This window comes from Micrasema longulum, unplaced genomic scaffold (genome assembly GCF_059751315.1).
Source record: "Micrasema longulum isolate JH-2025_06_02 unplaced genomic scaffold, ASM5975131v1 h1tg000043l, whole genome shotgun sequence".
Lineage (NCBI taxonomy): Eukaryota > Metazoa > Arthropoda > Insecta > Trichoptera > Brachycentridae > Micrasema > Micrasema longulum.
The window spans coordinates 1-55,719 of record NW_028277250.1 but is presented as its reverse complement, the minus strand read 5'-3'; the positions used below and the strand labels follow the sequence as shown (position 1 = coordinate 55,719).

Here is a 55,719-nt window from a genome sequence, read left to right as displayed (position 1 = left end):
GTGAAGATGTATGAATGTAGAGGAAGCGAGATCTGTATGCAAAGATATAGTGTTGTGGCGTTTTATCCTCTCTGCCTACCCTTACGGGGAAACATCGTGATGGTTTGTTTTTTTAACAAAATACTGCAAAAATAAAAGTTTTTCTAGCTGCGTTACCGGTCCGAAATTTTTTTCTCCTATTTTCACCGGTCAGTGGGCTTAAAGAGGTTGGGGAACGCTAGTCTACCACACCCCCAGAAATGATGTGATAGTAAACCTTTGTTTCGCATTTTGATGATTGAAAGTCGGAATAATTAATAAATTAACGTAATCAAGGCTTTCCGAATCGTAAACGTAAAAAAATCACCCGTGCTTTTGTTATCAGAATGATTTCGATTTCAATGGCCTTTCACGTGAACTTTGAGTTATTTATATAAAACAAATACGTTTTACGTACTTATTGGTTTACAAAGATATTTATATTCCTGTTACAAAGTTTACAAAAATAAAAACAAAATAGATTGCTATGTACACAATAATTTTTTTATTGAAAAATGTAACATTTAAACCAAAAAATACGCAAAAACATGTTGTTTTAATGGAAAAGGAGTACACGCCAGAGGCTAGAGTCGCCCATATGGAAAGTAATCATTCTATGATTATTAACTACGAAGTTAGCTACAGATTACAGCAATACAACGGGTCGTTGGTACTCGTGTCGCGAATTCAAAGTGCAAACCGAAACCGTGCCTTGCACGTTTGTTATTAAACTAAAAACCAAACCAAGGAACGCTTTTGTTATATGGATGGTTCTGTATTGTATCAATGGAGCTAAAGATCACTCTGAGATATTGGGTCTGTTTAAAAATACTCCATGTTTTGTTTCAAGAATATTTTGGAAATGTTAAAACACCCCAGCAAGTAATTTTTGTTTAAATAGATTTAAGTATATCAGCTCTATCTCAATCGCATAAAATTAAAATGATATAATAATAAAATAGTCATGATAATATTAAACAAAGACGTGAATGATATGCGGATCTTTGCTTTTCACATGTGCACGTTTAAGGGGAGGATACGGTTTAAAGCACTGGACCAGAAATATGAATGAATTAAAATTTGTATTAAAATACAATATTTTTAAAATATTTTATTATTTATTGGTAATTTAATCATATCGTTTCATTTCACGACCCCTTTTATTGCATACGTGTTCCTAAAAAGGTTGAAGGAAATCCCAAATAGTCTTAAAGCCAAAGTCTACAACTCTTGTGTTCTGCCGGTGGCAACATACGGTCTTGTAACCATGTTACTCACTGCTGGAAGTTTTTGCAAAATAAAGTGCACTCAGCGGTCTATGGAAAGACAAATGTTGGGCGTCTCCTTTAGACACCAAATAAGGAATGGAGAGATTAGACTCCGTAAAAAGGTGGCCGATATCGCAGAAAGAGTGGGAAGACAAAAATGGCAGTGGGCGGGTCATGTGGCGAGACAAGAAGTCGATAGGATAAATCCCAGAATACTAAACCAGAGACCCTACGAAGGTAAAAGGAAAGATGGAAGACCACAGAGGAGAAAGACTGACGACGTCGTCGAACACGTGGGCCATGGATGGAGATAGAGTGCCCAGGACACAAGAACATGGAAACATTTGGAAAAGGCCCATATCCAGCAGTGGAGAGAAACGGACTGATAATAAGAAGAAGAAGATTAGTTTCATGCGTCGGCGTCGTTCAAAAATAATATGGCCACGTGATTGATATAGACCCTTTTTCTAGGTTAAGCAAATTGGAATATTGCATCTATAGGTATTTCTAGGATGAAATTATATTTGTCCCTTAATAATTAATATGAATTAATGAACCCTATTGAAAAAAAGTACTATTTTATCTGTGGGGTAGAGAAAAAATAAATTTGGTGATTTTATTTTTCCGCATACGACTACACTTTGCTTTATATACGGTCACACTGATGATTTAATGCCAAATAAATACGAACACGTGTAATCCTGTCTTTGGCTGGTTTAAGTAGACACTTTACCACTGTGTAACATTCTTCCATCCATTGACTTTTGTGAAGTAAAAGAGCTGATACTTTTATCATGTGGGTGAGATTCGTCCAGCTGAACTATTTCACCTACTAAGTGTGAGGAAATGTGGATGTTTAAACATTGGCAGAATGGTGAATGTTACACATTGTGTATAGTGGCCACTTAAACCAGCCAACGACAGGTCATAAGCCTTGTTAATACCTAGAAATCCATATTCCTTTTTCAAAAATGTTTTCTTTCTCTGTTGCAACAAATTTAGATCTAAATAACTCCCAAGGGAAAAAATCCAGCCTATCTACAAACATTTGGACATACTTTAAACACTGTTGTAAAGCGGGTTGTGGTCCTGTGGCTAGAGTCTCGGACTCACGGACCAATGGTCCGTGGTTCGAATCCCACTCTACCCCAACTTGATTCCATTTTCTAATAGTGAGTTATTTACAACTCGTTGAAAATGGCCCTAAAAATTAAATATTTGGGTAAATCACAAGAACGCAAATATTGCTTTTTAAAAAATAAATAAATTTTAATGACAATTTTCATTTAGAACATTATTAGAACCTTAAGCATTACCCAAAACACTTAATTATGTTGAATTTACCAAACCGTATAAGTTTTTTCCGTTTTTCAAAGATTTTAATATTATCGAACTATGAAATGTCAATTCCAAAACTCTTTAATCATCAGTGTGGCCATGCAAAAAGTAAAACTCTACAAATCAACCACTCTCTACCCCCGCGAGAAGATTCATAATAACATTTCTGATTTATAGTCCCCTATGCAAGGTATACTTTCAATTATTGTCATTATCAAAGAATTGCAAATATTTTTTCATTTAATAAAGTACTCGTAACACATTCGGAACACAGTTACTTCTTTATATATTAGTGATCATATTCGCATTTATAATTCTTAGGCATTATATCAGCACTCAAGAATGTATAATTTATTACTTTATTCTAAAAACGTTTGTAGTATCATAACATATTACCTACGCATGATTTTAGTACAAATTATCTATAAATGTATGTACATTGTACATCTTACACGATATTAAAGTTAGGAGAAAATTAATTGGGCTCTCTGGTTAAAAGCCTAAGAGGTATAGTAAAGATGCGTAACTTTAATTTCTGAAACTTTATATCAATTATTTTTAAGCTAGGTATAAACATGAACTTTCAATGTAATAGGAATTGTAAATTATCAGTTGGCATCGTGGTGTAATGGTCAGCTTATTTGCCTACCATCAAGATGTCTCGAGTTCGATTCCCGACATGGTTGATACGAAATAATTATTTAAAAGGGAGTTTTTACACTAGAGCATTCCATAGACCCTGGACTGGTACCTGAAGAGAAAAACTGATCATTTTACCTTCATGTAAGAAAAATTATCAAGATACGGTACAATTGGTGTACCGATGCAGTGCTCTATGCACAATTAGTTGCGAAAAGGGAATGATAATATTATCGGGCAACGCCATACGTGGCAATTTATTCATAGCAGTTATCCAAGTATTTAAACAACTTAATTCAAATTTGTTACAACAAAGAGGGAAACATGTTGAGACTCATTATCATATCATTGACTGGTTTAAGTGGTCAGTTTTCCCTCTCTGTGCTTAATCTAAATAACCCCCAAGGAGGAAATCCAGCCTGTATACAAGCATTTGCACGTACTCAAAACATTATTGGTTAAACGAAATTCAACTTAAAAAAAAAGTAAAAGGATTCGTCATCATAGGAATTCGTGCAAGTTTAAAAAAATTAGATATGGATTTAGATTAGATTAGATTAAGATATTGGATTACGATTAGTTTTAGATTAGATTAAGATTATAATAAGATTAGATTAAGATTAGATTAAGATTAGATTAAGATTGTATTAAGATTAGATTAAGATTAGATTAAGATTAGATTAAGATTAGATTAAGATTAGATTAAGATTAGATTAAGATTAGATTAAGATTAGATTAAGATTAGATTAAGATTAGATTAAGATTAGATTAAGATTAGATTAAGATTAGATTAAGATTAGATATAGATTAAATAAAGATTAAATTTAGATTAGGTTTATATTAGATTGAGATAATATTTATATTAGATTTAGATTAGATTTAGATGAGATTTAGATGAGATTTAGATGAGATAGATTTGGATAGCAGCAGAAAAAGAGCTTATTTTATTGAATGCGTTCCGAAGTAAACATCTAAATTTTTGATATTACTAATTGTTATACATAATGACAAGCATGTTATGTGGTCAAAAGTTTTATGAAAACTAGCTGGTAATATACAATTTAGTATTTTTATTTCATCTAAATTAAAATTTCTCTTCGGATATCGACATATTTCATATTAGTGATCAAAAGTTCAGAAAGGATAGCATATTTTTTTCTGTAATTGCTGGGTATTTTTATTTTACCATCTTTGTATATATGAATTTTAGTATTAATTTTTTCGTGTTATGTATGCCTTGCAATATTCTTGTAATGTACATATACGTATATAAAATAAATAAATTGAAATTAAATTGAAATATAAATTAAATGTGTAGGTACAGCATATTTATTACTTAAATATTGAATATATAGATTATATTCGGTCAGTTAATTGTAATGTATTGAAGGCTCCGAGCGGGAGACGCAAATTCTAATTGACTTCGAACATATATGTAAAGTAAAGAATTCTAAGAGTGCGCACATGATTAAATTATTTATTTATTCAACTTTTTGTACTTAATGTTATTTGTACATTGGCGGGCTTATTGCCAAATGGCAATTTCTTCCAACCAACCAATAAAATAAAAGTTTTATTTTTATAATTCAAGTTACAAAACATATTCAATAGAAAAAAGGATCAAAAAGCCAAAGATATATAAAAATAGAAATAAACGTATTTGTGTATAAATTACCTTAAATCAAAACTATTACTCAATGGGAAAAAGGAAAAAACAGGAAAGAGGAAAAAGGAAAGGAATTATCTTCCTATACGGAAGAGGAACCCTAACATTTGTTATGATTTTTTCACAATTGAGTTTACATGTGCTTCAAACGTTAACTTATTGTCAAACAGAATCCCAAAATCCCATATCTAATAAACTTGACGGTCAAGGCAATAACTATGGATACTTTTAAAGTTGTTCCTTGAAAATGTGAGCACACAGCATTTTTTAATATTCAATTTTAATAAGTTTTGTTTACCATTTACATTTAATCTATCAAGATTTTCCTGGAGTTTGATAGTCTAAATTTGATTTAATTTTTTTATTATATTTTCATGTCATCAGTAAAAAGTAAACAATATTGATTGTAATATGATGTTTTTTTGTAAATAAATCCACTTTATTTTCTCATAATAATAAAATCAGATTTATGATTCGAGGCATAAATTTCATATTACAAAGTGTTTTTTAAGTAGCGCAGCATGTAAGTAATGTGGTACAATACCGACTTGAGAAGATATTTCTTACACCTCACGCCAACATGGCCCGTAACTCATAAAACGATACGTTTCCCGATTTAAACTTTAGTAATCCTCCGCCTTCTAAGTTTGAATATAGGATGCGCGCGGTCCTCACTGGACTCTGTTATACCGACCGGATGACTGGACTGTGAAAAGCTGAGCGGGAATTTTTCCGGAAACATTGTTCCGAAACGCGCGCAAAACAAGCTTGTTCGCTATTCAAAACCTTACAAGTTCTTTAGTATCAAATCAAGCAAGGGAAAGGCAGTACCTGCTTGAAAATTTGCAATATCAATATCCAACGATCGCGGAAAATGTTTAAGTTGACAAAATGATATTTAAAATAGTTTTTTGTACTCAAAACTAGCGTAACAAAATTGGAAGTAATGAAATGCGGATGCAAGTCTATGTATCGTTTTTTTGCGCTTAGAAAAATATACATCCAAAGTTTCGTACGTAATTTTTAAAAGTGATTGGACGCGTTCCGAAAAGAACTTTCAAAAGTTTGTGATCTTTCGAGTTCGTTGAAGATGATGCGAAGTGTCGGTATTTTGTCCCCGCCGAAGTCTCCCGACTGTCGCCAGGGAAGTCCTCAAGAGGAGGAGCCCGAGGAAACGTTCGCCACGCGAGCCAAGGAGCAGCAAGCCGAAGCCAAGGCCGCCAGCAAGTTCGTGAGGGTCCTGATAGTCCTGGCTTACATCCTGTCCGTGTCCATGGCGGCCATCTTGTTATCCCTCTATTACGTCCTGGTCTGGGACCCCCCGAAGGATTCGAATGGTCCCAAAAGCCCCATGGCCTTCCGAGACGTGAGGAGTAACATGACGTTTGATGTTCATATTGACAGAAGCCAAGAGACTATGCGGAACGATTTTGACGGTGAGAAATAAATAAAAAAATATTTCATTTTTATGAAGGTTGAATTCTAAAATTTTATTTTAACCGACCCTTTTTTTTTAGTAATCTACGTCGTTTTATGTAAAGGCCTAAATAAGATATGATAGTAAATATGCGGTGTAGGTAATATTAATTTTAGAGTACGAGTATACCTACGCCGACGGCAGAAATTTTAAATGCCGCAAAGTGTAAATTGTAAAATGAAAATAAATAAAATGAGTATGATAAAAATCAATCATGTTTCTTATCTTAGTCAATATGTAATACATAAACGAAAACAAGTTTTATATTTTAGTTACAACAAAAATCGGTTATTATTTATTGACAAAAAACAATATTTTTAAAAATATTTTATTTTTCCTCTCTTTTTAATAACATTTAACTTTTTGTACAAATATATTTGTAAATTGGCGACTTTTTGCCAAATGGTAATTTCTTCCAACCAACCTATAAAATAAATCGAGTGGCTTCGTTTTCATCAGCGCATTAACTTTCAATCTCTCTCACTTCTTTACAATATTCTTCACAACTCTCACGCACCAAAATATCTTGTCGAGAATTTAAATTACCTTTTTAATCATGGTCTTTCGCTTCGCTCTTCTCGGGAGAGAACACTTTCTATTCCTCGATTTAGCACATCATTTTTCTGTTGCAGACTTGGAATGAGCTACCCCTTCACGTAAAAATGCACCTTCTCTGGCCACTTTCATGAAACGCCGGAAACATTACTACATATCTCTAGAACCATAACCTCCCTAAATTTTTCAATTAAAGAAAAAATATCTTGTATTCCATAAAAGAAGGTCCTGCCTAAACATAGGAATTTTCTAGCTAGTTGGGAACAAAGAACCTCTGTACATTTTGAAACCGTGAAATACATAAATTACTTGATCTCACATTCCTCATCCTTTAAAGTGTAAAACAATAAACTTTTATCAAGTTTAAATTTTAGGAAGTGCAAGCTTTATCTCCCTATAAAAAACCAGCTGTTATTTTTTAATTTATCAGGTTTATTCATTTATGTATCTTTCGTTAATTTTTTTTAACAAATTTTTTCCAACTCTTCTTATGACCAGTCCTTTTATTTGGTTGGCTGGAAGATATTGCTTTAAGCAACGGGTCCGCCATCGTAGTAATTATTTGTAGTTGAAGATTTAAAAAAAAAAACGAATAAAAGGTATTGTTTATGTAGATTATTTTAGTTTAAAAACGTACCACAAAACCCAAAAGACTCTTTTCAACTAAAAACTTATTTACACTTCGTCCTTCTCATCATTAAAATTTTTCCCTAATCATGTGCGTATATATTATGATTGTACACACAAGATATGATTTCTCCATTTATCATGTTAAGGACCCTTAAGTTTACTTACCTATATATTTTATAAAATAAATTTTAATGTATTTAGTCACTACACGAACTGTTGGGAATAATAATAAGAATACGCTTATAGAAAAGAGACAATACGTTTTGATACTAAAATATCAATTTAAAAAGAAAATATTTTATTAAATTTTTTAATGGTTTCGATGAAATACAATTAAGAGTCAATACAGTGGGTTTTACTTATAAACCTCGTATGGAGTTATACCCCGTATAGAGCTAGGATAGCGACCATTCCACATTTATACCAGCGTACAACGTGGTATAACACTGGAATAAGCCGATCTATCATATATTTTTCAGTAGTAAAACGAATTGCGTTTATCTCGAATTTAAACAATTTGGAAAAAATGTTTTCTATTATTGTTATCAAAAACATTTTTCACTTTGTGGTATGACATTTTACACTTATTTGTTTATAAATTTGTATAAACCACTTTATTTTTTTATTTTTTTTATTACACTTCGACCGGTTTCGAGGTTACTACCTCATCGTCAGGAATTTAACTAACTTAAAATTACACGTTGCTATTTATATAATAAAATATTGTATGAAAGAGACAGAAAATTGAAAGAAAGAGAGAGAAAGAAGATAAAATAAATCATAACGGGAATAGTTTTAAAAGAGGACTTGAAGTTAAATTTAATTGATTATTTATTATTTGAAGTTTTTGATTAATGGCTTTACTAATTTCTAATCGTTCTAAATTATCTAAACGAAAACCATTTTTATTGATATGCAAAATTTCTACACACGTTTCTTGATTAAATTCATGGTTTTCGGAAATAAGATGATTTGCGAATTCTGAAAAATTATTAATACTCAGACATCTTAAGAAAAAGAACATATAAAGAACATATAAGACGAAAAACTAGTTAAGTTTTTTAGGGGTTTATAGGACACATATTTTAATTGATTTACGTCTTGTAGACCTAATAAAATATGTTTTTTAGATAAATAACCTATTACATTTTAAAAAGCTGCGTGGAAGATTGATCTACTAGTTACGTTATTTCGATACTCTTGCGACATAAGACTTATTTATACGAAATGTTAGAAAATAAACACATCAGTTTTGGTGGCAAATTCATGTACCAATTCATGTATCAATTTGTTTGAGATGTCCTATAAAGGGTTAGTCCAAGTTGTCAGTCAGAATTTACTTAAAATTGCAACCAAAAGTTGTTTGCAATTTCCATCGCAACACCGAGAACTTGTGTTGAGGGCCTGTGGTTCAATGTGGTTAATTAGTTCATCGTTGTCTGCTTGAACATACGGAGAAAATAACACCTCAAAAATGTTGCAGTAGGAAGCCATAACAACGTCAATATTGCTACTATGTGTTACTATTGTAGTAATTCCTTGCCTTTAAATGTACACTGACACCTTTATAAAAATGCTGGTTCAAAAAATGTTTTTAAAGCAAATTCGATTTTAAAAGCATGTTATTCAAATCACTTATTAAATCGGAATTCAATTAATTAATTTATTTATATATTAGAAAAATCACATAAGTAAAATTACAAACAAATATTCTACTTAAACACTAAGGATGTATCAAGCAAGCGAAGGGGTGCGGTATAGCGGAATACTTCAGGGGATCTATCAGTTTCTGTATAGGCATTGCCTGTTCTAAGAAACCGATATATTTCGCCAAAAAAATAATAATATATGATCGTATTTGCAAAAGTGCACACAGATATATCTTTAAAAAAATCTTTATAAGTGTTGTGAAATAAATTAATTATGCATGTATATGATAAATATGAATGTAATATATAAGTACGTATATAATAAAATAAGTATGTGTATAACATAATAAATATGTACACAATATATAGGTAGGTTTATAATAGAAACAAATTATCTACAAATTAAGTTAACAAATTTTCTGACTCTTTGCTTCCCATGTCTATCAACCATTTACTTTTTTTTGTCCCAAAACATGTTCTACTTTATTACACTTATGAATGACACATCGGACGAGGGTTAAATCGTGGATATACTGACAAAAAACTTTAACTCTCAAATCCCTGTTTTGAGAAATCAAGAATTTAAGTTTTGTTCCAATTTTACTATTTTATTTCTTTTTTAAATATAGTAAGATGTTAAGAGCTCATTTAAGAACATGTTTTTAATTTTTCCGTTTCTTAATTATATTGAATAACATGATAAAATTAAACGTTTTGTTATGATACCTCTTGGATTTATTTTGGAGCACTACATTATGAAGTGTACAGGATATAAAGAATGAATGTCAAAAATAAAGTTTTGAAATATAACGTTTTTAAGTTTTCAGAGCTCTTGGAAATTTAAATAAATTTAAAAATATAAAGGAACCAGCTTAATGTAAATATCCTTTACTATTTAAGGTGGTCTAAAATAGCGATAATATATGCAAGGGAGGCGATTTGCTGATGAATATCGATAAATCGAATTTGATAGTTTTTTAAAGAAATTAAAGTATGACTAAATGTGAAATCCCTGTGAATGGGGGGTTATACTAAAACAGGTAGATGAATTTGTGTATGTATTGAAAGAAGGGTTAGTGCTGGGAACAAAGTGAACGGTGCACTTAAATTAACCTTGGCAAATAAATGTTTGTCGCAAGAGGCAAAATTAGCAGTCCAAAATGGAGTCCTGATCCCGACTTTGATATTTGGGAGCGAAGTATGAACATGGAAAAACAGGGATAAAATTAGATTGAATGCTGTCGAAATGCGATCCCTCAGGCGAATGTGTGGTAAAACTATGTACGATAGATCCACAAATATCGAGACCCGTACATTATGTAAGGCTGAGATAGGCATTATGGACAAAATCAAGAAAGGAGCTCTGCGCTAGTTTGGACATGTAGAGCAAATGGGCAGCAAAAGAACGGCTAAAACTATTTACAATGCGAGTGTTGATGGATGCAGAAATAGAGAAAGACTGAGAAAGACATGGTTTTACCAAATCCAAAAAATACTTGAAGACAGACATGTCGAAAGTCGGAATAATTGGCGCGCGTGCATGTGAAGATGTATGAATATAGAGGAATCCAGATCTGTATACAAAGATAGAGTGATGTGGCGTTCTTGCCTATCCTTACAGCAAAACGGCGTGATGATTTGTTGTTGTAAAATGGTGTCGCATTTAGAATTATCGCTTTATTTCCAGTATTAAACTGACATCAACTCTTTATCCCCAGAACATTTTTTTTTCTTTTTCAGGTATTTTGAAAAGTATAGCCTCAATATCAATTTTTATTAACTCTTGTGTGGCTGTGATGTCACACTAGTCGACACAGGACACAAGATTTGATATATCTCTCTTATTTTTTAGAATGATAAACTCGTATTTTTCGTAATCTTCAAATGGACATTTTCACACCGAATTTGGAAAGTAAAATTTGTATCACTATTCTGGATGTTAATACAAAAAATATTTATCCTTGCTACGGGAAGAATGAACGTCCGCTAATTCAGCAACACATCTGTATAAGAGAGAGCACAAAGATAACACTTATAACAACGAAGACAGAGAACCTGTTCTGTGGCGGGTGTTGGGTAAAACAGATTCAGTCTTCAGTAGGTTGAGGACGGTGATGGGGGACGCACGCGCGTAATATGAGTGGTGTATTGATGATTTTGAATTTATTTTGCTACAACAGAACTAAATTATTCGTTTATTCGCATACATTTTGGAAAAATAACTATTTAACAGTACGTCTCCATGTTTTTTTTTCTTCAGTTGTCGGAACTTTAAAATATTCAGTCTTTTACTAGTGGTAACACGATGTTAGATCACCGCGCGCAAAAGGATTATTTACCACAGTCTTTTAAGAGTTAAACAGAAATGTTGATCGTGTAAAGCGTCTTCTGATCAAAATAATATTAATGAAACATTAGTAAAAAACACATAAAAATTGACATCCATGTTCTATATCTTATGATTTCGGAATGCACAGATCTTTTAATCTACAGGTGGAGTTATAAGTTAAACATAACTACACATATATAAAATATCTAGGTAGGCGCTGCGGGAAATTAAAAAAAATGAGTTAAAGTACGTCATCAAACCCTTACATCGAATACATTCTTAAAATTCGACAAAACGCCATAGATTTGAATCATTCCTTTAATTTACATGATTTATTTTTTAAAAATTATATAACTAGAAGAGGCCAAAAATAATGAATGGCTTAAAAAATGAAAATTTACAAAAAAATCCGGAAAACCTCAGTCAATATTATTTTCTTTGAAAATCCCTCGCCAAGGAAATGAACTTTCTAAGTTGCTACCTTCTCTAATACTAAAAAAGCAATATTTGTTTTCTTTTAAATGAGACTATGCAATGCAACGGAAAACCACTCTGGTCTGGAATACATCAATAAGCAGTCGTCCTGGCTGCGAAATATAAAAGTAGCGCAGGACAGATACATATGCTTTCGCTGTAGTGATCGCCAACGTCGGGGGGGTCGGCAAGGCACTAGAAGAAGAAGATGCAATAGCAGACAGTTGAAGAAAGTAATATAAGATCTTGCGCAAGATCTAGAGCAGTTTCTTGTAATCATTTTAGTGCCAAATTTTGGCCCATTTCATTTCGTGTTTACACGGGGCAGTTTCTAGGATAAAATATTGCCCGTAAACATGCGCAGTACGTAGATGTTTTCAGCGCCATGATAGATAACGGGCAGTTCCACAGTTGACAAAACGAAGTATCTTATGACGACGCGACTACAGAAAACTAATAATCTATAACTCGACGATCGACAATCAATATCAGGTTTCTATGATATGAACCGTGAACTTATTTTAAAATCAGTATTTCCATAAAAAAAGGCAAGCGTTAAGTGAAAAATAGCAGTGAAACAAATAAGAAGCAACAATAATACGCGTTGACAGTTGAAGTTGAAAGTTCACAGTATCACAACATCACAGGCGTGGGATGTGAGCGTACATTTTTATGCACGCAGGTCTTTATACAAATATTGGTTGAAATATAAGCGACTGATATTATTGAAGACAAAGAATACATAATACAAAAATATCAGAACAATATCACATGCGACATTCCAAAACGAGACAAAGACAATCGAGACTAATAAATCAGGAACTGAAATTATACAATAAACTACCAGACAAAACTAAACAAAAGACTAAAACAAACTTTTCAAAAGATGTAAAAAATATTATTATCAACAACAAAGTATGAATAAAAAAATAAAAAAAATTTAGTTAAATGAATGTAATAATCCGTAAGAGTTAATAAATACATTGAAAAAAATTTACTTGTTCTAATTTTTCTGAATTCGATCACAGAATTTCACCCAATCTGAGTCAAATCTTGCACAAGGTATTGTTCTATTCATTTTCTGGCCCATGTCAAACGAGCTTTAGTAGTAAATCCATTTAAAAATGTTTTTCATGACTCATTATGAACCTGTTGATTATAAGTTCAAATTATTTTTTTTAGTCTAGGATAAGGTGTCTATTTTATTATAACTGTATCATTGTGTATACGACTGTAGATTTTAATAATAAAAAAAAAAACACTTCTAAATAAAAACATTTTTTAAATACTTGAAAAGCAAGAAGCAACAGGAAAAAAAGTTGACAGTAATTTTAATGTAACTCAAGACTTAGAACATAAAGAAATTATATGTTCAGACAACATGATTAAAGAGGAAACCCTGTTTAGTAGCTAAACTTTGAAAGTCTATGAAGCCCTAAAAAATCAAGCTTAGGATGGAGCAGTGGTCGGCAAACCGCGGCTCGCAAACCGCGGCTCGCAAGCCGCATGCGGCTCTTTAGCCATTTGAGTGCGGCTCACACAGCGGAAGATTAGTATTTCGTTCGTTTTATATCGTCGAATATATCGAGGCTCTACTGACAGAATGCATTAAGTCATTAAAACAAGTTACGAGATAATCGCATTTAAAGCTATTTTTATTCAAAATAAAACAAATTTGTTTTTAATCACTAATTTTTATTTTTCACCGACCGGTTTCAAAGCAAACAAGCTTCTTCGTCAAGGTTTACGTAACTAATGAATTGATTCCTTTTTTATTTTTATCATGTTCACTAAATACTGCACGTGGACCCAATAAATCAAGTCATTTTTTCCTTACACGGATGGTAATTTGATTTCATTATTTTCGAAGTAAGACAGGAGAGATATTTTTATTCTTTCAACGCACTATTTCTCCCTCGATTTTCTTTTATTTTCATTTTTATTAAACCTTTAAAAGAGTAATTTTTATTCTAGGCCATAGCATAACATTTAAAATCAACATCTTGTACCTATATTAAAAAATATTTTAAATATATCGAGGCAATCCTTACAGAATGTATTAAATCAACTGTATTTATAAACCGCGTTTATTTAATGCCAGTAGCTAGTTTAAACTGACTAATATAACAATGATTCATAAAAATACATTTGTCTCTGAAAGGCAATCTTAATTTTTGTACTGCTGATCTTGAGCTCTTTTGACTAATAAGTTTGCCGCCCTCCGGGCTAGAGGATTTGGAGTGGGAAAGCACTGACCGTGTTAAAATAATCATTCGTACTGTAGTAATAACACTAGTAAGCATCGTCGAGTAAACGAACTCTGCCCCGTGATGCTTGATGTATCACAAATGAATTGATACAAATAATACTACGCTTGCTTTGAAATTTCTTCTGGCGATCAGCCCAAACTCAGAACCGGATCGCGTGGCAGAATGTCAGTAAAATGATGGTTTTTCGAGTATCGAGCAGTAAACAATTCATCCTAAAATAATAGAAATATTGCACTAACTTTAAAGATTAGTTGTGTCTCACACCGACCCAACAGGCTTATTTTTTTGTTTCACCGTCATTATTATAAAACCAAATAGTCTCTAGAATGTATGATGTATGCCTAGAGAGCGAATTAGCGATGAACGAAAGTAAGTCAAAGGGGATGGTATTTGAAAGGGATAGTGAGGTTACTGACTGCATAATAAATGTTTATAACGAATGTCTCGAGCAAGTAGAAGAATTTGTGTATCTGGGAAGCATGTTTTCAAGAGATGGAAGAGTAGAAAAAGATGTTGAAAGAAGAGTGAATGCGGGCAGCAAAATGAACGGAGCACTAAGCGCAGTAATTTCTAATAAAATTATGTCAATCGAAGCTAAACTGACAGTGCACAACGGAGTTTTAGTCCCAACACATATGTATGGAAGTGAAACATGGAACTGGCAGAGGAAGGATGAAAGCCGAGTGAACGCGGTTGAAATGCGATCTCTTAGACGAATGTGTGGGAAATCAATGTATGACAGGGTTACGAATGATGAAATCAGGCGAGAGTGTAAATCTGAGTCGAGTATAATTGATAAGATTAAGAAAGGGTCTCTGAGGTGGTTTGGTCACGTAGAACGAATGGACGACGAAAGAATGGTAAAACAAGTATATATGGCAAAAATAAACGGCAACGTGAGACGCGGACGACCGAGGAAGACGTGACATGATCAGATAAACCAAAATCTTAAGTCTGGTCATGTTAAAAGCATACAGAACCGAAGGGCATGTATGACAAGATGTATGAATGTGGAAGAGGCTAGGATTGTATGCCTGGATAGACGTGTGTGGCGGTCCATTCTCTCTGCCTACCCCTACGGGGAAATGGCGTGATGGTAGTATTATTTTTTGGTAAAAGCTTACATTTGTTCGGTTATCGTTTTTACCTATAATATACATATTTAAGAACAGGATGCCTCGCTCTACAGAGAATTAAAACTACCACAGCCAAACATCATTATAGGACGGAAGCTTTTCAATAATTTACCACAAAATCTACGTCAAGAAATAAATTACGGAAAATTGAAGGATAAATTAAAGAAAAGCTTCTTGACATAATTAACATTAACTGTATTTTGAAAATGGAGATGTATGTTTAATATGTGCCTGTGTTAAAAAAATTATAAATTCAGTGTTTTTATTTAATATTTTTTATTGTTATATTTTCTCAATTATTAAAATTGTTTAATTTTTTATTTATTTTATTATTTTGTTTTGCATTTTTTGTTTCTTTTTTATGTTATTTTGTAAACTTGCCAAACACAAGAGCCAGACTCTTTTTTGGCAAGTTCAACCTTAAGTGTTCCATTTTTTCGGTACAGACGTAAATTAAATTCGCGTTTATTAACACGGATAGATTCAATCAATACTATCTACATTTCTTATGACAATATTCGAAAGACTGTTTTAGTTAATGAAGTTATAAAATCAATAATATAACTCAACTCAATAATATAAATCTGTAATATGTAAGTGAATCTTTTATTTTAATACACGCCACCTATGTTACAAAGCTTCTGGTATGTTCGATTTCAATATAATCACTCTAACATGAAAACAATTCATTACACTACCATCGCGCATCGCTTCGTACTAAAAGTAGGTATCATCGAGTGCTTACATCAATTTGATTAATTTCGCGTAATGGCTTTGATATGAAATAGCTCCTGGGTATTGGGATTTCAAACATCATTACTCAATAAAACTAAGTGAATCCATCTTGTTATTTTAACGTGTTGCTGTCAAGTACTAAAAATACCTTTGTTATTTTAATATCATAAAAGATTAACGAAATATAAGTTTCTATCAGAAGGTCACCTCAAAGAGTTAATTTATTAAAATTTGATGTGTTAAATAATAAATTTGTTGCATTTTTGTCGAAATTGACAAAAATGATGTTTTATCTGACGTTTTTCTTGCAACTCACAATACGACACATATTTAAAAATACATAATTAAGTATAATTTTTATTTTTATTTTTTTACATAAACGGCATAAATTGCCTTTAACATATATTGAACATAAGTATGAAAAAGAAATACATATATAAATAAATAACCAAAAATGATGAAATTGCATAACTATAACAATAGTAACAAGTAGGTATGGACACATAAGCGTCCAAAAATATTAAAGAAATAAATACATAAATATGAAAAAGCAAAAAAGGAAAACATTATTAAATATAAAGAAAAGTTTAAGAATTATATTGCGAAAGAAAAAAAGAAATCAGACTCGTTTTATAATCTTCAAGTCCAGATCCAAATTTATCAGCCTTGTCCTCATACTGATTACCATATCTGTGGAGCCTAGGGATAGGCGAGTGCATGTGATAGTTGGTCCTAGAACTTGCAGAACAAAAATGAGATCTGTGGCGGGTATGTCGACCAGGTACGCGGAAACACACCAACTCCAGCGAATCTGGACAGTCAATGAATGGATTGATCACTTTATAAAGTAATATTAGGTCAGATAGGATTCTTCTGTCGGAAAGTTTTAAAACATTTGCTGAAGATAACAATTGATTATAATTAAATAAAGCAGCTGGAGTATGTAGTTTAAAATTAATATATTTTAGAAATTTCTTCTGGACGCGTTCGAGTTAATCAGAATGTACACTACAATGGGGCGACCAGCCCCTAGCTAATATTCTTATCTACGTCCGATGGTGCATAAATCACTGTTTTGAAACATCGCATTTCGATAATATATTACATAAAACTGAATGGATCAATCTGACGCTTCAGGTGCCAGTCCGAATAAACGAGTTACTTTTTTAAAATTTCAATTCTGAAGCATCTTTGCGGATACTATCCCTGATTGTACCCGTCGGACATTATACTGAGAATACTTAGCAACAGTAGTTTGTAGAAAAAAAGAAATGTATATTTGCTCATGTATTTCTTGCTTTTCGCTTGATCGTAGGGCCTGATTAGAATGGGAAGTTAAAAGAGTTATCTTCAATGAAGAAACTTCAGGCCTACGGGAAATAGGATACAAAAAATATTTTCTTGCGCGCGGTAACAATTAGAACATTAATTTGTACAATCATAATAAATATTTTAATAACAACACACTACTTTGAATGACGTCATTGGTTCATATGAACCATCCAATGATATGAGAGCTTTGAAGGATATCCGGTTTGGTCACTGTAAACGAACCAATAGGAAGAACTGTAATAGTAATAATAATAAAATGCTTTTTTTCGTAGGACTTTTTCAATGTACAATACAAAATTTAAAAATATAGATTACACAAACATCACTCTGTCAGATTTAAAATTTACACTAAAAATGTATTATGTAACTTAGTAGACATTATAATAATAAATATGTACATCTCCCCTCCCCTCCTTATCCTCTCTTCAAGCATTTTTGTCCTTATCCCGCCCAATTAACAGTAACTTAATGTTCTTAAAATAAATATTTAAAAAATCCTTGATTATTGAGTACATGAAAATAACATTTTTATATGTATACATAGTATGTATTTATTTGATATGTAATATTTTCTTTACTAACTTTGAAAACTAAGTGGGAATCTGTTATTAGTTCTGAGTTTATACACTTTATCTGTTTGTTTACTAAAAATATGTATGTAGAACTGTTGATTTCCCAAATAAAATAAAATAGACGCGGAGATATTTCAGAAAAACAAAACTTTTAAAAATCATAGCGCTGATATTACGATGTATTAAAATAAAAAAATAAAATTTTTGGCTTAGTTTAACACTCCATTAACAAATAAAAAAAAATAAAGACACTGAACTTCCTTATTGTCTATTAAATAAAATCGAGTTTCTGTTTCAAAACGTATATAGTTGCATGGAAATATCAAATATTATCATCGGAAACCTGTAATTGAACACGCCGAAAAATTAACTTTGTGTAAATATTCCATTTTTCACAGGAAACAATCAAATTTTCTTAGAGAAAAATCAATTTTACTTTATAGACTTCTAAAGATAACTCTGTTAACTTCCGACAGTAATACGGGCCACGGTATTACGACCAACTTAGGTATAATGGAAAGTATTTTTCTGTATATAATGACTACCTTAGACATCGGCATATTATTTATTTATTTATTTGACGGACTTATGCAGTCCATTCTAACGATGGTAAATGCAATTTCTTATAATAAATACAGGCACTAATAAAATAAAATACAACTAAATAAAATTAAAGCTAGGACAAAAAAAAATACTACCCCAAGACAAGATCCGGTCTATCTTAGTGAATTCTTAAAACTATAAAGACTTACACCAAAAAAGTCCAGATCTTGTCTCGAGTTTACAATACGACACAATTGGGACATTGGTGCATGGAAGCCATAGTTTGTGCTGTGTTGATCGAGGAACAGCACATTACATTAAGCAGTTTTATCTTCCTGCTTGCAGAATCAGACTACCAATGGTAATGCCAGTAGGAAGAGCAATGTCTTTACTCAACAATTTCTCTTTGGATATCGACATATTTTATGTTACTGAAATAAAGTTCAGAGAGGATGGCTTCCTCTCTTTTAAATTACTCGGAATTTTTATTTTACCGGTCTTTGCATTTCAATTCTATTGTTGATTTTTCTCGCCTTATATAAGCCATGAAATGTGTATAAAATTTTTAAATAAATTAATTGAAATTTAAAAAAAAAAACTGAAACGGCAAAACGGTGATTGCAAAGATCTTTAAAAATAATTTTTAAAATCAACATTTCGAATCCATGTAAAACTTGAAATTTTTATCGATTTTTATTATTCATCATAAATAATTCTTACGAAATTTAAAGTTACCTAGGATGCGCTTAAAATAACATAAGATGCGCATTTTTAATTGAAAAAGACAAACTGCCACAAATATTCAGCGGTTATTTTGTTTTCTTAAAAAATATACCAGTTTGTCTTATTTCTGACAGGATGTTTATGTTATGATTATCAACCACATGGAATTCCAAATTTAAGTCAATCGTAAGCTTTTTTTCTTAAAATAATTCATGCGTTTTATCTCCAACATAAATCGGATACATTATGCCTATGAATTATTGTCTATCATTGTTACAACATACCACTAATATAGCGCCATTAGCCATAGATTTTTTTTAATTCTTCAGCTGAAGTATCAAACTGGATACGGGATGGTTGTTAGCTAAATAATACCGAAATTTCTCCACTCAGTTGACATTTGCTTCCATTGTTCTATTTTCGATACATCCCATTTTGAAAAAGAAATAACCCGCTCGGCCGTTGGCTTGTCAACAGGTAGGAAAAATACGAAAATAACTTATGAAAAATACACTACAATAACCAGAAAATTCGGGAGATGAAAATTCTTCAATATTTTCGTTGCGCTAGCCGAAATCGAACCCGCGACGCCAGATTCGCAGTTAGCCGTCTAACCAACTGTGCCGCGGCGCCTGCCTATTAAAATATGTTTTATTTGTCATTAAAATAAAACCAAAAATTTATGTGTAAGGTGGTTTAAAAAATGTGATATGAAATCGTCAAGTGATTTGCATAATCAGTTAGCTGCAACACAAAAAAAATACTTAAATGTATCATTGATACGTCACGGATAAAACGAAAATTCAAATCAAACATCGTAAGTAACATCCATCGTTTTCTTTTGTGCATGTACATGTTAAGAAGCAAGTTGTGTTATATATTTTTTGGCTTATAGATGACACACTTGTCATGTCTGTCTAGATCATGCCATTAGCATACCACTTACCGTAATTTTAAATAGTTTCTTAGGTTGTGCTCGGACCAAGTCTCAACCTATTCTATACCTACCTTCCCGTCCTCCTCATTTCCTAGCGCACTCCACGTAACAATCCTATGAGTGCCGGTAACAACGTTAACATGGCAGTACTAATCTAACATCAACCAAGTGAAGTATTTAACAAATCATTCAACAAGCGAGCTGTGCCAGCGTCCATTTAGACCGCTAGCTCAATACAAGCTGTGCCAGCGTCTCGCGACCGCCAGCTTCAGCAGCCGGGTTCCAGTACACGTCACGTCTCATCATCATCCTGTCAGTGGAGTTGCGCAACCTTCCTTCCCAACAATACTATCGAAATTTTCCTCCTCCTAGGACGAGGTTTTCTTCAAACCTGTCCCACTTCTTAAAATATTGTTTGGGCTAAGTTCATTAATGCCAATGCATAAAAGCTTTCGTAAGTCTGTAGTTGGCTTAAAATTGTAAATAAATAATGAAAAAAGAGACGGTTCCAAATTTATTTATATTTTCACCGTTTTGGTTGTGATTTTTCTTGAAACAATTTTCACGTAACGCGAAAAAGTGAAATGCGCATTTAAGTATTTTTGTTTGCCTGAACTATTATTTGTTTGAAAGCCATCGGTAATTTTCCGAATCCAAAAATATTATTATAAACCGCCTTTTAGCATTCCTACATACTTGTACCATTATAGCACAACCAGACGTATACGAACTGGGATTCTTTGAGTCAGCGCGCCAATTTTTTCATAAGAGGATTATACAAATTAATGTAATAACATTGACTGATATTTTGGTTGGATACTATTTCGCACTTGGAAAAAGAGCTTGGGGAAGTTACCATCGTGCTGATGGATACATGTTATTGGAAGCTAACTTCAACGTGCACTGATTATAATAAAACATGTTTAATACGGTGGAAACAACAGTTAAAAAATGTGGTGGCGGGGAAAAGGAGGTTTTACTATGTATGAATTGTAAATTGTGAATTTATTTAATTTTCATTATATTTTTATGCAACTGATTTGGAAAACGTGCAAAGTGATTTAAAGAATCATTTTTTAAGGAAAGCAAAAACAAGAATATATTTTTTTTTGTTATCAGCTCGTTTTTGTTAAGTATATGATAAAAGTGACCATTGTCCTGCGATTTCTCATACAATGAACCCATTTTCGTCATGACTCCATATTTTTAATCTACAAGTTAAGGGGCAAGGGACCCGATTTTTATAGTTAAAAAAAAAACTATATTAGGTATTTATTCAGTTGCAAAGAATGGTAATTATATTTGTACCTCAGAGGCAGACGGATGCATATCCAGAGTTTGATGAAATGACATTTCGATTTTCGTATCCAGTTTATGATCAGGTCCATTGATTTAGAAAAAATGTAAGTGTTATAATGAAAGAATCAATGTATTGAAATAGAAGAATAGATTGAAAATACAAATTAATGCTATAAATAATTAAAAATAACTAAGAGAAAGTGAATTCTTTGGGCATGTTTTAAATATTTTACGTTTGGATTTGCACCCGTCTGTCTCTAAAGGTACAGATATTAAAAATTAGAAAAAATGCAATGATTCCATTTTCGCCGTGTTCCCATCTTCATTGTTTGGGCAAAATCTGATGTATTAGTATTTCGTATTTAATGTTGCATTTTTGAAGTTAACCAGCCTTACGCGGTAAGCACAAATCGAAGCATAAAAATTGATAGTTTTATGACTATGCCATGGATTCTGTGGTTCATCATTGCCACCAGATACGCATTAAAATATCGAAAATAGCCAAGCAAATATTGAATGGATATTCCAGCCAAATACCACGGAATATCACTAACTTACTGGCCAAATAAATGATTGCTAAGTTTAAACTGATTACATTATACCCACGCACAGGCCATGCCTAGGTGGGATTTTTTTTCTTATTTTTTGTTTGTTTTATGTTATGTTTGTATGCTATGTAACGTAATTATATTTTAAATAAAATTATCAAAAAAATATGTCTATCATAGTTACATCGTGCGAATTGATGTGAACGATTAAAATTATAATATAAATTACACACCCGATACAAAGATAATCTCACATATAAAAAAATGAGCCGCGTTGTAGTCCTGTGGCTAGTGTCGTGGACTCACGAATCAAAGGTCTGAGGTTCGAGCCCCACTCTATCATAACTTTATTATCATTTTCTAATAGTGAGTTATTTAAAACTCGTCGAAAATGGCCTGAGAAATGGAAATATTTGGGTTAATTAAAAACGCGGACATATTTTTTTAAACTTTTTTTTTAAGGTAGTTTCACTGAAGCAATGCTATAAATTTTTTCTTTACATAAAAATTACAAAACAAGACATTTAAATTATTTTTTTTTTATTTAATTTTTTTTTGGAAGTTCAACAACGATACATAAAATACATACAATTTGTAAGTAAGCATTAGTAACATTTTTTATACATATCCTCAATTATAGAACTCCACCATATTTCATAAATTATATATTTCCATACCTATGTATCCTGGGTATAGGAGAGTGCATTTCAAAGTTGGTCCGCGAATTGTTGCAAAAAAATAATTCCTTACTTCTAGTGCACCTACCAGGTATTCAAATTTGAATTAGTTCAAGCAGAGCAGGGCTGTCAATTATCGATTTCATTATTTTAAATAAGAATAATAAATCGGCAATAACTCTACGATCAGATAATTCAAGTAATCTCATTTCATTTCTAAGGAAATCATAATTTAAGGATTCTACAGATATTTTCAATTTATAATTCATAAAACGCAAGAATTTATTTTGTACCCTTTCGATAGCGTGTGAATGAATTTCATAAAAGGGAGACTAAACCGTAGAGTTGTATTCAAGTTTACTCCTTACTAATGAGCAGTACAATTGTTTTACAGTAAATTCATTTTTGAAATTTGACGCTACTCTCAAAATAAATCCAAGCATCTTCATTCCATCGTTAGCCATCTGATTGATATGTAAAGTGAACATTAGTTTCCCATCAAATAAAATACCCAGATCTTTTATTTGAGACACTCTTATCAAATCGATACAATTTAAAGAATATGTAAATTTAATGGGGTTTTTACATCTACAGAAGGTTATACTTTGACATTTACATATATTTAACTGAAGATTATTTAAACTACACCACTTGTACAATTTATTTATATTTTCTTGAAGAATACCACAATCAGTAACATTTTTTATATTCTTATATATTTTTTAGTCATCAGCAAAAAGCAAAATATTAACTTCTTTAAAAATGTTTATTACATCATTAACAAAAATACTAAATAAAATAGGTCCTAAATGGGATCCTTGAGGAACCCCACTTGTCGCCAAAAATGATTGTGACACAAAATCATTAACTATAACCATCATATTTCTACCAGTTAAATAACTATAAAACCAATTTAGCATATAGCCTCTAACTCCTAACAAATCTAACTTCTTTACCAAAATTTTATGACAAACCTTGTCAAAAGCTTTACTAAAATCAGTGTAAATCGAATCTACTTGACATTTTTTATTTAAAGCATTGATTATATCATTTTGGTAAATAATCAGATTTGTAAGAGTTGATTTTCCGAGAATAAAACCATGCTGAACTGGTGATATTGTATGTCTTATTTGAGAAATTATTTTATCAAGTACAAGGCTTTCAAATAGTTTTAGAATAGTTGATTGAATGCAAATAGGTCTTTAATTTTTTATATCATTTTTATTACCCTTTTTAAATATTGGAGTCAGAAAACTTGTTTTCCATAGATTCGGAAATAGGCCTACAGACAATGACAAATTAAACAAATATTTTAATGGAAAACTCAATTCATGTACACAATTAAATAAAAAAGTAGGAGGAATCTTATCCGGACCAGCTGTTTTACGAATATCTAATGATTTTATTTTACTAATTATATTTGAAACGGAGATATTACAACTCGTTGTATCTAGACATTCTTCCAGAGAAAAGTGTGGCAAGTTATCATCTGGAGCTTCGTCATAAACTTCACCAAAAAAACTTGCAAACAAATTTACAGTGTCTTGAATATTGTTCGCGTGTTGTGAATTATAAAACATGGACATCGGTATATTTGAATCATGATTCTTTAGGGATTTGACATAATTCCAAAAAAAAAAGTTATTTGACCGTATTGAATTTTCAACATCACATATATAATTTACTAAAACATTCAACTGATAGTTTGGCACATCTTTTTCTAATATTTTGAAATATAATATAATCTGCAATACGACGCGTTTGTTTATACATTTTATGTGCTAACTTTTTACTACAAACCAAATCAATTAGCTCCTTTGAAAATCATTTGGGGTACTCAGAAGGTTTATATGTTCTTAACGGGACGAATTCGTCTATGATATTATATACAGAAGCATAGAACTTTTTACACTTAATGTTAATATCATCATGAGAATAAAAAAATGACCAATCCGTACTTTTAAGCTTATCATGAATTAGAGCATAGTCAGCTTAAGAAAAATTACGTGAACTTGTCATCTGTTTTATATTGTTTATTGAGTTACTAGATACTATTATTTCTAAAGGAGGATGATAATTATCAACAGGCAGTAATATTTCTAGACTTCGTTCAACTTTGATGGGAAAAACATTAGAAAACAATAAATCAAGAATATGTCCACTGTTATTAGAAACAAAATTACTATTACTATTACTATTATTACTATTTTTTTTTTATTTATTTATTTTTTAAATTCTAAACAATTTTTTTTTAATTCCCGCCAAACTGCGAAAGCAGTTTTTTTGCAGGGATTTCTCTCTTTAAACATTTTTGTAACACAATATAATAATGTTTACATAAAATATTTTTAAAAAAATCTTAAAAATATCAATAAAATTAAAGTTTAAAAAAAATTAAATCAAGTCTTTTTTGAAAACGAAATATATAAAAAATAATAAGCAAACACCTTTTTTGACACTGTTTTAAATTGTTTGGTTTCCCCATTTTTTTATAATTTTTTACAGACTAAACTTAGAATTTAAGAAAAAGATTTTTAAAACCAATTTAACTTTGTTTTTATTCATATAACTATTCTTTATTTCGTCCGGGAGTCTCTTTACTATGCGAGGGAGTATATACGCCCTGGTCCTCTCTCCATACGCATTTATGACTCTTCTTTCTATAAAATTTCCTCTCGCTTTTTGGCGCGTTTCATGCTTATGTGATATTGGCTTTTACTTCACATATATTTGTACTAGAGCATATTGAGGATTCCACATTACCCCAGTCAAAATTTGATAAATTATAATCACCTGCCAATATAATTTTGGTGTTCGGATGCTTCGTACAGATAATTTCAATATCTTCACAATGCTTTTTATAATTAACGATTTCAGAGTTTGGTGGTAAATAAACACTTCCCATAACAAAAGTATCACTTTGTGTTTTCACTTTCACAAATAATTGTTCAACACATAAATATTTCGTGGATAACTTTGTAGACGAGTATTTCTTGAATACAATTATAGCGATGCCACCCCCTCTTGTTTTGTTACTAGTATTCACATTTCGATCAAATCGAAATAGATGGGAATCCCAATCTTATTCGATCACTATAATAAGGATAATCTTCCCATCTGTATTCTACCACTATGCCGAGGCGTAACTCTTTATATTAAGTTTATGAGGAAGACATTGATACGTGGTTTTGTGAGATGTATAAAACAAAGTGAGAAAATGTTTATTTAGGAAACTGGAAATATTTGGATCAAGATGTTGAGAGAAGTAATCTTCTAGCACCATTCAGTACCATGTCATGTTTCCAAGAAGTTGTTTAAATATTTCAACAGCAATAAGGTGAATCATCTTGACTCGCCTGAAAACTCATCAGATTTTAATCCTAGGGCTACAGGCTATATTTCTTCAAATGTATTGTACAATAAACTTCAAGGTGATTGAATCTATCATTAAGGCGTGTTGATGTATTTCGCATTGAAAGGATTATAGGCAACTAAAATGGCCCAAAATTAGACATCAGAGAGATTATCACCTCTTCTCACTTTAATTCACAGTACTTCATAGTCCTGACGCTCCTATACACCTCCGTGAAAAATTTCAAGGCTCATCAGCTCATGGTTTATCTCTTCTTTATTATTCTCAAAGCGCTCTCTTAATACGCAACCACAATTATTCCTCTTTCTTCTCTAACTCATATAGTGTCGATGCGGCTGTGAAATATTCATCCATTCATTATTAAAGATTATTATTATTATAGTTGGATAATTTATGTAGCGCACGTATGCTTTAAGTTCTTAAAAATGATTATATTACTTTTTAAATTCATATAATTTCCCTGACGTTTTTCTTTGTAAAGGAAAAATAAGATTTTTTTTTACATTTTTACATTTTTACATTTTGCATTTTTTGCACCACAACAGGCTAGGAGGCCTAATTACAGTGGTGAATTACATCAAAGAGCACCCAGGCTTGAGAAAAATCACGTTTTAATTTTTGTGTTCTCACCGGGAATCGAACCCGGAACCTTCCGTGCGTGAGTCAAGCGTCTTGACCACTACATCACGGAGGCCGCCGACAAGCCGATTTCACGGTTTAGTCGGTTAAATTATTTTTCCTTTTATATTTTCCTTTCATGTTTAACTTCTTAAATAAAAATAAATACAAAAAAAAATGTATCATCTGTCAAAGTAAAAAAACATTCCAGCTGTTGGGTAAAATTAATTATTTACACTTTTCACAAAAGTGCCATTATTTTAGTTTCACTTTTCTATCGCTTTGTTTTCTACATAATTACGTTCATTTAAGAGTAAATTATTTACACATACTGCAGTACCTATTTTTGTATATCGTTAGTTTTTTATTTTATTTTTCATTGAATTAGTTTTGAAACTATATAACACAAGCCCGTCAATGTGAAATTTACACTATGTACAAAATGTTAAATAAATATTAACATATTACAACAGAGTTGAAGAACATTTTGGAGAAGGCAATGTAGAAGTATAGGTATCCGCAGGGTTTATGACCTGTTTAAGCTGGTTTATGTGGCCACTTTACACACTGTGTATTCTGCCAATATTTGAACATGTATATTCCTTCGATTCTTCTATCCGTTGACGTTTGTGAAGTTAAAGAGCTAAAACCTTTGTTTTTGCGATTGAGACCCACCTACCAGGCAACACCTGAAAACATTAAAAAAATGTATACTTCTTCTTGGAGCAGGTGGATTTATCAACAATGTTTTGAGTTTGTCCAAGTTTTTGTAGACACGGACTGGATTCAACCCCCTAGGGAGCTGTCTGGAATGAAGAACATTTTAGAGAAGGGAATCTAGAAGGGGCTCATGACCTGTCAATGGCTGGTTTAGTGGCGGAATAGTGAATGTTATACACTGTGTAACATTCAATATTCCGCCATTTAAAGTGGGCAGTGATTACTAACGCCAGCCAATGACAGGTCATAAGCCATGTGGATGCCTAGACTTCTACATTACCTTCTCGAAAATGTTCTCCTTCTCTGTTGTAAAATGTTAAATAAATATGTTTAAACCAGTACAAAGTTTTTATATTTGTTTCTTTTAAAAAGTACATCTGCCTTTGATCACATTAATTATTGGCATAATATTATAGCTAGCTTATGCCAATTGATGTGAAAACACAAGCAGATGTTGTTTTAATGGAAAAAATAAAATGTAGCTAGCTAGCATAGTTAGCTCCTAAAACAATAAATTACGGTATTTTCTTAGATCGTTTATTTTACTTCTTTTACAGAAGTAGTAAAAAGTATAAATCGACCGTATGTATGGCTCTAATCAGTCAGGTATAAAAAAGTTTATATAAATTTGAATTAACATTGCTTTTAACAACACGGAAAGCAGATATGAGAAGAAAGACGACATGACTTGTACCGCTTCTTATTTCACTCTTTAAGTTTACGCCTTTAGAGTTTATTGATTATTTTATAAGAATATCGTTTATTGGCGCTATCATCCAAAACTATTGTATGTTAAAGAGTTAAATTGGTAAGAAACTTTAAATGGCTCACGTGTACAATGAGCTAATAGTTGCATATTCCTCTTTACCAAAATGCCACAGCGTTATCAAAAACATTTCAAAACTTAATTTGCCTCAATAAATTTACTTTTAAAATCTTGATGGACTTTCTCAAATAAAATAAAAGGTTTTCATTTTTATTATTTCGTTATAAAATGATATTTTGTTTGTTGTATAAATTACTATAGTAGTGTACGGTATTCTAACATACCGGAGATCTAATGCGTAATCGGATATGGAGGTAAACAACATTACATTTTCCTGGCAAATTAATTGATTAGTTAATCATAACAGGGGAAAAATCTAAAATTACTTTTTGAAGGAAACTTTCGTTCAGTACTACTTACTGTCGCCATATTATTGGTGTTTATTTATTTGTATTATCGTTAAAGCCGTTTAATTACACTATTTAGGTAATTCTAATGATTTTAAGCGTACATGCAATTATTTATTTAGTCTTCAGGCCACTGTAGATGGCCTAAATAAGTACTCCGCAAGCATGAGTTTAAAAATCAATATTGCAAAAACCCACGTACTGTATAACACTTCATGACTTAATGCCCAAAAACCCCTGACTCTGTCAAACCAAGTTATCGAAAGGGTCGAGAGCTTCAAATACTTGGGAGTTATAGAAAATGGCAGCTTTCAAAAAGAACTAAGGGTGTGGCTAGGAATAGCAGGTGCTACATTCAACAGTATGAAAGCTGTCTGGGGATCGGATATTTACTCTGTGAAAACAAAATGCCGTCTATATAACGCCTGCGTAACACCAATTTTTTTCTACGGATGCGAATCGTGGCATGTAACTAGGGTCCAAAACAGTAAAATTCTTAGTTTCGAGAATAGGTGTCCCAAAAGAGTCTTGGGCGTGCGGTGGCTTGACTTTGTGCGGAATGAAATAAAAAGAAAACGGACGCAGCAAACTCCGGTGACAACTGTCGTCAAGCGGAGGCGATACGGTTGGCTTGGCCATGTACTGTGGGTGCCTCCGAGAGATTTAACCGCGCTTGCCTATTTTACAAGACATCAGGTTCTAGACGTCCTGGACGTCCACTGCTGACTGTTTATCGGCAGTTCATGTCAGAACTACGAAACGCGAATCTGACTTGGGAGGATGCACAGGAGCTAGCAGCCGACAGAGATGCCTGGAGGATCTTCGTGGACACCATATTATGCTCTAACTAAGAAGCGGACATGGAATGATGATGATGTATTTATTTATTCACACATACTTTTATTTACATTTATTGAGACACAAATCCCACCTCTCTGATACTAAAGTCCTGCGTTGAGTTGGATGAAAATAAATAAAAATAATGTGTTTTGATATTACACAAATCAAGAACACCATCAAAATATTATAATTACATAGCACACCTTTACGAAAAGAACAAACATTGACAAACATTTCATTTACATGAAACAATCAATTTTAAAAATTAAAAAATATCAATTATAACCTGAATTTGCGAGAGTTATTATATATTCAGTATTTATTATATTATTTTATGACTGTCAATAAGCAAAAATATTTTCAACTCTTTTATGCATATCTTCTTCTTCTTATGGTCCCTCTCCCCGATGGAGGTTGGAAATCATCGTTGCGATTCTCACTTTGTTGGCAGCTGCCCTGAACAAGGACTGAGTGCTGCAATGGAACCAGTCGCGCAAGTTCTTAATTCAAGAGATGCGCCTTCTACCTGCACTGCGTCTTCCTTCAATCCTTCCCTGTAGAATGACTAATAAAATTTTCAACAATATTTTGAGTTTGTCCATTTTTGTAGACAAAAACTGGATTCAACTCGCTGGGGAGCTTTTTATATTAACATATTACAACAAAGATTAAGAACATTTAAGAGTAGTTAATATAGAAGTCTAGGCATCTACAGGGCTTATGATCTGTCAATGGCTGGTTTAAATAACATTTTCAGGCGTTGCCTAGTATGTAGGTGAAATAATTCAATTTGATGAATCTCACCCGCATAAATAAAGGTTTCAGCCCTTTAACTTCACAAACATCAACAGATGAAAGAATTAAAGGAATATAGATGTTTAAATATGGACTGAATGGTGAATATTGCACTGTGTGTAAAGTGGCCACCTTAACCAGCCATTGACAGGTCATAAGCCCTGTAGATGCCTAGACTTCTATATTAACTTCTCTTAAATGTTATTTATCTCTGTTGTAATATGTTAATAAAATTTTATATTTTACGCCTCTCATCACATGCCCAAAGTACTCAAGTTTTCTTTTTTTTATAGTCTTCAGTACCTCTTTATCTTTTTCCACCCGTCGGAGAACATCATCGTTTCGGACTCTATCCACCCAGGAGATTTTTAATATCCTCCTGTAGCACCACATTTCAAAGGCTTCGATTTTGAAGTGTTTTGCAATGCGCATTCGGAGGTCTAAATTATATAATGCGCCTATATTTCAAGTCATATTAAATTTACTATACTAAAATGTGTACAATTGTATTAAAAAATTCACAGCCTTCGTCGTAACCTGTAATTGAACAATGAACATGTTTTTAAAAAAAGTCAAACAAAAATACATATTTATAACAGAAAATTTATACAATTGAACCATTAACCGATTCAATAAAGTTTTATTAATAGCGTGTTCAAAAAACTTGACGTGATTTTTCATTCCATTACATTAAGTTATATAATTAATTTAATTAAGGTAATTGAATGATTGTGATACGTTTTACATAATGCTGAAGTATTTGAAGTGCTTATACGAAGCCACGAAGGCTACTGAACATGAAATAGTTGAATTAAAATTACCCCAGGCCTAATAAAATAATATAAACTTATGTAACCAAAATCTCATGTCAGGAATATTTTTTATTTAAAAATGATTCGCACGCCCTTATGGATTGTTACATAATTTATGATAAAGAACACCTAGAAATGCCGGCGTACGCGAACTAATAATCTCTATTGATTGATATGCGGCAGTACCAAACTATGTAATATCATTTGACAAATTAGTGTTATCTAAGCTTTGTTTTAAAGATATCTTTTATTTTATTTCTTGATTTAATTTGAAGAAAAATATTTATTTCACAAAAAAGTTCACGCATAAACATATCATTACTTATGTTCTGATAATAACATTATTTATACAATATATGTATTATTTAAAAATTGTTCAATACATGTGTTAATTTTAAATTTTTATAGAATTTCGTGACTCTGCTTTTTTTCTCATTAAGATCAAGTTGTCTTTCTAAGTAAGGTATTTTTGATAGCAAAATATACTTGTCAGTTTTACATCACTGAAATATAATATTTTTTAACCAGCAGATTTCGTCTCTTGAAATTAGAAGTAAATTTAGCTACATTGGTATTCATATAAAGACAAAATATTTCAATTGAACAGGAAAGATGGCAAAAAAGCTTAATTTTTTTTTTTTTTTTTTTTAAATACTTTTTTTTAATAAATAAAAAAATATTTTTATGACATAATTTTATATTCATATCTGTCATTTGACGGCACAAAATTTTTGTTAAAATAATTCAGTAAAAATGAAATATTTTCAACCAGAACATTCTTTATGAAAAAAAGACAAAATACATAATTTGTAAAACAATATTTCGATATTGCTGAGGACAATGCTAAAAATAGTGATGGATCCCAAATCTGAACATCGTATCAGTACAAAATAGGGCAAGTTGTGCCAACGTTTTTCCCGGCATGCCATATACACGGTTTTTCAAGACCAGACCGCGAAACTTCAGAGGAACATTCCTGATGGTAAGCTTTGAAAAAATCTAAGTTATTTTTTCCAAAAAGTCATTAAAATTTTTTTTTTCTCAAAATGTAGTAAATCCTCAATTTCTCAGACAGACAGTTCCCCAAAAACCCCTACCCCTCTCCTACCCATCCGCTTCCCTCGTCCGCGTGTGGTGCGAATCGCTTCGTTGGTCAAATACATTTTTGCAGCATTTTTTTTGTCGGGGAGGGGTAAGGGTTTGCGGAAGAGATGCTAGTTTGAAATTAAAGATTTATTCCATTTTGAGATCATTATTTAAAAAAAAAAATTAATGACTTTTTGGAAAAATTTTATTAAAAAAAAAATTAAAGCTTACCATGAGGAATGTTCCTCTGAAGTTTCGCGGTCTGGCCCTTAAAAACCATGTATATTAGAAATGACTTAATATTTAATAAGTAATTTCTGGCAAACTCACTGAAGAGTATCATACTTTATAACAAATATCCCACAAAATCTTCTAATCGCCTGTAAGTAATCATTATAATTTTTTTTAATTAACATTCGCCAGTAGAATTTATACATACATATGTAGTTAATCATAAACGGGTTGAGCTGTATTTTCTACTAAGAAAACAATGTTTCTAAGAGAGAATATTCTTCTTAAACCTATAGTCAATGTCGTACGAATAAGATTTTTAGGTACATATTGAAAATGCATATAATTATTTATAGATGAAGGCCATGAAGTTAGTTCCAGAGAGGTCTTTAGAGTTCAAGCTGTCATAAATATAGGTACACCATACAAAATGGCAAAGTAGGACTTTGTAATCATTATTGGCGTACTTTACCTGAGAACAAGGCTTCATAGTATAATTTATTCTACAAAATATTTCAGCTTAGAGAAAACATTAACTTTGCCAGTTTTTTGGAAAAGTATCAATATATTAGGTACCTATATGTTATCAGATTGCGGTGTACGGTCCTATGTTTGAACTTTAAACCCCGCTCTGCAAAACGGGCCCTTCGTATTTTTTCGATTTTCAAAATAATAATGTCATTTTTTTTACCCCGAATTAGTTCAATTGAATAGAATATTAGAAAATCACTAAATGGGGTCACGATTGGCAAAAAAAACATTAAAAAATGCGATGATTGCTTAATGAACTCGTTTTTGTCAATTTATTCAAGAATGACGAATTTTTTTGTTAAAATAAGACGTTTTTCTTTATTTTTTACTGTGATTGTATCTAAAAATATATTTAACATTAAATGAAAACCTACTTTATTATATAAATATGTGAACCCAGTGTCCGATAAATTAACTGCATAAGCATGCAATGAGTTCTGCATTCTTACCCTGTTGCATTAAGGGAAAGTGATTAGTCTTACGCTTCGGGTGTCAGTTCAGGAATTATTAAATATTTCATTGTTAAACCACCTTTTGAATCAAAATTTCCTATCATTCTCCCCAGGAATGAAACCCTGGACTCACTCACAATCACTACAATACTAGGCGCACTAATTCCCACATTATCACTAGATTTCATTTTCCAGGATTTTTACCTGAGAGTAGTAATCGAATCAATAACGCTTATCCAGAATTCTGGGTCTATTCCACACGCAAACATGTATTCTTCATACGCTCGGCCACGAGGAGAATGCACTATTAGGTACCGATAAAGGTAGGGTCATAATTTACTATTTTATTGATCAATCAATTTTTCATCAATCAAATCAAAATTTAAAATTTTTGAGATCCTCTTTTCTTTTTACCTCTTTGTTCTATGTTTTTTAACATGTCTTAAAATATTTTTTTAATTAAATCTTTAACTTTGTTTTTTAAATATGTTTTTTTTTACTTCATATATATTTTTTTTGCCATGTCTTTTTCTATGTTTCTTACTATGTATTTTGTTTTTACTACGTATTTTACTGGACAAAAGCCTTATATTTACAAAAATAAGGTTTTTACTATGTCTTTTACTACATTTTTACTACGTTTTTTATTAGTTTTTTATTTTGTTTTTGACTACATTTTCACTATATCTACTACCTTTTTTTTCTCTCTATGTATTGATTACAGTTTACAAATAAAATAATGGTAAAATCGTAATAACCTGTGAGTATTATAATTGTAATAAGTAGTTAACTTCATTGTATTGATATAATTCAATTAAGCTTGTTCATTAAAAAAAATATTTTTTTTGGACTTATTTGTACATGTTGTGTTCACATATAATTGAATTATGCCCACATAGGAGGGTGATTTAGTTTTTTTAAGTAATTTAAAAATTACTATTCGGCGAAGCTCTATTAAATTAATTTGATTGATTAAAAAAATGAAACAATGCTTATTTAACAAAAATGACAATTGTCAAGGTTTACCTCGTTGCTATACATATTCCTATATCATTAAATGTTAAAATAACACTGTTTTTTTCGTTCCTATAATATGTGGGTACAATTCAGTTGATGAACAATATCGAAACGTAACAAAAATATTTAGAAGCAAACTTAGAGATCTCCCCCGAAAACGGAATATTAGTTATTGATTCCAAAATAAACCATACATAAAACTCTACATACCTAAATAATAAAGTATTTCAAAACCGTTTCTAAATCTTGCAAAAAACAGATTTCAATTATACTACTCGACAGCGCAAAAATAAAATTCTGCATTTAGTTGGTGAAGCATAATTAGAAATCTCACAATTATTTTTCCAATTTTTTTCCCAAATATTTCAGTAACTCGTTCAATGGAGATTTCTAAGTATGCTTCTTATATCCTCTATTGTTTATTGCTTGTGGTCCATAGTAAATAAATTAAATCAACGTTATTAAAACAACAACATATTTTCTTTCTTTCTCTTTTGGTCATGAATTTAAAATACATACTACATAGTGTATTTACTATTAATATGTGGACCGGTTAGCGAAAAATCAATAGACTCGAGTAAAATTAATTCAGTGGTATAGACCTTAATTAAGAGACACATGCGATGTTATTTCCAATTTCAATCCAATATTGTATTCCCTCTGTCCAAAATATTAATAACTAAAGCTTTTATACGACTACATTTAAAAATAGATAATAAAACATTTATGATAAAACGCCAAGCGAATCTTTCATAAACTTGTCATCAGTAATAAATAAATAAAAGAAAAACAAATCAACGTGTTTACAAATAATGTGACAGGACAGGTAAACATACAATACGAAGGCTTTCGTTAGGTGTTTGCCCATTAGAGAAGAAACATCTTGATAAAGGGGAAATTATTCTTAATAATATTTTGCTTTCGCAATCTGGAATTCACTATGCTATAATTAGAATGATTTATTTATCTAATTATTTTGATAATTGACGCACTTCACGATAGTAGAAAGGTTTTAAACAAAGTTTATTAATGCTGTAAAAACAATTATACTAAAATGAATCGGTACTTTTTAAAGTTAACTTACGTATTCGAAAGAAACTTATTTTGCGTTAGGTTAAAAAAAAATTCGCTTAATATACATTTTTCACTAAATCAATTTAAGTATCATGCAGGTGGCCGGAGAAGTGACGTCCAAAGGTAGAATATAGGTGCCTCATATTGAGGGGTACCTGAATCGCCCCCATGTATGTTCCGCGATTTTCGTCGTTTTCGAGTAATGTTTTTTTAATGGATTTTTGAAAATTTTCATCCTGATCGGGTTTTATTTTATTTTTTTTAATTTCTGTAAGGTTTTTTCAGGATTTTTTTTCTCATTATTTTTAAATTGTACTTTCACGCATAACATGTTCCACTTCTTTACATTAACGGAAGCTCCAAAAGTTTTGACCTAAAATACATAACGATTGAATTGATTGATTGAAAGCGGATTGAATCGGTGCAACGTATATTTTTTAAATCGTTAATATTTAGAATTGCATCAAATACTTTCATAAATAATTACTATGATTGTCTAGGGTACATTCATATCTTTAGTTTAGAATTCAGAAGGATTTTGGCTGGTTTGATATTCTTGCACACATTAATATCTAACTGACACACATTAATATCCATGATATCCTTGCTCAGATAAACCTCAATGTACCTCGCCGTAACTTGCGTACCAATCCTGTCTTTGCTGTGGGAAATTTAAAAAACTAACATCGGATTCTTTTCCCCTCTGCCGAGAATCCTCAGAACAGTGAACGAAATCTCACTAAACGGTATTGTCGATGTGTTCCTACAGCAAGGGCAAGTGTTTAAGAAGTAAGCGGTTATTGTCACTCCTGACTCGCGATGACTCACTTGCCATGTCCGCCTAGATTATGCCATATTTATACTTTTTTGTAAATTATACCTGTTGTTAATTAAAATAAATTTTAAGACTGTTTAGATTAAGTGTTAAATATTCTCATTGATGCCAATATTTTAGGACTTTCATAAGCATGTTAATTGGCTTTTAAAAAAAATAAAAAAACCTAAGTTCCAGCGAGTTAGACTTGAGCTTTCAAATTAAAATTAAAAATTCTGAAAGGCAATTTTTTAGTTTCTGTGTTACTCTGAAAACTGCGCTAGACTCTAAGCTTTTGTAAAAACACTAAAAAGTAGTACTTAGTTTGTTGAAATCAGTCTTTAAAGACACTGAAGTGGAAAATTCCTAAAAAAGGGATAATTATGATAGAAAGTGTGTAAAATAACAAAAAATAGCTTTTAGAGATAAAATGGCGACACGAGAAGCAGTAAACACAAGGTGAGAATGACAGGAATTTTTCACCTCAGTATCTTTGAAAGTTAAATTCATCGAATAATTGCGTTTTAAGTACTACTTTTTTTGTATTACTATGAAAGATTAGAGTCTAGCACAGTTTTAAAATTTACTCAGAAACTAAGGAGCTACTTTCGAGAACTCGTTCAAAACTTTTCAAGTTTCCATTGATGTTATGAAGCTGATTATTTTATGCGTGAAAGTACAATTGTCAAAAAATGAGTTACAAAAAATCCTGAAAAAACCTTCCAAAAATTAAAAAATAAGAACCGATCCGGTCGAAAATTTTCAAAAACTCATTAAAAAAAAATCGTAACTCGAAAACTACGCAAAATCGCGGAATATACATGGGGGTTATTCGGTTCCCCTCAATATATTTTACCTTTGGACGTCACTTCTCCGGCCACTCTGTATATGTGTTTGTATAATTGTAAAAGCTTAACATTATTCTTTTATTTTATAAAGACAACAGAATACAACACAACAAACATATCAAAGCAACAAGTAGAGCGAATAATTCTTAGGTATAAAATTTATTTTAGTTGTATTCCAATTAGAGCTTAAATTTCTTACTGGGTATGTCAAAACCGTCAAAACAGGGTGTGTGTGAGAGAGAGTGAGAGTGGGGAGAGAGGGTGAGGGTGTGTGGGTGTGTGTAAGTATCATTAAAAATATCATTAAAAAAATAGCGGTGTAAGTGGGGATAATTGCGGTTTAGAAGAGGAACTTCAGCCCTACGGGAAATTGGATACAAAAAATGTTTTCTTACGCGGGGTAAAAATTAGAGCATTAAATTGTACACCAAAGTTTTCTGAAAATGTACAGAAAAAATAATAAAAAATATTTTAATAAAAACGCACTACTTTAAATGACGTCACTGGTTCATGTGAATCAACCTATGATCTGAGAGCTATGGAAGATTTCCGGTCTGCTTGTCGCTTCTGGACCAATGGGAAGAACTGAATGAGAATAAGCGGAAATGAACCTCTGACGTTACACGTGGAGTTATTTCAGAAATACAAAACATTGAAAAATCGTAGCGCCGATAATACGATACCTATATAAAAATTTTAAAAAAAATTTTTTGACTTAGTTTAACAGTCTATTAACAAATAAAAAAATTAAAAAACCACTGAACTTCCTCATTTCGTCAGAATATTATTTTTAGAAGATGTTTTAGAGTCTATTGTCCTTAAAATTTAGCTTGATTAGAATGAAAGCTGTCAAACTCATTTCATTAGTGAAGGGAAATTACTGATCACTGATCGAATCGATTTTATCAGTTATTTCATGCAATCATGAAACTCTGTTTCCGAAAATTGATATAAAAAGCGCAAAAACAAGGCTATTATAGTGTGTTTAACACAATTATTCACCAAAAAATGAAACATTTATACTTTTTTCATGAACAACATGAAATGAATTATTTTTTTATTCGATCAATTTACATTGATCAATTTGTCTTATCTCTAACGTTTTTGAAAAATGATGTAACCTTGTAAGAACGTCGTTAATAATTAGGTTTATTTTAGTTTTTTTAGTTTGAAAGCTGATTTTATATATTAATGTTGATTTATGTTTCAAGCATTGTAATTTTTAAAAAAATACGCCAGATAAAAATGATTTTTCGTGTGTCAATATAAATAACTCCTTTGACGTTACTACAAAGTCATGTCGTCACTTTTTCTGACAACTGTCATTCTAATTCATGTTATCTTTATTCATGTTTCTAATTCATCTAATTCATGTTACATTTTAGGGACTATAGGGATGTCAAAACCGTCAAAACAGGGTGTGTGTGTGTGAGAGAGAGAGGATGGGAAGAGAGGGTGAGGGTGTGTGTGGGTGTGTGAGAGAGTATCATAAAAAAATAACGGTGTAAGTGGGGATAATTGCGGTTTAGAATTTCGTCAGAATATTATTTTTAGAAGATGTTTCAGAGTCTAGTAAGATGTCGATGTCGAGAATATCTATTAGATTGTATAAGGTTGGGGCACAATTAATGGGTGAATTTGTTACTGCATTTATAATAATAATATACATGTGGAATCAGTGCAATAAACCAAATTTGGAATTAATCCTCTTCAGTACATTGCGTAAATATAGTTTAACTTTTTGCTTCGTTATCTTAAAAACCCAATCCCCGATGATAAATATCGACCAGAATTTTGCAAGCAAGGGTTCGCCTTCAAATCATTGTTAACTTAGTTTATTATTTTTTCTTGTGATACTTATATGTCCTACTTTTTATTGCGGTATATATTATTATATTATGTGTAGATAATTATGCATGTATGGGTGTGACTTTTCTTCTCGTGTGTACATACTATGAGGGTGTATTAGATATGTGTGTGTTTTCTCTCTCTCAACTGTAAATGTGTAAATTTATAGTGTTGTTTATATTATGCAATGTATTATTTATCTATTCATTATGTATAGTTATCAGATTATATTATCCAAAAAAATTAGCGTTTTGCGTAAAACTCATTGGGATTATTAAGGATTGGTTTGTGAAAACACAAACACATCTAACAAAATGAAATCAGAAAACAAATTAATCTAAGTAACTTTCAAATTAAGTATTTACCACCCAGTGTAGCCATTTAGTTTCATACTATGAGTTGAGCTTTTACAATAATATAATGTAGGTACTTTCTCAAAAACGCAATTCGATGGAAGTTTTATATTTTGAATTTGTAAAAGTGCCAAAATAAAGCCGGGTAAGAAAGGCACTCGCGCAACCCGTTTCGTTCATCCAGATATTGATTTTCCGTCAAGTGCGATAGACGAGTCCGCCCGATCGCTTTCCCGCGGCAAATAAACAACTTTTTCTTTTCCAACTAACATTGACAAGTCCAAATCTACCGAGCTGTCGATAAATCTCGCTTCATTAAGCTCTACACAAATAGTGAGTAACAGTAAAAGCTCCGTCGTATCTCGTTAAGCGTCGGCGAGCATTGTTTGACAGCCGCAAGTTGTTCTCGGGATACCACGTGAGAGTAAATAATATTCCCGGGACTGACCCGCACGAGTTAAGGAAAAATGATTTACGGCGCGATTTTCCATAAAGAATTCATCCAGACGTGCAAGTTCCGCGTGCCTTGTAGCGGTGAGAATGTGATCATTAAAGCGGACTGAAATAGACCGAAGTCGGTCAGATTCGATAAACATCCGACAGCGTAGTTGTTAACGTTCAATTAATGTACTGCAGTATCAGTGCGGTTGTCTTTTGTACAGTTCGTTTTTATTACCATAATAATCGGAGGAGAGCTTTGACCGGCGAAAGTTCTACGGGAAAACGTTCGGATGCCTCCGAGGCGTGGAAAGCTTCGCGCGTCCTCGGGCGCTGAAAAGTGCACTTTGGGTGGATCGATCTAGCGTCATTTCGCAATAACTAGGGCATCACCGCTGCGCTTTGGCACCCAGTTGATGTTTATTAGTTCCCCGAAGGGGTGTTAGGAAGCTCCGTTCGCCGACAACTGTACAATGAGTTGTAAATCTGTTCTGAACAACAGCATCCGCTCTGGAGGCGAATCGTTCCGCCAGAATAGCGTCCACGAGAAGCTGTACTCTACTCCGTCTTCGGAAGAGAAGATCAAGTTCGCCGGAGATGAGTCCAAGGATAGGCTCTACGAGCCGAAGCAGAACAAGAAGATGGTGCGTGTGCTGACGGTGATAATCTACGTGTTCTCCGTGTCGCTGGCTGCGATCGTGCTGTCGCTGTACTACGGATTTTTTTGGACAGCCCCGCCTTACACTCCGACCAGCTCACCTTCGCAGCTGGCGCAGATCTCAGACCATGTAACTAGTAACAAAACAGCGTGTAGTTGCGTAGACTCCCACGGTAGGTGTCACCTCACGCGGCTTCCGGCACACCCACACACCCACACACCCACACACCCACACACCCACACACCCACACAGCCCACCCTCACATCTTTCACACGCCCTCGAACCCACACAACTTGTAATTTAGTTCCCCAGAACTTCGCCAAAGTGCTTATTGCGTTCACGTCAAAAATTAGTTGATAAACAAACAACATTGCGTACTATAGAAAAACAAATTTTCTTTTAAATTTAGGTCAATACCATCATCATCATAATTTCCTTTCCGCACCTAATGGTGCATAGGACACTGCATTGATACACCAATCGCAGCGTATCTCGATCATTATTTTATTACACAAATGTAAGATAATCGGTCTTACGCTTCAGGTGCCAGACCAGAGACTATGGAATATTCTTGTGTAAAAACACCATTTTAAATAAATATTATATGTCAACCATACCGAGAATCGAACCCAAGGCATCTTGCACGGTAAGTGAACGCGCTGACCACTACACAACGAGGCCGACGAGTTTACTGTTTGTCTTACTAAAACACCAACATCATTATCATCATTGTTTTGGTATACAAGTGTACATAAAAAAATATCACCCCACTCAATTGATTATTGATACTTTTGAATATGGATCTCTAAGCATTTACAGGGCTTATAACCACACAAAACAGGCTGGTTTAAGTGACCACATTACACTAGAGATGGTAAAAAATAATCAAACAGTTATTCTCCCGAAAGAGATGAAACAGCTTCACAAAAAAAAAACTGTTACGATAAAAAAAAACTAGTTATGATATTATTATAAAAATAACAGTTCAAAGTATTTTACAATATTTTTATTTTGGTAGTTTAGATTTTCTGAAATCTGTTAACTACCTTCCCAAGATAGCAGATTTTCATTCCATGCTTATTTATACATCGAAATATATTAGTAGGAATGTTTACTTCTAAAGCAGGTATGTTTGCGGTTAAAGATGAGTGAATCTAAAAACACGAGAAACTCTGACCCACGTTTCCAATAATTATATTAATGTTTTAAACCGTTAATATAACAACCCTTCAATAATCCCCCATATTAAATCGCTTCGATTCCTCAACATTGGGCGAATCCAAAACTTTCCCAAACAACATTCATTTCAATACGTTGCGTTGTGGAAAACATTTAGAAAGCTTTTCTCTAATTTCCGGCGCGACACAAAGCTGACTCAATAAAGTTAGTTAATTCAACAATATTTTGAATTACACAGTGTGTAAAGTGGCCACTTAAACCACCCAATGACAGGTCACAAGTCCTGCAAATGCCTAGACTTCCATATTCCCTTCTCAAATGTGTTTTCTCTCTTTGTTGGAACAAATTTGGCAGTCGACACTTCTTTATCTACGAATACACATTTATTTGTTTTTCATTTTAATACCTCACTTTATAAAACAAGTGTTATATTTTTACTAAATTTAATTTTGTGTATTACCTAGTAATAATTATGTAGGTAGGACTTTCAGATATTAAAGGACACATAATTTTAAAAACTGGAAAATTAGAAAGGTTTTTATCGCTCCATATACGTAGCAATTTTTTTTCTTAATCCTCGATTTTTTCCTAGTGTTTATTTTTATTTTTTATACAATTAACATGTTTGAAAATTTGAGGAAGGAATTTGAATCGAATGGGTACCGAAATAATTAATGTCATACATGTAAGTACTTCTCGGAAGATATGCGTATTAGGATAAAACAAAAAAATATTCAACAAAATTTTAGCTGTCGTTAGCTTGCAAAAAACGTCGATTATTCGTAACAAAAAACAATTATTGTTAACTCCAGAAAAAAATGATTATACAAAAATCGGTTAAAGCAAATTGTGTATTTTATTTAAATTACACTGTAAAAAAAGTTCCTGCGCGACAGCGTCCTTAGCGAATTCAAATTTATTTAAATATTTATAAAAATATGATACACATATTAAACATTTCTTCGACTGTAGGAATCAACCAAATTCGTTCAAAATCTTTATGGCCCATAACTGTAATAAACTATTCTAAAATAATACAAAAAATACAACTCCCTTTTTGCACCTTATGGTGCATAGGGCACTGCACTGATACACCGATTGCAGCGTATCTTGATCATTTTTGTTACATGCAGGTAAGATGATCAGTCTTACGCTTCATATACCAGTCTAGGGACTATGAAATATTCTAGTGTGAAAACATCCTTTTAAATTAATATTTCATATCAACCATGTCGAGAATCGAACCCCGAGACCTGTTGCACGGTAGACATACGCGCTGACCATTAAACCACGAGGCCGTATTAAAAAAGGTTGAAAAACATTAGTTTACACCAGGTAGCAGGAAAAAAATGGCATTGAAGTTTGATGTCCGTTATCATTTGGGTAAAAAGAACACGAGAATACGTCTAAATTTATTTTAAAACACACCCAAAAATATTGGCGTCATAAAAGAACTTTGGGAGAAGATACCTACAAGATTAATTATCTAACATTTGTATAAGTATTAAACTATATACTATAATTTATAATCCTATTAAGTTTTAAGTAAGTAGATAGGCAAAATACAAGAAAGAAACTGGAAAAAAATCTTGACTTAGTTAGGAATAGTAAAAATACCGCAATGACCCTTGAGTTCCTCGAGTTGTTGGATTGTGTAAGTGGACACTCCACGGACTATCTTTAGATCTAGAAGTTACGATGTATTATTTGTGTATAATATTTTTTTAAATCCATAGCATGGCAAATAATTTACTGGTTGTGTAAAATACCTACCTAGTTTATTTAACTACATGACCATATAATATTTCACAAGACTTGCTTTACAATTATATTTTATACAATTTATATCTTATTTAATAGGCCCTACTTTACATAAATTATGCAGGGATTCTGTCTTAATCCTTTATTTATAAATAAATTACGTCTATGTAATCGTTCATAATTTAGATTGATGTTTTAATATTTTTTAATAAAAAAATTAAATAGTTTAAAAAAAATAATAATTTAATGAATTAAAGATACAAAAATTTGTTTTAGATAATTTATTTTTTTAGATAATCAATTTGAAAAAACACATTAATCTAATAAATAAAGCACCTATTAATCTAATTCTCACAAAAATATATCCTAATTTTTTATTAAAATTTAATAAAAATGGAATTATATAAACAAAAATTGATAAACCTAAAACTCCCTCACAAACCGTTGAAATTAAAAATAAAACTATAAAATAAAACCTTTCTATAGTTAATATACACATATATAAATATATAAATAAAATTAATATAATTTATTTATGTCTGGATTGGGGGCTAATTTTGAATTTAATTTATACTACAGAGTTTACTCCTTAGCTATATATTCTGTTGTGTTATTCTATTTTGGATAAAGGAATTTTTATGTATTTATTTAATTCATATTATGACTAACTGTGAAATTTAACATGTTAAATACTTAGGACTAACAATTGACATGGACTATTCACGTAAACAATTTAATTATAAGCAAAGTGGCGATATTATGGAGTCTTTTATTTAACTCAAAAACTTTGTTTAAAAAATAGAAAACGTTATAATGTCCGAAGCCCATGTAAAATCTAAAACATTTTATATGCAACTACTATGGGGAACCGAAAATCAAAAATGACATGAACAGACTACAAAGAGAGCAACATTAAATAATAAAGTTAGTAATAACTAAATAAAACTTTAAACAAACTAAACAATTGAGTATAAGTTAACTCTTTTAACTAGAATATTTTTTATTCATAAATTAGCCACTAATGTAATTGAAGACAAAGAACGAAAGCTTGAAAAAATGTAGTAAACATGGACACTACGAGAATATCAGAACAATATCATATACAACTTTTTTAAACGAGATAAGGACAGTCGAGACTTATAAACCAGGGACTAAAATTATACAATCAACTATCAGACAAAACCAAACAAAACCTCAGACAACCTTTACAAAATATATTAAAAATATTATCATTAACACTTTGAGCACCGCGCCGGCTGAATACGCATAGAATTTATCCTATGCCCGGCCCATTTTTGTGATATTTCATGCTTTGTGATGGGTTTCTAATTATGAAAATACTGGATTAAATCAATTGAAACTTCTAATATTTATTTAAACAATTAAATAAATTATTTTTGCGTTACAGTTTTGCCAACATTGGCCTTTATAAAGAACCACATTGCAATGTTCGCACATATACAGGGTCTCACTCTTTTTTTGTGTTTTGTATTCCGGAGCCGTGTAAACATGTGATTATTTGCGTTGTGTCCCGGTCTCGTGTTTTCACGTAGTTTACTAGCTGCGTAAAATTACTAATAAAAGTCACTAGATGTCAATAAAATACACTTTTTTAGACAGCTGGTAAACCACGTGAAAACACGGGACCGGGACACAACGCAAATAATCACATGTTTACACGGCTCCGGAGTACAAAACACAAAAAAGAGTGATACCCTGTATATGTGCGAACATTGCAACGTGGTTCTTTATAAAGGCCAATGTTGGCAAAACTGTCATGTAAAAATGATTTATTTAATTGTTTAAAAAAATATTAGAAGTTTGAATTGATTTCATCCAGTATTTTCAAAATTAGAAACCCTTCACAAAGCATGAAATATCACAAAAATGGGCCGGGCATTATATAATTACGTGTTTACACGGCTCCGGGATACAGTGTTAACAGTAGAATATGAATTTTAAAAAATATTTTCATTTTGTTAAATGTATGTAATCCGCAATGATAATAATAATAATTAATAAATTTGAGATAAAAAAAATTAATTATTTTATAACATATAAAGTAGGGGAAGATGGAGAAGAATGTAACAATTTTTAAATTTAAATTTTAGAAAAATATGTAAATATTAAATGAACACCTTTCTTAAAATCAATTAATTGTTTATCCTTTAGCTTGACTATACTAAAAACAAACGATAAAAAAAACATGCTTGTGATTTATAAAATAAGTGATTTTTTAAATTACCCCAGATCTGAGGTACAGTGTCACTAGCATAGGGGAACAGTTTTATAATTTATTTGTGACCTAACATTGAAGGGCCCATTGAAATAAATTTGCCAAAACAAATACCTTTTGGGAATTAATAAAGATTAGCTTGCTTCTTTGTATTTGGATGCGGTAATATCATTTATGCCATCAAATGAGACCAAGTACCAGATCAGAGTTCAATGGATAGTAAAAACATTTTTTTTCTCGCTTTTTCGAATGTTGAACTTTATATTCCTCAGCACCCAGCTAACAAAATGTTTTCTAGAAAATTTGACTACATCAAAATCACTTATCACCTAACAGTGCTACACTACGTCTCGTTTTACACTCTGCCCCATAAGAAATTAAAATGATTTCTTTTCAATTCCAAAAAGTTTGATTAGAATAACCACTTTTAATAGCTTGTTTGATTTATTGAATGGCTTACAACGATTAAATAGGAAATACATAAAAAAACTCATCATGCTGGACTATTCCAGAATAGCAATGAAATAACATTTGTTTAAATCACTACTTAAAATTAATAAAAACAATATTTTTCAATTAATACAAAAATAATGAATAATGTTATCAAACTAGCTCTGTATTAAGATTGCGGATATTGAACATTCATTGGCAGTAGGAAATAAAAGTATTGCTATGGTAAAAAATATAGGAAATATTATAATTGTTTCAGTGTACCCAGTGTTCCACTGTTCCCCACCTGACCCTAATATTATTTTACTTCATTATTTAAATAATTAACAATATAATTTTTGCCTTGTTTTGCTTTCATAAGAGGTTAGTATATTATGCAATCGATGTATGATATATATTTTGAGTAACAAAATTGTTAGTTTTTCTGATCTCATCAACTCTTTAATTTAATCACATTTTCATTGAATATATTTTTACAGGTACACTGGAACCTTTTTAAACAGAGGGTACGTTTCACACAGTACAATGATAAAAAAATTGATTTAAAAAAATTGTTTACTATTTATTGAACCTGATTTTTATTTGAAAGTATAACTTGACATCGAGCCAGATGGCTTGATAAAAATCACAATTCTTAATTTTTGTGTTCCCACCGGGAATCGAACCTGGAGTCTTCCATGCGAAAGTAAAACATCTTTGTCGCTAAACCACAGAGGCCACTTATAGTATATACTTAACAATCGTACTTACTTAATCGTAACAAAATAAAAATATTCACCATAAAAAATGTTTACTTAAATAATGTAGTTGTATTTATTATTAAAGATGTAGATATACATAGAAGTGTAAATGTATCATATTAATTTTCTAGATTATTTAGGATAATAATGAGGAAGTTCAGTGTTACGGAAAATAAATAAAAAAACAAAAAATATTTTGATAAAAACAAATTACTTTGAACGACGTCACTAGTTTTTCCGAATAAACCAATGATAGAGTGTTGTGATGGATTTCCGGTTTATGAGAAGCTAATTCACTAATCGGCAGAACTCGTGACGTCACACTCAGAGTAATTTCAAAGTAACAAAACTTTAAAAAAGCATAGTGCTAATAATACGATACAAAATACATATTTTTTCAAAATTTGTCTTAGTTGATTGACAAAGATTTTTTTTAAAAACCACTGAACTTCCTCGCTGAAAATTTTCTAATAATGACTTTATTTTAGTCAAACAAAATATTCCGTTCTCAGAATGGACAGAATTTTGAAGAATACCCTTGCAATGCAGGATGTCACTATTACATTTTGGAGAACTATCTCTTAATTCAGTGGTCGGCAAACCGCATCTCACACAGCGCAAGTTACACTTTTTGTTCAATTTATTTAGTCTACTTGTTCTACAGAAGAACTTCTACAGAAGAAAGGCAAAAGTCCTAGGACTATTGCCTTTTGAATTATTGAGGATATTGCAAATACTGTAATCGAATGCATGGAGAAGCATAATATTAAACTTGATGAAATTATTTCAATTTCAACTTAATATGGAGCTTAAAGTATGACCAAAATGGCAAAGGTTTTTTTCTATTTTTAAAGAAAAAATTAATCACAAGATACTTGTTTAACATTGAATCATTCATCAAGAGGTGAAAATTTTCAAATGTTATGGATTTGGTGATCAATATTGTCAACCCAATTGTTGTTAAATCTCCTTTACATTGCTAATTTAAAGAATGATTACTCAATAACAGAGAGTAAATACAGGGATCTTCACTGCATTATAAGGTTTGTTGGCTTTGAAGAGGAAACAGTTAAAAATGAAAAGAAATATGGCCCTCAAAAGAAATCTTAATCGTCGTAATGCTGTACTTTGGCTCTTTTGACTAATGAGTTTGCCGACCAGTCTTTTTTTGAATATTTTTTTTTTGAATGGGAGTAGTATTATTTTTTGCCTTGCCTATAATAAACAAAGTTTATATTTCAAAAAAAGAACTTTTTTGCAGTTAAATTATTTTAAGTGGGCCAATTAGGAACTTCTCAGCATTTGCTCATGTGGAGAGGAAACCACTTAAAATTCTTCAGGAGAAGCCGGCCTGTTGACAGCAGTCAACAGGCCTTCCGTTCCACTAGAAGAGTGTTCGGCATTTTTATCCCTACTTTGGTTTATTTTACCAATTGCCTGCACTATATTGACCATGTATGATACTACCTCTCGTGTGAGTTCTTTATTACCTATAACCGATGGGATGTCGCTAAGATCTTCACCCAGGCTTCTGCATCGCGCCTCCAGCTGTTGTCTTTGAAAGCCAACCACTGTTTTAACTGATTATCCCCATATAAAAATGAAACAATACATGGGAATTAGTTATTGAATAAGTGATGAGAAAGAATAGGTAAACTAGATTAAAAGTAATTTGTTTTATATTTTACAGATGGACACAGCCATACTACAGTAGAGACAGCACCAGTAGACACATCCACATTTCCTTTCCAGCTGGACAACTCATTTAACGTCATAGAAGATGAAATATTTCCAAGTACCAACACAGAGAGCTTGAATGATACAAACCAAGCTTCTACGCCTTCAGCCACTTCTACATTTGATACAAGCACAATAAACAGTGTAAAGCTTAATAACTTGCTACTTAAAAAAATAACCAAAAGTGTTTTGAGCTCCAAAACCTCCAATGACACTTAAATTATTTTTAAAATGGGGAGTATTGACATGTGATCTCAAAGTTAAATATTTAACATTTCAATTAAAATATACTTATCATATCCTATATATAATAAAATGGCAATGACCAATTTGAATACTCGTGTAATTAAATATATACATTTTTATAGAATGTCAAATACAATATTGACCTCAAAGAAACAGAATAAATCAAGCTACATAAAAAAAAAAACAGGTTGTTTCCCATACATCTTTTTTTAAACTTACACAAATTGAACTAAGTTGTGTAAAATTAATTAAATATTTGACGGATTGGTTTACAAAAACCAAATTATTTACAAATTACATATCGATTGAGAGTCGGACCTACCATATTATGTTTAAATGGCACAAAGGACATGACACTCGCTTACAAGGAAGGAGAGAATAACATGATTGTATTAATTTACAAACATGTATAATACCGTCCCTTTTCAGTAAGTGATGGGGCGCTAGATCCAGCCATGGTGATTGAAAATTTTTCATCAGATGATTTGACGTATTGAAAATTACAAAAAAAATGTAAGTTTTATGTATGCATATTGAATTTTAATTAACCTTTTACAATACAATATTGCCTAGTGGAAGATAATAAATATAGAAAAAAATGTAATACATGTGACGAATAGTTTTTTCTTTACTTTCATGGTTTAGTAACTTTGGTTCTTGATATATTCTGACTCTATGGGGTAGACATAATTTTTTAGGGTGAATGTGTTGAAAAAAAGTTGTACAAATTTCTCCGTCTAAATTTTATTTACTGGCAACGACATTTTCTCTGAGTATTCGATTAAAAATAATACATCATAAGAAATGATTTGATCAATCAAATAAAGTTTCAAAAATAAAATTGTAATTTCCTGATCTGAGGAAACGGTTTAAGTCTGATAATTTTGTGGAATCTAATGTTTGGTTTGGCTGTATAAAAAAAATTATTTCTTTAAAAACATGAATGTCTTAATAACAATTATTCATCTCATAAAAATCAGTACCGCGACAATAGTTTCACAGTTAGCCAACTGTGCCACGGCACCTGTTAAATTAATTTTAAAATGTAATTAATGTCAAATTCATTTTGTCTGACTTTTATGTAACGGGTGTACTGAAATTAATTGCCAAACTGCCCAATTTGATAATACTCCAAATAATTTAAGACTGTTATTGAAAAACAAGTTTTCCATCTTAAAAGTGAACTTTACAAAAATTTCATTTACTAACTCAATATGCGTGAATAATGATCATTATAATTTGTCATTAGAGGTGTATGAATGTAGGAAAAATAAAAATAAAACAATGCAAACAATATAAATACAGTTTTATTTTTTATTAATTGAAACATAAAATAAAATATTATTCTCCTGTCATAAACATGTGAACATTTCTTTCTGATTGGCACATTTTGGCCGTTCTATCTGAACTTATAACTGCTGACAACTGTTGGAGGTCATATTTTGTGTAGAGAACAGTGACAGTCATATTGCTCTCACTTCCACCATACTTGTTTTGGTTGGCTTCCTGTTGACAAATTAAAACCGTTAATAGCAATTAAAATTTAGAAACATTATTTTCAATGACAAACAAATTGGTTAAAATTGAATTACACTTTAGTTGATTACATCATAATAAAAATGACCATAGAATCAGAGCCTTCTAACTGGAGGTAAAGTTTTTAAAGTAAAGTAAACTCTTACAACTGAACTTTTGGCATTTACGGTAGTGAGTGTTTAAATATTATTTATTGATAAAATAATTTTAAAATGTTTACTACTTTGAAAAGTCATTAAAAATATACACAAAATCTTAATACGTAACTCAGTTTATCTAAGACGAACAAACATATACAGTGAATATCGTTCTTTGAATAATAGTTTTCCCGGAAAGGTCGCTTATGTCTAAATGTTTGACGGCACTCGTAAAAATGCGCGGAACATTCGAGAGCTAAGAGTTGCAGTATGTAGCTGCTGTGGGCGCCGATGAAAAGGGATTTGCTGCCTGTATCTTCATTAACAGGAGTATGCACAGTCTTTGAAAGATTAAAAACTTGCACATTCAATAACTGACGCGGAAAAAAACACATTTTTAAAGCCGAAAATATGCTGTTGAATTACTACTGGAACAAAACAGCCTAAAATCAAATGCCGATGAAAGATTATTTCCAATGCAATAAAGTTTATTTTTTTGTTTTTGTTCAGCTCACTAAGGTTTTTATTTTTATTTAAATACATTTATTTCCATCTGAAACTTGTATCCTTTTAAAATTTTTAACCTGCTAATGGAAATGCATATTGTGAGGGCTTTACCCAATCGTATCTCCATGTGTATTGACGCATTCTTAGTTTATTTCTATAGTTTTAAAAACGATAGATAGAGGTTTTAATGTTTTATGTATTCTGATCTCTTCTGTAGAAATATGAGAGCATGTCAAAAACAAAGATACATAAAAATGGGTCTTACAAAGTGAATAAGTCAGTTAAATGGTAGAATTTCTTGGGTATCCCAAATCTTTACTTACTTGCATGAGGTTACAGAGTTCTGAATAAAAGTGAGGGAAGACAGGTGGTTGATAAAATACAATATGTCTTATTCCTTTGATTCGCATTCTTCTGAAGAAGTGAAATCTCTCCGAATAAAGTAGAAAGTGTCCTTCGGTGTGGAAAAACATATCTCTTGCTCTTGCGATCTTAGCATCCTGCAATAAAAAAGGGAATTTAAAATTTGCATTTCGTAAAAAAAAGGCATTGATTATGTTTTCATAATTAAAGAGCGAATCCGAACACAAAAATGATGATGAAATATTATGTTAAGATCCTGGAACAAAGCTTATAACCATTGTGACAATATTGGCAAAAAGATACATCTTTTAATTTGCTCAAATTATTCTCAAAAACATTGCCATGTCCCCTTCTCAGGAATATGAATGTAATATAACAATCGGAAGAAAAAATATAATAGGGAAGTTCGGTGTTTTTTTAAGATTTTTTTATTTGTTGATAGATTATCAAACCATGCCAAAAATTTTAAAAAAATATTTTGATGTATTTTTATTAGTTGCTATGATTTTTATTACGTGTTTTAATTTTAAGATGAGGTCACAAGTTCTCATCGGAGAATTTTGCTGATTGGAGAGTCGGTTTCTCAAAAACTGGAAATCTGTCACAACATGGTTGATCCAAGAGACCTTCTGACGTAGTTAATTTTTATTGAAGGAATTTTTATTCTATTATTCATACATTTTCGAGAAACTTCGCCATGCCATAATTTTTTCGGAGTGTAAGAAAATATTTTTAATATCCAATTTCCCATAGCACTGAACTTCCTTATTGTCAATAATTCTCCCTTTAACACATTTGGTCAAAGGTGCAAGGATTATTTCTTGAGATTACCAATGAGGAGAAAAATAGAATCTCAAAACTCATTGTACAAGGGATTGAAGCTGTACAATGAGTTACCTGAAGGAATAAAGGAGATAGAAAAGATTGAAATTTTTAAAATTAATTAGAAAAATTACGTTTTTGAGAAATTTTGGTTAAAAAAATTATAATGTTATTAAAAGTTTACATTAGTTCTTAAGCTGTTATAAACTAACTTAATAAAGCATAAATAAATCAAACTAGAGAATATTCCATATTATCTTACATACTTTTTATTTGGCGTTTATTAAATAACTGGTTTAAGTATATATAATAAATAGGGATCCACAATAAGCCTAAGATTATGGATATTAAACAATACCTTTGAATATTCACAAATTTGTACAAAACTAACATCTTCTTTTTTAAAATAATTCCTGATTCTTACGAAGTCAAAATAACTTGGAACATAAATCATAGTATGAGCCATAATACTATCTTTGTACTGAGGTAGAATTTCTTTAATAAAATACTCGAATCGGGAGTCGATAGCAGAAAGTGGGTCTTTTGCTTCAATTCTGAAAACAAAAAATGTTTCGATACAATTAAAAAAATAATTAAATTTTTTAAAATTTATGCCACGGATAAAAGAGGTATTTTATTAAAGAACCGATCTTAAAATTTACCTTCGAAATACTTGAGGAACTTGAACAGCAACTTGCCTTATCGTACCAGCTTCAATAGGGTTGTGTATTCTAACTTTTCCTGCATAATTGAAACACTTTTTGTTAAAGAGTGAATTGATTTCCGGCAAAGCTACAGACGAAAACAGCAGAGTTTGTCTAAAAGCAAAAAGCAAAATTAAACTCAAACATACCTTACACAAAGATCAGTCAAGGGTATTGTGATTGGGAGGAAAGAAAAATGTAAGTATGTGATTTGTCATCATCATTCCCAGTCATGTATAGGAGACTGTATTTCATCGCCATTTAGGCAAAAGTCACTAATCCTAAAAATGACAGTTTTGAGTTAAATATACCATTCAAAGCGTAAAATTATCAAACTCATGTCTATCAAAATGGGCAAACGTCTTAAATTAGAAAAAAATGCGTGAATCTGAATTATTTGTATTTTATTAAGTGACTTTATATTATTACATATTAAAACATAAAAAAAACATGTTAAAAACATTTTATTATATTCTTGGTATATTTAGAATATAGTTATTAATTTAGTTCATACATTATATCAGTACAAGCACTAAGAAATCAAATATATACAATATCGTTGGTCACACGGGTTGACATGCACTGATTTTACAGATTGAGAGGCGGCAGAGTCATTGTTTCACGACAGGGGGTGATTTCGGGTTCCGGGTTGCCGAAACACGTGGTGCTTCGGACAGCTGAACTATCTCTTCCCAGTAACTAATGTCTCGCACCGTATTCAGAAGTTAGCGAAAGGGCCTAACAGCCAGCATTCGTACTTAACTGAGTAGGTACTCGGGATCAATTACTATGATATGGATTAATCAAATTATATGTCTGACCAAAGAACCCGGTTGTGCCAAATAAGGCAAGCGACTAGGTTAGCAAGGGTTGACAGTATAATATGACCGTACAGGATGAGAGCCCCAAGTAGGTGTCTTTACCAAAAAGTACCAAGAAGATAGGTAAGCAGAAAGGTTAGAAGACGACCCGGATTATTCTGACTTCCGGAGCTCGGAATCTGCCTTATAAAGGAAAAAATTAAGGGGGGATGACAAATTTCGGGGTCTCGCGGGGCATGGGGTAAGCGCAGGTGGCTGAAGAATTTCAGAAGGGGATTGCGTTTGAATACGAGTGTATGAAATCGTACTGCACATGTTAGAGAAGTTGTTAATAAGTAACTATATTGTAAGAGTAGGATAGCAATATGCGAAAAAATGTACAGGGATAAAAATGAGTGCTATAAAATTATTTTTTAACCACAAAATTACAATAAATATTTCTAATAATTTTTCCTCCCTTTCACTAACTCTTATAGATTGCATTTTCCTGATTCTGTCAATTAAGCTAATTTGAGCCCCCTTGCCTCAAAAACCAAGTAAAATCAAGTAAAAAACACCTGTCCAGGGTTCTGGTTCTATTTCACACACAGCACTGTATTCTTCAACCACCTGGAAACAGAAAAAAGTTGATTTGTCAGTTTACCTGTAATATTTAGTCCAACCATTTACTGCCCATGAGCGAAGTCTAGAAAAGTCAGTCCTGTGAGTACTCTTTGGCTGAAGGTGAAAATGATCCAGCACATGGAGTAAGTGGTCCCAGTTTTGCATGAAGAATATTTCTGTTTGATCAAGGATTAGAAGCTCCACAGAAGCAAGGAAGTCAAAATCTCTCTCTTCTTCTCCTTCTGCTCCAACGATTACTCTTAATCCTAGAGGCGATGCAATAATCAGGTCTGAAGAATAGAAGTCAGAGTAAAGCTGGAAAAACAGATTAGACAGGTTATGAAAATGTAGTAAATACTTAAGCGATAATCATTGCAGACTGTATTATTAGATTTTTCATAAAATATATTTTTAAAAAAGTATTTGCGTTCTAATGATCCAACCATTTCAATTTTGAGGCCATTTTCAATGAGTTGTAAATAATTCACTATTAGAAAATGAGAAATACGTTTGGGTAGAGTGAGGATCGAACCCCGGTTCTCTGATTTGTTCGTCCGCAACACTAGCCGCGGGACTACAACCTGATTCTTAGTAATCTTAATAACTCCCTAGGGAGTGAAATCCATTCCTTGGTCTACAAACATTTGGACAAACATAAAAATTGATGTAATTCGATTTTTGTGTATAAACACATGAGTATATATTTAAATAAATTAAAATCAGAAATTCGACACTGGTTAGAACACCCCAGTCGAGGTAAAAAACCTAAGATGTAAAAAAAAAACACGAAATATTGTGGTATACCTTAAGAGTTTTCTTTGTAATTGATAATCCAATTCTGAATGTGTCATCGGTATTGCCAGAAAAGATCACTTCATAATCTTCTGGTTTGGGATTTTTTTTTGGCATTAGAAGTTCATTTCCAGTGAAGTCATCTTCAAACCTTTTCCTATCTACAACTAGACTTGAATCATTTGGCACAAGCATTTCTATTAGCATTTTAACTATTCTGTATGCTGCATCTTTAAAGGGAACAACTATAATAACCTGGAACACAAGATTAGACAAATAAGAAAAAGAAACAGTAACGGTAAGTCTTCAAATAATTTATATATCGTCTTTATACTCATGAAACCCTCCAATTAAAAAAAAAGAAAATTCTTCAATTTGGTCACCTCTTTGTGCTAACCATTGTAATGAAATTGAAAAAAAAAAAAAAATTTCTCCAGTTCATCAATTTTTAACTGCATTTACCGAGAGAAAATATAAACTACAATCTTCTCTCATTTGCATTTAATTTACTTAAATTTAGTGATAGAAGAATAATATGTTTTTTTTGTATAAAATTGTAAATAATCTTTTTGATGTTCCTGATTTGGT

At 31.7% G+C, this 55,719-nt stretch overlaps 2 protein-coding genes across 5 annotated transcripts; one reads left to right on the top strand and one right to left on the bottom strand.

Moving 5' to 3' along the window:
• The first annotated feature begins 5,602 nt into the window (after positions 1-5,602).
• Positions 5,603-50,146, top strand: inaF-D (trp-interacting inaF-D). 4 transcript variants are annotated; one of them, XM_088227330.1, is made up of 2 exons: positions 5,603-6,365; positions 48,554-50,146. In XM_088227330.1, exons 1-2 carry the CDS (start codon positions 6,020-6,022, stop codon positions 48,817-48,819), a joined length of 612 nt encoding a protein of 203 aa, XP_088083456.1. In that variant the 5' UTR covers positions 5,603-6,019; the 3' UTR covers positions 48,820-50,146. The 4 variants fall into 4 exon arrangements, with proteins under 4 accessions (XP_088083456.1, XP_088083463.1, XP_088083445.1 ...); XM_088227337.1 differs by lacking the exon at positions 5,603-6,365 and adding an exon at positions 39,582-40,626; XM_088227319.1 differs by lacking the exon at positions 5,603-6,365 and adding an exon at positions 39,582-40,669.
• Positions 50,137-55,386, bottom strand: LOC148285301 (U3 small nucleolar RNA-associated protein 25 homolog; the record flags this gene model as incomplete). Its single annotated transcript, XM_088227306.1, has 6 exons — positions 50,137-50,352; positions 51,350-51,526; positions 52,570-52,765; positions 52,874-53,029; positions 54,380-54,654; positions 55,144-55,386. Coding segments are annotated over 6 exons (1,212 nt in total), but the record flags the coding sequence as incomplete, so codon positions are not given.
• Positions 55,387-55,719: the final 333 nt, after the last annotated feature.

Bases quoted from the DNA above. Each gene is read 5' to 3' on its own strand.
- inaF-D (XM_088227319.1), top strand. From the start codon at position 40,312: ATGAGTTGTAAATCTGTTCTGAACAACAGCATCCGCTCTGGAGGCGAA. The intron at 40,670-48,553 runs GTAGGTGTCACC...TATATTTTACAG, and splicing joins TAGTTGCGTAGACTCCCACG to ATGGACACAGCCATACTACA.